General features: G+C 41.8%; 1 long non-coding RNA gene and 1 other non-coding gene across 3 annotated transcripts; one reads left to right on the top strand and one right to left on the bottom strand.

Moving 5' to 3' along the window:
• Positions 1–5,610: 5,610 nt before the first annotated feature.
• LOC122063526 lies at positions 5,611–23,094 on the bottom strand. 2 transcript variants are annotated; one of them, XR_006135374.1, is made up of 5 exons: positions 22,920–23,094; positions 22,671–22,766; positions 22,044–22,117; positions 6,871–7,009; positions 5,611–6,496 (listed from the first exon to the last, which is right to left on the bottom strand). It is a non-coding gene; the product is annotated as an uncharacterized LOC122063526 (long non-coding RNA). The 2 variants fall into 2 exon arrangements; XR_006135373.1 differs by lacking the exons at positions 5,611–6,496; positions 6,871–7,009 and adding an exon at positions 21,062–21,201.
• A 30,276-nt stretch (positions 23,095–53,370) lies between these two features.
• Positions 53,371–53,477, top strand: LOC122063529. The gene has a single exon (XR_006135375.1). It is a non-coding gene; the product is annotated as a small nucleolar RNA R71 (small nucleolar RNA).
• The last annotated feature ends 11,934 nt before the right edge of the window (positions 53,478–65,411 follow it).

Here is a 65,411-nt window from a genome sequence, read left to right as displayed (position 1 = left end):
GGAGGGACACCTTTTATCCGAAACCCACTTAGGAGAGCATTTCTTTATGACTAGAATATATCATAGGAAAATTCCTTTTCAAGACTGTAAACAGATTCTACAGATCAGCTTGTGGCGTTCCTAGCATTTTCCATCTATTTCCTACATGATGCGAGTATGTAGTGGATGCAAAAGGACCGACAAGGCTTCCTTGACAGGATCTATATATGCAAGGTATGTGATCCTTTTGATATACCAGTGGGTACGAGATCAAGGAGGTGACTTCCTTGCCCATTACTCATGACTACACATGAGGTTAAGCAACTGGCCATGGGTTGGTGGAACCGTGAGTGATTGTGTGCAAAAGTGTAATATGGGAATATCATTATCCGATCTCAGAATGTCATAAAATGCACGGACCTCCCTGAGGGTGCAGGGTGCTGGCACAATTACGAACATCCTCCCCGAGAGTGCTGGCATAATTACGAACACCCTTGTATATGAAGCAGATACCATTTACTCTCAGAGTACTCTCCATGGCATGCACTGACCTCCCCGAGGGTGCTAGCATGACAGAGAGTCCCTCGCCAAATGATTTCATTTCGAGCACAATGTATGATGCAGTTAGCGAGTATAAAAATACAAACATTGGGTTAGCCAAATATGTTTTCAAAAAGATGTGGTGGTGGAAAATGTTCATGCATTTAATGGTAGCATCTAGTGTCGGAAGCTTGACATTTTTCCCCAATGAAGTCACCACTGTGAGGGTAGCGGCCAAAGAAAATGGGTAGCCATTTCATCCTTTGTGGGGAAGGAAAAAAAAGGCTTGCATTAATTCCATCCTCTCTCCTCTCTTTCTCTTTCTCTTTCATGAGGGAAGGGTGTGTCGTGTGTGCTTACCCTGCGGGCCCCACACCATCGTATCGCTACTCAGAGATACGTGGAGGCCTATTTCATAAGAGTGTAAAGTTCATCCTTTGAGATGGAGATTTAATAATGGTCCAATATGGGGATCGAGATCATGCAAAAGGGTTTGGAGTCGCCACCTAAGGTTATAGGCCTAGGACCTGGGGGTGGGCCCGATTCCTAAGAAAAGGGCCCGAAAGCTGGTCTGGTCTAGAGATTTAGGGTAAGTGTCAGGCTACAGAATTGGGAAAGTGTTAGGCACCCAATCTGCCCGGTTCAACCGGTCTTCCTACTAGGTGCTTAAGAATGAATATTTTCCATTAGTATTCCTATTCCACATGCATGGCTAAGTTATCACACATATTTACTACATTGACTGAATTTAAATGACTATGTACACTAAAACAAGGTCTATATAAAGTCTACATTGTGTTAATTTTGTTGAGAAGTTATACCTAAGCTTGACCACTGTTTTGGGTCAAGAGGGGTGGACCCTCTGGTTGATGTTGTTACTAACTTTCTTGTAGATTCTCCATGCTCAGGGGAAGATGGTCTTGACCTCTATCTTCCTTTCTTGCGAGATGCTGACTATGATGATATTCAGACAGAGTTCTGGCTAGGAATGGTTACTTTCAGATTTTGACTGAGGTGGCACTCTGACAGAGCTTCTGCTAGGGATAGGCTATGGGAGGGCTAGGTTGAGGTGGCACTCCGACAGAGCTTCCGTTGTGGATAGGCCACAGGAGGGCTAGGCTGAGATGGCACTTGGACGGAGCTTCAGCTAGAGATAGGTTATAAGAGGGCTAGGCTGAGGTGGCACCCCGACAGAGCTTCCACTGGGGATAGTCTGTGGGAGGGCAAGGCTAAGGTGGCACTCAGATAGAGCTTTCGTTAGGGATGGGCTGAAAACCTAAATGGTTAAAGAACTTTGAAGGCCCGAAGAACACTTCGAAGATTTGAAGGAATCTTACAAAGATCTCTTCATAGACTGGAAGAACCTCAAAAGGGGGTGGGAGACTAAGGGAAAACTTTTCCTACACAAAAATCCACTCAAAAAAGCAAAGGATTGAAGAGTTTCAAAGGCTCGAAGAACACTTCGAAGATTTTTCTGTGGATCTTATGAAGATCTCTCCAAAGACTTGAAAAACCTCAAGGGGGAAAGGGGAGGAGAGAGGGCAAAGTTTTACTACTATGGGCTGTTGTGGGGTATGTTGGTGTGTTGTTGTGTCAAAAACCAAAGGGAGGGGGGTTTTGTAGAATTTTTTGACCAATAGAGAGGAGGGAGAAAATTTCCTAACCAATGGTAGTAAAAAGCAATTTTTCTAAACTAATTGGGTGAAAGTAAGAAATTTTTTACCAATGAGGTGGAGGGTAATTTTCCATAGCCAAGGGGTGAAAGGTAATTTTTTTGGACCAATCATGTGAAAAGATTCCTTTTTGGACCAATAGGAGGCCACGATGTAAGGTACACTAGTGGGGCAGTGTAGGGTACACAGGACGGTGAAGAGGGAATTCCTTCTCCAATTCGGTCACCGAAAGAGGGATTCCAATCACGGGCGGGAGTGTTGGAGGTTTTGACTGGGGTGCAGAAGGCTCAACAAGGGTGCTACAGGTCCAATAGGGGTGCTGGAACTCCAGCATGGGTGTTGGGGCTCCAGCAGGGGCACTGGGTCTCCGACAGTGGTGTTGGGGCTTCGGTACGGGTGTGGGGGCTCCATTATGGGTGCGAGAGATCCGACATGGGTGCTGCAACTTGGTTGGGCATACACAGGGCTTGGTCAGGTATGCGTAGGGCTTGGTTGGGTACACACGGGGCTTGGTCGAGTGCACGTGGGGCTTGGTCGGGTGCACGTGGGACTTGATTGTATGCACACGGGGCTTACCCATGTGCACGCGGGGCTTGGCTGTGTTCATGAAGGGCTTGGTTAGGCACACGTGGGACTCACATGGGTGGGGTTTGGACACTCAAGGCAAGGCATGGGTGCTTACATGGGTGCTTGCATGGGTGGGGTTTGGGCACTAAAGGCAAGGCATGGGTGCTCACATGGGCGGGGTTTGGGCACTCAAGGTGTGATTTTTGGGAATGATTGTGGGAGATCCGATGGTTCGATTTTGACATACCTTATATCGTTAGAATCGTAATTCTGAGTACTATGCATCTATGTGTCACTTTGACCGAATTCCTTCATATTTGAAATGACATAATTGGACCCTTCTTTTCTCTCACGTGGGTTTTCTGAGAATTTTGGATGAGTATGGAATGCTTCTGGGAAGAGTTACCTCAGTCAGTCATCATCTCTATTGATCGGAAGTGAAAGTTCGCGTCCAAGATCCGTAAGTCATCATAGTCGAGGGAGGGTGACAAAATTGGATGTCTACACTATTCCTGTATGCATACTCAACCTCTCATAGGCACTTCAAAGTGCACACACCCATTCTGTATTCCACAAACTTCAATATATGTAATGAAAACAACAAGCACACCCACAACATAGGATTTTTACGAGGTTCGACAATTTATCTAGATCCCCAGAGTAATGTTTGTAAAGGCTTCATACCTATTCAATACACTGCTTTTGACTACACCTGACTATAAGGACCTACTAAACACTCAATATAAAAATACAATAAATTGGGGCTTATATCAATGCCCTACAATCAAGCCCTGCCTAGCATATATATCCACAACTAGCTAGCATGCATACAGTTCATCCACAACTAACCTAGCATGCATACAGTTCATCCACAACTAGCCTAGCATACATACATTTCATCATACATGCATATAATATAGATTCAAGGTTAGGGAATCCCACAACCGATTGCCTAGAATGACTGAGAACTTACACTGACAAGTTGGGTGCTCATAGTTTCTCTCTCCTTGTCTTCTGCTCTTCAAAGCAATAACAAGAAAAACTCACTTGCTTTCTTCTATTCCTCTTTGGCTTTGAGTGAATGCATTATCAACACACCCCAAGCACCTCTTTACCTCCTTTAATGAACTAAGAACACTATCTTCAAGCATTCATTGTTCATTCAAAGACCAAACAAAAAGGGGAAGACCTCACTTGATTTCTTCTCTTCCTCTTTAGCTTTGAGTCAATGCATTATCAACACACCTCAACCACATCTTTTACCTCCTTTAATGGACTAAGAACACTATCTTCAAGCATTCATTGTTCATTCAAAGACCAAACAAAAGGGGAAAGCTTCTCTTGCACAAACCATGGTCTTATCTATATCAAAAGTCCTTTTTCATGCTTCCATTAGATAAAACTAAAAAAAAATGAAGAGGTAGTATGTAACAACCTGCCCTTCATATGGCACAGGGATGCTGGCACTGGATACCTTACCATACCCAGTCAGCTTGCTTACCCCAGAATCCTACTCTAGGAGAGTCCACAACACCACAACAAATGATATAAATAATCGGATTCCGAAGAACTTGCAATGGATAATATAAAATCAAGTAAGGATAATACTCACCCAATGCATCTATGTGGTACCTGATAATATATGTACAAACTTTTGGAATTTACTTACAGTAATCCACTATATTACAATAATATAAGTATCAAAATATATATATACAAAAAGAATCCTTCCACTTGTCAAACCATCAAAAACTGGTCTCCACATCCCCCTTATATATACACAAAAATGAATCATAATATTATATCTCAAGAAAATTGTCCACCATAAACACAATCATCCCACTCGCAATCAGGTCCATGACTGAAATCATCAAAATCCGGAGTATATGCCAACTAATCCATAACCATAGCATCATGCACAGTACTAGAAACCTATAGGTGACTACTCTCCTCATCTATAAATCAAAGGAAAAAGGGGGGTGAGCACTAAAAATGCTCAATGAAGGGTGGGGTAGACAAAACACACGTAACCATATGCAATGCATGCTCCACATATAAAGATGATGCTCATGAATCCATTTATTTAACTATACAAATTACCTAGTCCTTTACTAGGTCTCATCACCTATAGGTATAGTGCTATGCAATGTAGGTGGCATTCCTACCCTATCCTCAAGAATACAAGCTTGTTGCAGGCAGGAGCCATCTGGTCCCAGTCAGAACCTCGGTTCCCCGGCTAACCTCTAGATGGTAACCCCATATAATAATATCCACCAGGCATATACAATACATCGTATACTGTCTAAATCCACAACTGATATCACACATCTCATTACAAAGTGCACTGCTGATTAGGCAGCCACATATGTCGGGATTAGTTCGTACCTAACCCCCTACAGACAAGGGGTGTAGCACTTAGGGTTGTGATACCTAGCTAGCACACTAAATGATGCACAACCAATCATTCAAACCATACATGCATACATGGGCACCTGCTCGTGACCCATCTCACTTGACTTTCCACATTTCCATCACCATCAATTCCATCATACCACAAACATGAAAGTAGATGCAAATGAAGAAAATAAATGCATATGCACAAACACAACAACTAATGCATGAACAACATTAATAAACACACTAAAAGAAGATAGAGGGGCACCTACTACCTGGATAATCTGAATCAATTTTCACTTTTCCAGGTGCTGAACTTGTTCCCTCACAGTTAATTGGAATTCCTAAAAATCAAAATTGTATATATATATGTATATATATTTATTAAAACAGAATTTAAGTTAATTTATACCCTAATAGAGTCACTTTATATACCCCTATAAGCCCTACAGGTCCCCTCTCAGACACACACTTTACTATCAAAAACTGAGGGAAAAATGTCTTTGGAAGCCTAACCGACTAGTCCCTGGCCCGACTGGCCGACCGGATGTCTCCCACCGATCGTGCCTTTTTTACAGAATTTCAATTCTGCCAACCTTCCCTACTGATAACTCATATACTTGGCCATTAGACCCCTATTTCTGCGTCATATCTTCATAGCAGTGATCAAGTTTAGCAATTCTCATCACTCTATTAATCCCATCATTAACCCATTAATTAATTCTGATTAATTATACAATTCAGCAGGAATTTCCAAAATCAAACCTCATTTCCCATAATCTCATTCACAAGTATGAATTAGAGTAAAAGCTTCATAATCAAACCTAAATCTAAGGTTGCATGTGTGAAATTCATCTCTAATTTCACTTTGCATGTAAGAAATTGAACCTCAATTACTTTGCATGTACCATTAAAGTCTTTAGAGAACATAATTCAGAGAGAGATTTCTTTTCTTCTCTAAGTAATTTATTGTTTTAAGATCTTAAGTGAGAATTCTCACATTCTAACCCCAATCGGCCATGGTGTATGCATCCTTTACAAAATTATTTCACATTTCCAATTCCCTTCTTCAAATCAAAAAATCAGATTTGATAGGATGAGGATTCTACTGAATTTTTCCAGAATTCCTTCCATACAACAGAATTCAGTCCTACCCTTCTCTATTTATGAATTCTTTTCTTACTACAGGTTCATATAAGGGAGAAGTACCTACCTCCTTGCTGAATTCTGCAATAGCCTTCCAAGTAAGTGAATCTGCTCTCTAATTTTCCTCTCTTCTCTTCTCTTCTCTTCTCTTCTTCTCTTCTTTTCTTCTTCTTCTTCTTTCTTCTTTCTTCCTCTTGCTGTCCAAGTAATTTGTGTCAAGAGAAGTGAGGTATAGTGGTTCGTGGTGGCTCTTATATAGCCCCAATAACCCCATATGTATATATATAAGTGTGTGTGTGTGTGTGTGTGCATATATGTAATTACATAATTACAACTAATTATGTTCCAAAATCAAATTAATTTTATGATTTTATTAATTAACTCACTTAATCATGTCAAACCCATGGGAATAGGTCCACATGTCAAATTTCCAAGAGTGGGACCCATTTCAGCCAATTCTGGACATTATGTTCATGTCTAGAACTCTCTAGCTGGTTGAGCTAGGCTTGCTCCCCTTTGAGTCTATTGTATGCCCTATTATATCCAATCTATATTAAGAGTTAGTAATCACCTGTTGGCCCACTTTGCTTGCTAACTCTTCCAACACTGTTGGCAGGAGGTACAGGTACATGTTGGGTCATCCTTCCCTTCCTAGCATTCCACTGCTGCCAGCCAAGCTAGTGTTGGCCTCTCCAACCTGCTACTCTTGCCTGTTCACAGTTAATGTAAAGAGGTGAGATTTGGGGTGGTACAGAGAGAGAGAGAGAGAGAGAGAGAGAGAGAGAGAGAGAGAGAAAGAGAGAGAGAGAGAGAGAGTGGGGCACCCCCATCTTTTTACCCTCTCTTGGTGATTCAAGTGAGCAAGAGTAGAAGAAGAAGAAGGAGAAAGGTTCAACCCCTTCCCTTGGCTTCTCTTGATTAGGAAGGAAATGTTCGTTCAAGACCTTATATCTAAAGGTTTTTTTTTTTCCCTTCTGTGAAAGTTTCTGTAAGTGGTTTAATTCAGTCTCTACACATGATTTTTTTTATAATTATTAATATGTGATATAGGAAATTAACTTGGATGTTTACATATTACATGACTTATTTTTTTCTTAGAATTGTAAATTCATTTCTCTTGACATTTCTATCATTTTATTGGGTTTGGCATTTCACACTTAATAAATGAAAGGATATTATAAATTCTGATTTATATTTACTTCTTTTGTTTTTTTTTTTGTGATTGTTACATTATGTGTCATGCCCTGTTCACATAGAATTGGACCAGTGACGGGGTTCCCTCTGGGCAACCTAAAATCACCAAGATCATCTGATACAATAACCATAGCACAGCATACCACATATAATCATGAAAATATAATTCCGTAATTCAGCGAAAGTCCTATCATATATAATTACCTAAACCCCCATATGCTCTAGATACCTAAATTGTTATACATAATATATTTATATGTGTGCCCATAGGCATGATATTTATACAAAAAAATAACATTTTAATTATCAAGAGTACAAAAAGGGGAAATATACCAAAAGAATAAAAAAGAAGAATTGTGTTTGGTGATAACTACTATTGCCTCACAACACAACTCTCACATGGGCATCCAACTCCATGGTTGAATCCTTCCAGGGGCCACCAATCTCCCACTATAACTTTGCCAGTGGACCCCGGCTCCAGTTCCTCTAATGGGAATCCTATAAAATCATCTAAAAAATGTGTGCACGAGGGGTGAGCTCACTAGCTTAGAAATGAAAAGAAAGACTCACACAAGCAATTGCAAATCAAATGATACTATATGCATGAGATTTATTTTAAACCTATGCACCTAAGCAAGATTACTAAGTTATAGGTTATGTGCTACTCACAGTCATAGTGCGCGTATGGCCTGGGTTCGAGATGCATTCTTCATCCTACGATATGCCCATAGGGTTATCGGAGAAGGCCAGCCGTGAGCACTCGAAAAAGTAAATCGTGGTTGAACCGTAGCAGAAAATGTAAATCGTGGCCAAACCACAGTAAAAAATAAAAGTAGTATGATTGGCCCTCTGAATGTATCACCAAAGTTACTGACTGTCCAAATGATCAGCCAGGCATACTTCTAACCACCAGGGTGGTCCATGACCGGTGCTTCCCCCTAATGATAACCTAACACCTACCCCTGTTGGCAATGGTCATAACACGAGGAAATGTTAAATCCTAACCACACGCTCCTATACAAGATAGTACAACTGTATAGTACTTTCGTGTCCCATTCCACGGTGTACCAATGCATTCATTTTCAAGCCGACTACGACATCTAGTCAAGCAATTTATCATATGCCCAACTCACCATCATCATCTAACAATTTAATAGTTCCATGTTCATAATTCAAGGCAAGAAACACGTACTTGAAATTCTAGATAACATATATCAATTCATAAATGCATCCTATAGTAGACAAGCAAATGCATGAATATGGCATTCATATATGGCATGACGATATATATTAGATGGGGATGATGCAATAAACAGTCTCAAAATTAAGAACAATGTCCTCTCCCCACTTACTTATTCTTGTACAAGAATATGCGCACATGGCATGGGTAAGATCCGGTGTGAGAAGACAAATGTCTCGAAACGTAACACAGATAAGAAACTTAGGGTACGTCCCTTTTCAGAATTATAGAAAGATGTAAGACATGGTTAGGATGCATTACTATTAACATGAAGAAGGTTGCCGATGAGTTTGAGTTCAAACAGAGCTCTTTTGGACTATAAGTGGGTCATACAGGTGGGTAGGGGGACCCACCTGTGCAACCTACCGAGGCAGACAACACTGAAACATAAATCGGTGGGTCTGGTACCTGCTGGTCCTATCTTTCAGTAGGAACCCGGGAAAAATCCAAAATTGGTGGGTGCGACCGATGGGTCTGAGTACCCGCCGGTCCTGCCCACCGGTAGGCCCATAAGCCCAGTCAAGACCAGTGGGTTATACCAGTGGATCTAGGTACCCACCGGTCTTACCCGCCTGTAGGCCCAGAAGCCTAGGTAAGACTGGGGGTCACTGTCACACCCCGTTAGCACAGAACTGAGCAGATGACCGAGTAAACTCCGGTTAACTCATAAACCTACCAGGATCAACATTGCAGTAACTGCGATACAATATATATCTACTAAACTAAGATCAGACCTATGTTTTCAGTAGAAGACCTGTTCATAATAATACCTGTAATTGTTTTCCAAATACTTGATACCCAAATTGAGTCATAAAAGTTATATAGATTCGGACAAGAAGGCATGATATATATATAGAAAAATATAACAATTTAAGCATCAAGTAATCAAAAGGGAGTACATAAAAAAGAACAAAAAAGAATCATTAAGAAGTCACTATTGCCATGCAGCACAATCCTCGTACATGCAATCAACATCGTGCTCGAACTCATCAAGGACCCACCAGTCCTCAAAGGGAAACTCCACAGTGGGGCCCGACTCCTGATCTCTAGGTGGGTAACCTACAAAATCACCTAAAAAGAGTTGTGCACGTGGGATGAGCTCACTAGCCCAGTAAGTGGAAAGGAAAACCACATTAACAGTCAAAACACATATGCGCCTATATGTATGAAATTCATTTTAATCCTATTAGCCTAACAACATTACTAGGTCATAGGTTATGTGGAACTCACAACCACAGTGCACGTATGCCCTGGGTACGAGCCGCGGATCCCATCCCACTATACACCCATAGGGTTGTCAGAGAAGGCCCACCATTGGTACCAGAATTTAAAATGTAAGCCGACTCCCAGCAAATTTAAATGATAGAAAGTAAATGGGTGACTCCACCAGAAATAAAAGCAGTATGATCGGCCCTCTGAATATACCACTAGGGTTACCAACTGTCCTAGCGATCAGCCATGCGTACTTTTAACCACTGCAGGAGTTCCATAACCACAACCCGATGCTTCCCCCAATAGTAACCCAACATGTAAACCCCTGTTGGGAAGGGTCGTAGCACAAAGGGTATATAAATCCTAACCACATGCTTCTACATGACCATAGTATGATTACATGATGGCACCGCGTCCCATTCCACGAGCCACCATGCACTCGTTTCCAAGCCAACTATGGCATCTAAAATCTTGCATGCATATCATGTTCAAATGAGATTCCTCCATCACATACATGAAGACATAATAAATATTCAATCATAACACAAAGCATAGCATATTATGTAAATGTACATTCAAATGCGTGATATGGCATATGTGATGTCTAGTCTACACACAAGTGACATGATGACATGGCTAGACTAACACATGTTAAATGATGCATAACTTACTTGTATATATACACGATGCTTGTAGCCGGCATGTTAGAGATCCAATGTGTGGGTACGCATATAATGAGTGCAACCTATCATAAACATAATGGTTTATCATTTCACTATTTTAGGGTAAAAAATCATCATGTTTAAACAATAAAATCAGGTTTAGAATCATAAATGGGGGTTACCCATCTAATTTGGACTCATTCTGGGCATTCTGAAAAGATAGGTGGGCATGAACCAAACACAGGTGGGCTTCGTAGCCCACTGGTTTCATGCCCGCCGATTACACCAGAGCCCAGAATTTGAATTCTGGGAACTCAGGTGGGCCAGAACTGAAAGACAGGTGGGCATGAAACAAAGATAGGCGAGCTTCATAGCCCATTGGTTTCATGCCTACCGGTTACACCAAAGCCCAGAAATTGAGTTCTAGGAACTCAGGTGGGCCAGAACTCAAAGACAGGTGGGCATGAAACACCCCCCAGTCTTGAAACGAAGTTTTCCCCCTTCTCCCCCATCTTCTCTTTGACTTGGGAAACTTGTTTTGGTCTATCCGACGACTCAAATCACTCATCTAAGGTCCAATCATGTATCCATAACCTAAATCTAAGATCAAATCAAAAGAAAGAAGGATATTTTTACCTCTTTCTCAAGAACACCAATGAAACCCCAAATTTCACTTCTTTTGCTCAAGAACTTATAAATACTCTAGATTTTCACCAACACTCCTTCTAAATCCTTCAAAATCATTGTACACACCTTCCATTAGTCCTTAGATTTGATTATCCATGTAAGATTAGTAAGATCCAAGTGGGTTCTTTCCTAAAAATCAAAAAGAGGGTTTAAGAAGGGGTTTTCCCAAAGATTCTTGGAATATGTGCAACACTGACCTCAAATTGAAGATCCCGATGAGCTAATCATTAATCTGGGCTCAAAATATCAAGACCCAGCTCCGGTGAAGCTCCACAGTCAATTCCCTTTCTTCTTTCTTCTTCTTCCTCCTCTTTTTTCCTTTCTTCTGTCTCTCTCTTCTTTACTCTCTCACCGACTAATTACCATTAATGACGGAAAAGACAATAAATGTCTCCCCTTTTATACCTAGGCCCCCAAAAATATCTTCTAGTCATAGGTGGATACATCTCAGGTGGGCATTCTTAGGTGGGTATTCTCAGGTGGGTATTCTTAGGTGGGTATATCTTAGGTGAGTATATCTCAGGTGGGTATATCTCAGGTGAGTATATCTCAGGTGGGTATACCATTCTAGTCAACCTATTGCTAGTGTTCCACTTGGACTTCAATGGGGACAACTCATACTTATAATTAAATTGCATAGGCACCCAAAATTGCTAGCATGTATCCTTACTTCTTGTATATGGCCTCATGCACATATTACACTTGGTACCCACTCAGTCTTGTCGAGCCAACCCGAGTTCAAGGTCACTCTTGCTACCATGCTCCATATGGTAGTTGCATTAGTTCGCTTTGGTTCAGCCCCTATATGATCAAACCAAGTCGATATGGATAATTAGACCGGGTTTAGAAAGTAGGGTATCACATTACCCCCACTTTTGAAAATTTCATCCCCAAAATTGTAGTACCTGGTTGTCCGAAAAGATGAGGATACAAGGTTGGAATAGCATCCTCTTTCTCCCAAGATGCCTCTTCGATCGGGTGGTTGGCCCACCAAATCTTCACAAAAGAGATAGAGCGGTTGCAGAGCATTTTCACCTTTCGATCTAAGATCTCAGCCGGATGTTCTTCATATGTCATATCAGCTTCTAAGTATTCTGGTTCCACAGGTAGCACGTGGGATGGATCATGAACGTACCTGTTTAACATGGATACATGAAAGACATTGTGAACACTACTGAGGGAAGGTGGTAATGCCAACATGTATGCTACTACCCCAACTTGCTTCAAAATCTCAAATGGCCTAATGTATCTTGGACTTAACTTGCCTTTCTTATGAAATATGCGCAGACATTTGGTAGGAGATATTTTAAGAAACACTTTCTCTCCCTCCTGGAATTCCATTTCCTTCCTACGGCTATCTGCATAGCTCTTTTAACGTGACTGGGCTGCTTTAATTCTTTCTCTAATGACATCCACTTTATCACATGTCATCTGAATCATCTCTGGTCCAAGCATTCGATGTTCACCTACTTTGTTCCAATATAGAGGAGTTCTGCACTTTCTACCATATAATACTTCATATGGAGCCATCCCAGTTGTTGTAAGCAAACTCCATAAGAGGTATATATTCCTCCCAACTGCCACTCATTTCCATGGCACAGGCTCAGAGCATGTCTTCTAATATCTATATTGTCTGCTTGGATTGTCTGTCTGTCTGTGGATGAAAGGCTGTACTCAGGTTCAATTGTGATCCCCAGGCTTGCTGGAAGCTTTTCCAGAATCTGGAGTAAATCTCGGGTCTCTGTCTAATACAATGCTTATTTGTACAACATTCAGGTGTACACATTATCTATGTAAAGTTGTGCTAGCTTATCCATGGTGTAATTGGTCCTGATCGGAATGAAGTGAGCTGCCTGAGTAAGCCTATCAACTACTACCCAAATTGCATTCGTTCCCTTGGGTGTACGTGGTAGTCCGGTGATGAAGTCCATTATAATATTATCCCACTTCCATTCAGGTACTGGGAGTGGTTGAAGAGTGCCAAAAGGTCGGTGCCGTTCAGCTTTGACTTTCTGACATGCAAGGCAAGTTGACACATACAGAGCTATTGTGGACTTCATTACTGGCCACCAGTAGTGTTGCTTTAGGTCTTTGTATATCTTGGTACTTCCAGGATGAAGAGATTACTCAGATTGTGTGCTTCTTTTACTATTTTGTCTTGTATTACCTCATCACAGGGTACACACAATCTACCCTGAAACAATAGTGCCCCATCACTGGCATTAGTAAAGCTAGGGTCATTCATTGTTTGCTCTTGAATCTTTTCTCTGATTCATTATAACTCAAGATCCAAAGGTTGTTTCATTATGAATTTTTCCCTGATGGAAGAGTGTACCTGTAGAGCCACCAAGGACATAGTCAACTGTTGAACATCATCTGCCTGGTGCTCTAGTCCCAAGGTCTCTCCCTCATACAAGGGGATTTCATCCATTAACATTGCCTCCCGTACTAGCTCTGGATTGATAGCTAGATAAGAAAATGACACAGTTTGGGCTTTCCGACTTAATGCATCTGCCACTATATTGGCCTTCCCTGGGTGATACTGAATATGACAATCATAATCTTTCATAAGCTCAAGCCATCTCCTTTGTCTCATAGTTAAGTCTTTTTGGGTGAAAAAGTACTTAAGACTTTTATGGTCACTGTATATTTCACACTTTTCACCATACAAGTAGTGACACCAAATCTTTAAGGCAAAAATGACCGCTGCTAGCTCCAAGTCATGGGTAGGGTAGTTCTTTTCATAGTCCTTCAACTATCTGGACGTATATGCTACCACCTTGCCATATTATATAAGTACACAACCCAATCCGACTTTGGAAGCATCGGTATACATTGTCATTCCACCTGTGCCTTTAGAAATAGTTAACACTGGTGCTGACACTAGCCACTTCTTCAGCTCTTGAAAGCTTTCTTCACACTCCCTTGACAAATCAAACTTCAGACCCTTTCTAGTCAGCTTGGTCATTGGTGCTGAAATCTAAGAAAAGTTCTCGACGAAGCGTCTATAGTAACCTGCCAAACCAAGAAACTTCTAATTTCTGTTACACTCTTGGGTACCTCCCAGTCTACTACATCTTTCACCTTATCTGGATCTACTTCGATTCCATTTTCAGACACCACGTGTCCTAAGAATCCAACCTGTTTGAGCCAAAATTCACACTTGCTAAATTTCGCATACAACTGTTGCTCTCTCTGTCTCTGTAGTACCATCTTCAAGTCTTTTAAATGGTCTTCATCTGAATTTGAGTAGATCAAGATATCATCAATCAAAACAATGACCCACTTGTCAAGAACATTATGAAACACTCGATTCATCAAAGCCATCAAAATTGCTAGTGCATTAGTCAACCCGAAAGACAACTCTAAGAACTCATAATGACTGTATCGAGTTCTAAAGGTTATCTTTGGTATATCACTACTCTTTATCTTGGGTTGATAATACCCGGATCTGAGGTCAATCTTTGAAAATATCTTAGCACCTTGTAGCTGATCAAACAGATCATCTAATTTCTTCTTAACAAACAATACTAGAGCACCCCAAGGTGATACACTTGAGCATATAAATCCCTTCTTCAATAGATCCTGCAACTGTACTTGCAATTATTTTAATTCTGCTGGTGCCATTCTGTACGGAGCCTTGGACATCAGGGCAGCTTCAGGAATTAAATCTATAGCAAATTCCAACTCCCTGTCAGGTGGTAGTTGAGTCAGATCATCTGGAAAGATGTTCGAAAATTATTTAACTACCTCTACTTCCTCTAGAAGTGTGACCTCTGCATTTAAATTGATCACCGATGCTAGGTACCACTGACACCCATTTTCCAACAACTTCACCGCTTGCAGAGTGATGATGAGGACCTTCTTAGCCTACTTCATCATATCTACTTCACGCTTGCTTGATGGGCTGATAACCAACCCATGCCTAGTATAACATCAAAGTTTTGCCTGTTGAACTTGATAAGTTAGGCATCTAATTGCTTTCCACTAATCTCAATGGTGCATGACCCATATACTTCCTTCAACTATGAAATTTTTCCTGTAGGTGTACTAACTATCATCTTATGCTCTAATATCTTGGGTGTCATGTCAAGTTTCTCAGCAAATCTCTTTGATGCAAATGAATGCGAAGTCCCTGAATCAAAAAAGACATGCTGGTATAACTGATACAAGTAGGACACCTAATACAGCAATGCATATAAGTAAAGCATGTCATTGATATTTACCAGAAGGAAGTTCTCAAATTAAATCGTACCTGCTACCACTTCTGTGCTAGCTTAAGCTTCCTCAGCTGACGAAGCATACATCCTTCCTTGTGGTTGACTCCCTTGAGTCAAAGTAGGTTTGCACCAAGAAGGTTGGTTGGCTGGTAAAGCTAGTCGGGCTTGACAATCTTTAGCAAAATGCCCATATGAATGGCAATTAAAATAACAGTTCTACAAAGCTTTAACTGGAGCAGAAGCTCTCTGAGCCTGACCTATAGCAAGTGGAGGGTGAGGTGGCCTAGTAGTTATGGGCATCTCACTCGTATTCTGGTGAAAAGATGTAGTACCTCGCCCAGTAGTAGGTCGAGGAGGATAACCGGATGGCCTATAGGGTTGCCTGTATGAAGGACCAAATCTATATAATCCACAAAAATTCTTACTCGGGCAGCCCGAATCCGCATAAGGGTTCGCTCTCTTCCACCCACCAGGTGTAAGGAATGATTCACTTTTCAACTTATCTTCAATGGTTTTAGCCTTCTGTACAATCAAGGCATAGTCGGTGAGATCTAATGTCTTAAGTATCATACCAATGGATACCTTCAATCCTTTCAAAAAATTCTTGCCCTTTTCTTCATCCAATTTCATGTGAGAGGGTGTAAAGTCGAATAGGGCCTTAAACTGTTGCTAATAATCAAGGACAAACTTGCTTCCTTGAGTCAAGGCTAAGAACTCCGCTTCCTTGCAGTCTCTAAAACTCCGAGGGTAATAATTTGCTAAGAACAACTCCTTGAATTGTTCCCATGTGGGTTCTGGGTGTGTGGCAAACAATATGGCCTTTAAGGATTGCCACCAAGAGTTGGCCTCATTCTTAAACTGTAACCCCACACAGATAATCTTTTGAGCATCAATGCACACAATCACTTCAAATATCTTCTCAATCTCTTGAATCCATCGGTCTAGTTTTCCCACCTTAGTGAATGTCGGTGGTAGGTTCCTTTTGAATGACTCCACCACTCTTGTGGTATGGCCCACCGACTAAAAATATGGTGCATATGCTAGATGGTATGGGTAAGGAGGTGGTATCATATATGAAGGTGTACCCTGAGGTAGTATGGGTGGTGTACCTCCAACTTGGTTCTAAGGGTTGATGTCAGGTGGTGTACCTCCAACCTGTGCCCCAACACCAAGCCCTCCAGTTCGACCTTGTGGGATATCTACCTGGGGAGGTTGACCCGATAGTGCAGCATACCATTGCTATTGCATAGCAGTTATAAATGCTTACTGTTGCTGGAGAATCTACTGATGGAGAATCTGATTTGATTGTTGAATCAAGTTCTCAACATCACCAGAGGTAAGTACCAGTGGAGGATCAGGAAGTATAGCCATGGGTGGATTCTCATGAACCACATTCTGATAAATTGTATCTTGAGGTTGTGGGTTAGATGCTTGCCCCATAGGTTGAGGCCTCCTATTGATTGGTGGCCTACCAACAGGATGAGGACCCCGAGGTGCACCTCAAGCGACATCCTCGGATCTAGTGCGTACCATCATTAGTGTACCTGATTTGTATAAAAAATTCATATAAGTTAGTATTACAACTCATCACACAATTGTTCGAAGCTTAGCATGCATCCTCACACACTTCCAGCCCAAAACAATTGAGGAAAAGTGCACATAAAAATTCAAAATCCAAATTTGCATTCCATTTTATGTATCAACCAAATCTCCCTTATAAACTCATAATTCTTCAAAAATGACCTTCAAACCCATCAATGCAAGCCATGTAAGACCCACGGGTGGCATCGGGCACTCACTGCCAAAACTGGCTGGCTGAAGCTGATGGGCATGCTGGCTGAACCCCGCCAATTTCATGCCCACCGGAGTTACTCGAGAGCTACGTTTTAAAGGGTTTAAACCCCTATTTTTCCGCCTATTCTCTCTCCTTTCTCCTTCACTTCAACTCAGTCGATTCCATACGACTCAACTCGCCGAATCGATGTAACAATCCATCCAAGTTATATTCTCCCTCCTACAATCATCAAGGTAAGTTTTCAAACCCTCTTTTTTCTCTAAAATCTGGGTTTATCTCTTTTTGATTGAAAAATTGTCAATGTGGTTGGAACTTTGGTTTTTCCTTCTATTTCCTCCATGAAAAACCATTTACATGCTAATGTATAGCTTAGATTATGGTTTCCAAATATTTTGATCCGTAGATGGAAACTTTGGAGAAATTTTTCCCCTTTTTATGCCCTAACCATCGATTTTGGGGCTTTTACTGCTCATTTCTCTTCGCTATGTAATTCTAGTATTCCATTTGTGATTTCTTTGTTCCCATTGCAATATTGGGCTTCTATAGTGTTCACTATTCACTTCATTGCATACTTTGCCCCAATTTGGGCAGCATGGTTGTTCTCAACCCTTATATAGACTTGCCCAAAGGAGAGGGCAAATATATTAGGGAATTTTTTTTTATACCTAGCCATTCTTGAATTCATTGTTTAAATTTGAATCCTAATTCCTCAAGCATATTATAATCATAAATAATTGTCTCCATTGGAATGTATGACCTTTCATTTGGCTAGGCTCCCAAATTTGAAATTTTCTACATGCTTGGTAAACTTGTTTGAAATCCTTCTGTTTCTTTTTTCAAACCCAATAGTGATATGCTATCCCTTGTTTAATCTAGTATTGTACCTTGTGTTCTCTTGAAAGTATCCATTCATATTCTGTATTCTTGGACTTGTTCATGCATTAATGCTACATCTCATTGGGATCACTGTATACCTCAATCACCACATGCATCATCTCGTTAACTACTTTTCATCACTTGTGTTTACTTAGTGATTTCCATCATCTTAATCCTTCTTGCCTATGTATTGAATCACTTGGCTGGTTTAGGTATTCAGGTTTGACAACTTTTAATATGCTATCTTAGATCACATTTCCTAAAACTTTCTGCTATATGCTATTATAGCTCATTAGATTCATTTCTTTGATTCCATTTCTACTATCTGTCTCAACTTGGTACTCATTTTGCTTTAACTTCTCATTTTACATTATGTGCTTATTATCTCTTTTCTTTGCATTTTTAGGATGCCACCATGAAAAGGCAAGGAACCTATTGATCCCTCAAAGAAGAGGAAAGCTTCTTCCAAGGCTAAGAAGAAAGAGGTGGGGTCTAGTTCTTCAACCCCATCATCATCTAGAGAATGAGAGGATCTTGAAGACCCATCAGAATATGATGAGATTGTCTTTTATAGTTCGAGAGCGGCATCCTCGTGGGGTACTTTCTGCTCACTAGCTGTGATGTTGGAGAAACAGGTGGTTGTGGAGCATTTCTCCCGTATTCACCTCTTAGAGAGGTTTTCCGCTCTTGGTTGGGAGTATATCCTCAACATCGACCGACCTTGCTATAAGGGCTTGGTGAGGAATTTCTACTGCAACCTTGAGGCTACAGAGGAGGAGGGGGTGTTTGCCATAATCAGTATGGTGAAGGGTGTGGAGATCATCCTGGCTATGGATAGACTAGCAGAGATTATGGGTATCTCCTCAGAAGGCATTCACTACTACAGTCCTCCTAGGACCAGAGGCATAGGCCCACTGATGAGCCGAGACATACAGGAGCACATCTATGAGGTGATCAGTGGCTCACAAGCGAGACCTACATCCGAGTTAGCCTTTTCCCCTAAGGGTAGGGTATTTTCTAGATTGGTGCAGTTTAGCCTAGCTCCCAGGAGTGGTTATAGGAATCAAGTGGGTTTCATGCTAACCTACCTGCCTATTGTCTACCCTTGAGGGAAATGTGCCTAGGATGTGCCTTCCCTACTTCATGCTGAGGTCTATACACCACCATGCCATGCATCCAAAGGACACTAACCTACCCTAGGGCAGAGCTCTCACTCGAGTCTTCGAGCATTTTATGGTCAACCTTTTTGGGGAGGTGGGATCGGTCCCAAGGGACAAGTTCTCAGAGAGGAATTTGAGGCAGATGAACCTTTGTGCCTTGATGGTAGAGCCTCAAGCAGTCAAGGAGTAGGGGAGGATGTGCCTATGGATGAGGATGAGCATGATAGAGATGAAGAGAACTATTTCCCGTATCAGGAGGAGGGTTTCCAGGGGGTACCTAATCACGAGGATATCAGAGAGGAGGAGGTGTTGGAGGAGGTGCCATTGGATACAAGGGCGGCAGATCCAGCATTTTCTGATGCTAGGGGTCTTTATTAGCCAGAGCTAGTGGCCTAGATATCCCTAGTACTTCTGACACACAGGCCTCAGTTCCCCTACCTATTGGAGAGGCATCTGTCCTACAGGACATACTATTAGAGTTGAGGACCTTGAGGAAAGGTCAGGCTAAGCTTAGAGTTTAGCTCAGAGAGAGTGCGGCTAGGGAGCAGGAGCTTCTCAGGAGAGTGGATGAGAACACCAATAGAGAACTCCAAATGTGGAGGCAGTTTAGAGAGATGGAGTCCAAGTTTCAGTGACTCACCTGGGATATGTACCACTCTTCTAGGGTGATCTTTGTGGATGTCCGACGCGTACAGAGGAGAGTGGTGCGCCTCCATGATCGATTCACTCATTGAGACACGTGTCTCGGCATCGACTCTAGGTTTCACTTAGGAGAGCCTTTCGATGTCTCTAGCGATGACTCTGACTAGTGTTTTAGGCTGGTGGCCTATTACCCTATTCTAACCTTTTACTTGTCATTCTTACTTGACTTTTTAGCTTTATTTGACAGTCTTAACTATTTTGGGTTTCATAGTTGACTTTCCTGCTTTACTTATTTGATCGGACTAGTATAGCTTTAAGCAATGATAGCATCTTCCATCTATTTTGTAATCTATTTCATTTGTGTACTTAAAGTTTGAATTGTGATTTTGATAATAATTATAAATTTCTGAATGGTTTGCTTATAATAAATTATGTGGTTTGATGGTGGCCATGTCGGCCATCATATGTTATTATCATATTATTTTTGTTGTCTATCAGGTTTCGTGTTGAAAAAATTTTGGTTTTCTCATTTTATGCCATTATGCTGCCAAAATTTTGTTCAAATCTTCGCTAACAAGTGAATTCAATTATGACAATTTCGAACTAGTTAACCAGAATTTACATTATTAATGCATGCATGCCATGAAATGTAAGAGTTGCAAATTTTACATTTAATTAAGGCTTTTTAACTTTTCATAAGGCTTTTATCTTCACCCATCCTAGACCTATTAAAAGGGTCTGATACCACTATTATCACACCCTGCTCACCCAGAATCGAGCCGGTGACCGAGTTAACTCCGATTAACTCACAAACCTACCAGGATCAACAATGCAGTAACTGCAATATAGCATATATCTACTAAACTAAGATCAGACCTATGTTTTCAGTAGAAGACCTGTTTATGATAATACCTGTAATTGTTTCTCAAATACTTGATACCCAAATTGAGTCATAAAAGTTATATACATTTGGGCCCGTAGGCATAATATATACAAAAACAATATAACAATTTAAGCATCAAGTAACAATCAAAAGGGAGTACATCAAAAAGAATAAAAAAGAATTACTCAAAAGTCACTGCTGCCATACAGCACAATCCTCGCACGTGCAATCGGCACCATGCTCGAACTTAGGGACCCACCAGTCATCAGAGAAGGAAATTCCATAGTGGGGCTCGGCTTCTGATCTCCTAGTGGGTAACGTGTAAAATCACCTAAAAAGAGTTGTGCACATGGGATGAGCTCACTAGCCCAGTAAGTGGAAAGGAAGACCACACAAGGAAAACCATACAAACAGTCACAACATATATAGGCCTATATGTATTAAATTCATTTTAATCCTATAGGTCATAGGTTATGTGCTACTCACAATCACTACACGTATGCCCGAAGTACGAACCATGGACCCCATCCCTATGATACATCCATAGGGTTGTTGGAGAAGGCCCACCGTTGGTACCAAAATTTAAAATGCAAGCAGACTCCTGACAAATTTAACTGATAAAAAGTAAATGGGTGACTCCACCAGAAATAAAAGCAGTATGATCATCCCTCTAAATATACCACTGGGGTTACTGACTGTCCTAGCAATCAGTCATGCGCGCACTTCTAACCACTGCAGGAGTTCGACAACTACAACCTGATGATTCCCTCTAATAGAAACCCAACACATAAACTCCTATTGGGAAGGGTTGTAGCACAAAGGGTATATAAATCCTAGCTGCATACTTTTATATGAGCATAGTACGATTACACGATAGCACCGCGTCCCATTCCACAAGCCACCATGCACTTGTTTCCAAGCTGACTATGACATCTAAATTCTAGCTTGCATATCACATCTAAATGAGATTCCTCCATCACATACATCGAGACATAATGAATATTCAATCACAGCACAAAGCATAGAATATTATGTAAATTCACATTCAAATGCGTGATATGGCATATGTGATGTCTAGTCTACACACAAGTGACATGATGACATGGCTACACTAACTCATGTTAAATGATGCATAACATTCTGTAATTAAATCAGAGTCCACTCCCCACTTACTTGTATATATACTCGGTGCTTATACCTAGCATGTAAGAGATCCGATGTGTGGATACACGTATAATGAGTGTAACCTATCATAAACATAATCGTTTATTATTTCACAATTTTGGAGTCAAAATCATCATGTTTAAACACTAAAATTGGGTTTAGAATCATAAATGGGGGTTATCCATCCAATTTGGACTCATTATAGGCATTCTGGAAAGGCAGGTGGACATGAGCCAAAGACAGGCAGGCTTCGTAGCCCACCGGTTTCATGCCCGCCGGTTACACCAGAGCCCAGAATTTGAGTTCTGGAAACTCAGGTGGGCCAGAACTCAAAGACAGATGGGCATGAAACAAAGATAGGTGGGCTTCATAGCCCACTGGTTTCATGCCCGCCGGTTACACCAAAGCCCAGAAATTGAGTTATGGGAACTCAGGTGGGGCAGAACTCAAAGACAGGTGGGCATGAAACACCCCCCAATCTTGAAACAAAGTTTTCCCACCTTCTTACCCATCTTCTCTTTGACTTGGGGAACTTTTTTTGGTCTATCCGACGGCTCAAATCACTCATCTAAGGTCCAATCATGTATCCACAACCAAGATCTAAGACCAAATCAAAAGAAAGAAGGAGATTCTTACCTCTTTCTCAAGAACATCAATAAAACCCCAAATTTCACTTCTTTTGCTTAAGAACTTTCAAATACTCTAGATTTTCACCAGCACTCCTTCTAAATCCTTCAAAATCATTGTACACAGCTTCCATTAGTCCTTAGATTTGATTATCCATGTAAGATTAGCAAGATCCAAGTGAGGTCTTTCCTAAAAATCAAAAAGAGGGTTTAAGAAATGGGTTTTCCCAAAGATTCTTGGAACATGTGCAATACTTACCTCAAATCAAAGATCGCGATGAGCTAGTCATTAATCCGGGCTCAAAATACCAAGACCCAGCTATGGTGAAGCTCCACTGTCGATTCCCCTTCTTCTTTCTTCTTCTTCTTCCTCTTTTTCCTTTCTTCTTTCTCTCTCTTCTTTACTCTCCCACTGACCAATTACCATTAATAAGGGAAAGGATAATAAATTTCTCCCCTTTTATACCTGGGCCCCCAAAAATATTTTCTAGTCATAAGTGGGTACATCTCAGGTGGGCATTCTTAGGTGGGTATATCTTATATGGGTATTCTCAGGTGGGTATATCTCATGTGGGTATATCTCAGGTGAGTATATCTCAGGTGGGTATATCTCAGGTGGGTATACCATTCTAGTCAGCCCATTACTAGTGTTCCACTTGGACATACCCTTACTTCTTGTATATGGCCTCATGGTGTGAGCAAGTGCAAGGCTTGGGTGCACGTATTACACTTGGTACCCGCTCGGTCTTGTCTAGCCAACCCGAGTTCAAGGTCACTCTTGTACCATGTTCCATATGGTACTTACGTCAGTTCACTCCAGTTCAGCCCCTATATGATCAAATCAAGTCAATACGGGTATTAGACTAGGTTTAGAAAGTAGGGTATCACAGTCACACTGGTGGGTCTGAATACCCACTAGTGTTCAGTGGGTTCTGCTGCACTTCTTTTCTTCTTCATTTCACCTCTTGGGAATCCAAGGAGGGGTTGTTCCAACCTCATTTCTCACACATTTTAGGCTTTATCCACCTTATTACACCATAGATCTAAGTTGAATCAAGGTTTTTTGGGAACAAAATCGTACCTTAGTTCAAGAAACCCCAAAACTTGGGATCCTCTTTCCCTAATCAAATTGTCACCACAATACTTCCAAATATGGGTTTGCTTCCATAAACCTTCAAAGAAATCACATAAGGTTTCTATTAACCCTTTGATTTGACCATACACAAGAGGGTTTCATCATACTCCAAGGGTTTATGGCGTTACTTACCTCAAAACGCAGATCTTAAGGCACCGGTCACTATTCTAGCAATGAGAAGGCTAGATGTGGCCTCAAAAATCAAGGGGGAATGCTTCTTCCCTCTTCCTCCTTTCTCTTTCCTCTTTTCTCCCTCTTCTTTACTCCTCTCACCAAACTCTTGCTAAAATCATAAATGGGAGAGAGAGAGGGGAATAAATGTCATTATAGCTTGGGTTGTAAATATCTACTAAGGCTTGTTGGGTTTTGTCCCTCTACGGACCAAAACGCATTAAATCACGATATTGGACAAAATAGCAGCATTATCTGGCACACTTGACTTCATTACAACAGGGAACCCGAAATACACTTGCCAACCCAAGTTGGGATTGATGGGATCCACATTTCCCCTACAGGTGGGTCACACTAGTGGGTCTCACACCTACCAGTCACCACCCACCTGGTGGCCAAAACAAGGCCAATCTTGCTATATTTTGGTGGGAAATGGGTTCTTATGCATATCTCACTCTCTTCACCTATTGTGGATCAAATTCTCATATCCAATAAGATCTCATACCTTTCCTATTCGTACATGGCGTTATGATACATGCAAGGGCATGGCTTTGGCCTACGAATCATATCGGGTACCAGCTCAATCTTATCTGACCACCCTGTATTTTACATCACCCTTGCTATCATACACCATAGGGCACCCATGTTAATCCTTTTCGGTTCGGACCCTACAAGACCAAACTGAACCAATCGATTAATAAATCGGGTTTAGGGAGCAGGGCTCTACATCAACCCCCCACCCTCTTTAAAATTTTCATCCTCAGAATTAAGGTTACCTGGTAGTCTGAATAGATGAGGGAATTTATCCTGGAGTTCATCTTCTTTCTCCCAAGATGCCACCTCAAGTGAGTGGTTGGCCCATCTCACCTTTACAAAAACAATGGAGCAATTGTGAAGGGTCTTTATCTTTCGATAAAGTATTTCAGCCAGCTGTTCTTCATAGTCATATCAGCCTCCAAGTACTCTGGTTCCACAGCTAGCACATGTGATGGATCATGGACACACCGCTCCAACATTGAAACATGGAATATGTGATGAATATTGCTAAATGAAGGTGGAAGGGCCAGCATATACGCTACTGAGCCAACTCATTGCAAGATCTCAAATGGGCCAACATATCTTGGTCTCAACTTGCCCTTCCTGTGGAACCTGTGTAAACCCTTGGTAGGAGAGATTTTAAGAAATACCTTCTCCCCCACTTGGAATTCAATGTCTTTTCTGCGGTTGTCCACATAGCTCTTTTGACGAGATTGGGCCACCTTAATCTTCTTCTATATGACATCAACCTTATCACATGTCATCTGTATCATTTCTGGCCCGAGTATGTGGCATTTTCCCACATCATCCCAATATAAGGGATTCTTGCACCTTCTTCCATACAGTTCCTAATATGAAGCTACTCCAATGGTGGCTTGATAACTATTATTATAAGCAAACTCCATAAGAGGTATGTTTTCTTCCCCATTGCCACTCATTTCCATTGCATAGGACCTGAGCATATCTTCTAGTATTTGTATGGTCCACTCGGATTGGCATCAATCTATGGATGGAAATCAGTATTTAGGTTCACCTAAGTTCCTATGGCATGTTGGAGGCTCTTCCAGAATTTAGATGTGAACCTAGGGTCTCTAACTAATACAATACTCACTAGTACTCCATGAAAGCAAACTACATTTTCCATGTCAAGTTGTGCTAACTTGTCTATGGAGTAGGTAGTCTTGATTGGAATGAAATGAACAGTTTTGGTAAGCCTGTCTACTATTACCCAGATTGCATCCATCCCCTTGGGTGTACAAGGTAGTCCAGTAATGAAGTCCACGGTAATCATGTCCCACTTCCACTTCGGTACTTGGAGTGGCTGAAGAGTGCCATATGGTCGATGCCGCTCCACCTTGACCTTTTGACACGTGAGACACTGTGCCACATATAGGGCCACTATAATCTTCATCCCTGGCCACTAATAACTTTGCTTAAGATCTTTGTATATCTTGGTGCTTCCGGGGTGAAGCGTATATTCTGAGTTGTGTGCTTCTTTTACTATCTCTTCCTGAATCCCCAAGTCATTGGGAAAACGCAATCTACCCCTAAGCAACAGTGCTCCATCACTGGCGATTGTGAAATCAGGATCATCCACCACTCTTGGATCTTGATCCTGATTTTCTGTAACTCAGGATCCAAGGGTTATTTCATAATCACCTCATGCCTGATAGATGGCTGTACTTGCAACACCACTAGAGATAAGGTCAGCTGCTTAATACTATCTGGCTGTTGCTCAAGCTCTAAGGTCGCTCTTTCATTTAAAATGACTTCATCCATCAACATGGTCTCTTGTTTAAGTTGTGGGTTGGTGGCCAAATAAGCAAGTGATACAATCTGAGCTTTCGAACTTAATGCATCCACCACCACATTAGCCTTACTCGGATGGTACTGAATGTCACAGTCATAATCTTTCATAAGCTCCAGCCATCTCCTTTGCCTCATGTTCAGATCCCTTTGGATGAAGAAATACTTAAGGCTTTTGTGATCACTGAATATTTCGCACTTCTCTCCATACAAATAATAGCGCCAGATCTTCAGGGCAAAGACAACAGCCGCCGACTCCAAATCATGAGTGAGGTAGTTCTTCTCATATTCCTTTAGTTGCCTAGATGCATATACCACTAACTTACCATGTTGTATGAGAACGCAACCTAACCCAGTTCTAGAAGCATTAGTATAGACTGACATACCACCTGTGCCTTCTGGAATTGTCAATACTGGGGCTGACACCAATCGGTTCTTCAACTATTGGAAATTGTTTTTGCACTCCTTAGACCATTCAAACTTCATGCCCTTTTTGGTCAAATTAGTCATTACAGCGACAATTCGAGAGAAATTCTTGATGAAATGCCAGTAGTAACCCGCTAATCCCAAGAAACTTCTAATCTCAGTAGCATTCTTAGGTGTTTCCCACTCCACTACTGCTTTTACTTTTCCTATAGTGCATGCTCCTCTTTAGTCTTCGAGTATATCAAAATGTCATTAATAAAAATGATGACTCACTTGTCGAAGACATCATGAAATACTCGGTTCATCAGATCCATAAAAGCTGATGGTGCATTAGTTAACCCAAAAGATAGCACTAGGAATTCATAATGGCCATACCGAGTCCTAAAGGTTGTCTTGGGTATATTGCTACCTTTTATCTTGAGCTAATAGTAGCTAGATCTGAGATCTATCTTTGAGAACACTTTGGCACCCTGCAGTTAATCAAAGAGGTCATCTATGTGCGTCAACAGATACTGGTTCTTGATGGTTAATTTGTTTAATTCTTGGTAATCAATGCACATACGTAAACTTCCATCCTTCTTTTTGACAAACATAACTGGAGCACCCCAAGGAGAAAAACTTGAGCATATAAATCCTTTCTCCAACAAATCCTGCAACTAAGTCTGCAACTCCTTTAATTCAGATGGTGCCATTCTGTAAGGTGCTTTAGACACTGCGGCTGCCCCGGGAACTAAATCAATAGCAAATTCTAACTCTCTGTTAGGCGGTAGCCGTGTTAGATCATCTGAGAAGACTTCAGAAACCTCTCTAACTACCTTCAATTCCTCTAATGGTGTGACCTTTTCTTCCACATCTTATACTGAAGCAAGGTAGCCCTAACATTCGTCGTCCAGTAATTTCACCGCCTATAGTGCAGAGATGAGAACCTCTCTGGGTCGTTTTGTCTTATATGCTTGATACACTAGCTCTTCACCTTCATCACTCACCACTTTAATTTGTTTCTCGGTGCACATCACGTTTGCCTAGTGAGCAGATAACCAATCGATGCCGAATATGATGTCAAAATTCTGCATGTTAAATTTGATAAGCTGGGCATCTAGCTTCTTTCCACCTATTTCAACGGGACATGGTCCATACACTTCATTTAATTGTGCTACTTTTCCAGTAGGTGTGCCAATAATCAATTTACTCTCTAGAGCCCTGGCAGTCATGTTAATCTTTCTAGCAAATCTTTTTGATATAAAAGAATATGATGCTCCAGAGTCAAATAACACATAAGCTGGTATACCCGAGATAGATAGGATACCTACTATAACATCGGGGCTTGCTTCAATCTCCTTGGATGACAATGCATACATTCTTCCTTGGGGTGGGCCCCCTTGAGTCAACGCGGGTCTGTAAACAGGAGGCTAACTCTGTACAACAGCTGGCTTGTACATGCAATACTTTACAAAATGCCCAATTTAATTGCAAACATAGCATCTATTTTAGGAGGCTTGCACTCATACTAGTGCTCTCTGTATTTGATCTGGTGTAGTGGAAGGACGAGGTGACCTCGGGGTCGTGCTCTCTGTATTTGATCTGGTGTAGTGGAAGGACGAGGTGACCTCGGGGTCGTAGGCATCGTGCTAGTGTTTGGGTAGAAAGTGGTAGTACCTGATCTACTGGCCAATTGGGGCATATAACCCGATGATCTGTATGGCTGCTAGTATGATGGACCATAGTTATATGGCCCATGAAAACTCTTGCTCGGGTTGCCTGAGTCCGCTTAAGGGTTAGACCTCTTCCAGAGTCCTAGTGTGGTGGAAGACTCCTTTTTGCTTGTCTTCCATAGTCTTTGCTTTTTGTACAATCTGAGCATAATGAGTCAAATCCATAGCCCCCAATATTATACCAATAGACACATCTAACCCTTTCAAAAACTTATTTGCCTTCTCCTCCATTGTTTTCATGTGTGGAGGAGCAAAATAGATTAAGTCCTCAAATTGTTGTTGGTACTCAAGGAAGGACTTGTTTCCCTGAGTCAAGGTCGAGAACTCTGCTTCCTTTCAATCTCTAAAGCTGGTGAGGTAACAATTTGACAAGGACAATTCCTTGAATCGTTACCATGTCGGTTCTAGATGGGTTGCCATTAAGATAGGCTTAGAAGCCTTCCACCATGAATCGGACTCATTTTTTAACTGTAACCTAGCACAGATGAATTTTTGGGTTTCTGTGCAGTCTACCACCTCAAATACCTTATCCATTTCTTGGATCCATTGATCCGACTCTAAAGGATCACTCTCCACCTTAGTGAAGATAGGTGGCAAGTGCCTCTTAAAGGATTCCACTACCTTTGCAGTAGTGGTGCTGGTGGGTAGTATGGGGGATAAGCCAAATAGTACTGATACGGTGGTGGCATCATGTATGGAGGAGTGCCAAAAGGTGGGAACCGTGGAGTCACCACGGGTGGTGTACCCCCTGGTTGGTCTTGTGGTGGTACTGCAGGAGGAGTACCTCCTTGGGCATCTGGGGATGGTACTCGAGGAGGTGTATCCCCTGGTGGGGCCCCTGCACCTGGCACAATAGGTGGATCATGTGGGAAATTTACCCCATGGGGATATTGACCTATCTACATAGGGTTCAACTGTTGATGCACAACATTCATAAAAGTCTACTATTGCTGGAGTAACTACTGTTGGAATGCTTGTTGTGACTATTGAATAAGAGACGTAACATCATTTGGAGTAACAATGGGGGGAGGATTAGGGATTTCATGCATAGGAGGGTCCTTAACTATTTCTTCCCATCTAGGGCCCACCCGTGATCGAGGCCCCCGAGGATTAGGTGGTCGTTCGACAAGACGGGGACCACGAGGGGTTCCTCATGCATTACTACCAGATCTAGTGCGTACCATGATGCTTTGTACCTGAATTGCATCAAAGTTAAGTATGATTAAGTGTTACAATTATCACATATAAGCACAAAATCAAATGCACATCATGTCTCTGATCACATCATCATAACGCATTCCATCATTGTAGTGCGCACCCACAACATAAATCTCCATATAGTAACATAATCACCCCACATAAGCATACACGAAAATATATTGCACAACAGCTTACAATTCATGCAAAACTGGGGTCTAATAGCCTTGGGGAACAAATTCCCAAATTTTGGGACATTTTGGCCCAAAAACCCACACCTACAGGTGGGCTGGTTTCAGGACCCACCGTTGGCGACCCTCCGGTCACGCCTGTGGTTTTGTTATGAGGGTAGAAAAGCCCTCATTTCAAACATTTCTTAATTTTCTCATTTCCTTCTATTCTCAAGCTCGTGTGAAGTAGCAAGGAGAAGGTCAAGAAGCCCTTCACAAGCATTCCTCTTGCCTACATTGGATTAAAAGTTTTTCAACATCTACTTCAACCTCAAGTAAGTGATTTTCTCTTCATTTTCGCTCTTGAACTATGAGATTCTGAATGTTCTTGTTCTATATCATCCAAAATTTGTTTTTTATTTTGATTTCTTCCAACTAGAATGAATCTAGCATGTGGATATGTCATTTATTTCATGAATCTCATCTCCAATCATCACATATGTCATTTCAATGGATTGTTTAACCCTATTTTTCCCAATTTTGTTGTTTTATGGTTTTTCCCATTTTCTCTCTTTTCCTTGCACAATGTATGATCCAATGATTCTATCAACTCACATTTGGTCACATAATAGTGGTGATGATGTCACATTATGTATATGTTTCACTTATCAAGAGCTGAGGAATGCCCGGACAGGTTGCACTGGGATAAGACCAGGCCGAGAAAACACTGAAAGGACTGATGGCCATCCAGAGAGGTCCCCTCATAACAATGGAAGACTCAATCTGAGATAAGGAAGCAAAACCTAGTCATGATCGAGTAGGAGGGGGAGCTACAAGTCATGCCCTCCACTAAAAGAACATCAATCAAAAAAGAGAAGAAATTGAAATATGGAAAAAATGTTCAAGAGAGCAAAAATACCAATGGCCCCCTGGGACCAAAGGGAGCACAGACCATCTCCTCCTCGAGAAAGCCCTCGTAATACCTTCTCTGATCTAAGAGAGAGTCATCCCACCCCCCCATTAGCCTATATCTCTATCTCACTCTCAAGGAGATGCTTCGGGTTAAGCATAGTCGATGGGGGATAACAGGGAGGAGAATGCACAGTAGGATTGGACAACTGAGGAGTGACATGCTCCCCTAGATACCAGGCATGGCCCCAAATACCCCTGAATAATGCTTGGCTCTCTGTTAGGTGTTTGGCTTGAGCAAACTCATCGGGGTTGAAGAATTGGAGATCCCAGAATGGCCTCCACAACACCTGCAAAGTTAAGAAGAAGTGAGTACAATACAAGGCAAAGGAAAAAACTTGACACTAGATATGGCTTACCTCTGTAAGACCAACCAGAAGAGAGGGGGGAGTGGTCTCAGCTGGATAGCATCGGTTCCTCAATATCCCACTATCTCCCCATCTGTTAACCATGGGGAAGGGCAAACTCAGAGGATCCTTCAGCATAGTGGCTAGGATCTCCAGGTATTCATAACACCAAGGCTGAATTGAAATATCAAAATAAGGATGTTCAAGCAATAAAAAAGAGAGAAAAAAAAAAAGAAATGCAAAGTTACCTGGAGAATGTAGCCTGCCCCCTTGAGGCCTCGATCCCCATATTCCAATAAATCTAGGGTCCGCAGAAGATATGTGTAAGCAGTCCCGCCCCAATCCCATGAATCGATCTCCTGAAGATTCCGAAAGAGGGCCACCATATGGATGTCCACTCCACCTCGGAGGTCACTGAAAAGACACTGGGCCACAACAAATAGAAGGAAGGAGTGAGTGATCTGTGCAAGGTTACCTGGGTTCACCCTTAGCTCCTTTCTCATCTAGCGGTCACTAATCACACCCAAGCGGATATGTGTCTTATCATCCAGAATCTCAATACTTGTCAACTCTGTGAACTCCCACTTTGACAAAGTCTCGGGAATAGATAGAGGCCTCCCCCCAAAGGGTATGCTGGTTATATAGCATAGAAACACAAGGGTGTGATGGTGGTCTCACCAATAGGAAGATGAAAAGAATGGGTGCTCGGCCACCACCGCTCCACCAAAGCTCCCGCCATTATCGAGCTGAATTTCCTGGTCTCTAGTGAGGCCAAGTGGCACAGGTAAGTGAAATCTACTTGGCCCTTTGTCCTATGGGGAAACATCTCATACCATTCTTGAACTGCATTAGGATGGCCATACTTGGCCAATGTAGGGGGCGTTCCATCATTGTGTTCCTAAAATAAATGCAAAAAAATGAACAAAAAAAATAAATAAATACAAAAATGAACAAAAAATAAATAAATGCAAAAAATGAACAAAAAATTAAAATAAATGCAAAAATGAACAAAATAAGCAAAAATGAATAATAATGAAAGGAAAAGGAAAAGACTAACCCATTTGCCCCACGCCACATTACAAATGTGGTTTCGGGTCCTGGAAAGTGTCCACCCAATGTACCAATCTGTGGGACTGTCATCACCCTGGGAGGATGTGCTACATCTCTCTCCACCGGCCAGCCAGATATCCTGGAGTCCTTCTCTTTCTCCTTTCAGCCATATTTATCCAAAATTACAAAGAACCCCAAGAAGTTTCATAATTTGTAAAAAACCCCCAAAAAGTTTCACAATTTGTAAAAAGGCCCAGAAAGACTTCAAATTCTGTAAATGATCCCCTCCTCAAGAACTATGAATATCTTAAAGGAGAAGATGAAGAACTTCAAGAAAAACTCGAAGATCTTCGAAGAAATGCAAAAAACTTTGAATCTTCGAAGAAACTCAAAAACCCGAGCTCACTCGTTCATGAATCGTTCCAAACTCAAGAAACTCGGAATAGGGAATGAACAGGAGTGGGGACCATTTTATGGTTAAAAAAATTCGTTCTCCAAAAAAAAATTGAGATTCTAATTCTAGGGTGAAAATCAAGGGTTCTTACCACAAAAGAAAAATTCAAAGTAATTTCTTGTGGTAGGTAAAAAAATTAAAATCATATGGGAAGTGAAATCTATTTAGTGGATAAAAATCACATGCATGGGAAAGTGAAATCTATGTGATAGATAAAATCACATGAAAGTGGAAGATAAAATTGGTAGAAGGTGAAATCGAAGTCAAAATTTGTGAGATAGATAGAAATTATCACACAAAGTTCAAAGATTCCAAATCAAATTCCAAAAATTCAAAGTTCAAGATTCCAAATCAAAAGCCAAAAATCAAAAGTCAAGATTTCAAATAAAAAATCAAAGTTCAAAGATTCCAAATTAAAAGTTCAAGATTCTAAATCAAGAGCCAAATTTTTACGAACCAAGGGCTTGAATTCAAGGTCCCAATCTCATGACTCAAATTCAAAAGAAAGAATCTCATTGACCCAGCCCCAGGTGGCCCAATTTCATTGACCCGACCCCAGGTGGCCTAATCTTATTGACTCGGCCCCAGGTGGCCCAATTTCATTGACCCAGCCCTAGGTGGCCCAATCTTATTGACCCGGCCCCAAGTGGCCCAATCCCATTGAATCGGCCCCAGGAGGCCCAATCCCTTTGAATCGGCTCCGAGTGACCCGATCTCATAGACCAAGTTCCCTAAACTAGCACATGTAAAGACCAGCTAAGGAAAATCCAAGAATCCAGTATTTTTTTCTGTTGCAAGATTGGAAGAGGAACAAATTTCTCTCTTGTAACCATTGGTACCAGATAGTTCAGATTGGTTCGAAAGACCCAGCCTGGAGACCAAATTCCCTAAACTGGCACATGTAATGCCCAGCTAAGGAAAATCCAAGAATCCAATATCTTTGTCTGTTGCAAGATTGGAAGAGTAGCGAATTTCTCTCTTGTAATCATTGGTCCCAGATAGTCCAGATTGGTTCAAAAGACCTAGCTTGGAGACCAAATTCCCTAGACTGGCACATGTAAAGCCCAGCTAAGAAAAATCCAAGAATCCAATATTTTTGTCTGTTGCAAGATTGTAAGAGCAGCGAATTTCTCTCTAATAACCATTGGTCCTAGATAGTCCAAATTAGTTCGAAAGACCCAGCCTGGAGACCAAATTCCCTAAACTGGCACATGGAAAGCCCAGCTAAGGAAAATCCAAGAATCAAATATTTTTGTCTGTTGCAAGATTGGAGAGCAGCGAATTCTCTCGTGTAACCAATGGTCCCAAATAGTCTAGATTGGTTCGAAAGACCCAACCTGGAGACCAAATTCCCTAAGCTGGGACATGGAAAGCCCGACCTTGGAAAAGTCAAAGATCAAAGTACTAACATCTCTTGTAGGATTGGAAGAGCAACGAATTTCGTTCCTACAATCGGTAGCCTAGGTAAGTCCTAAACTTCAAAGTAGTTAAGAGATATTACCTATTGCATTTTCAACTCCATTATTGATGAGCAAGATGATGGCAGTATATGCTCCGGGTGATAAAATGTGGTCGTTCTTTTCTTTGCCCTTTCGCTGTTGGTATAGGCCTTGACCAAAGAGAGGCATTCTGTAGACACCCAATTTTGTCACCCTCCCCCAGCTATGATGACTTATAGATCTTGAACATGATCTTTTGCTTCCGATCGACAGATATGACAACTGATTGAGGTAACTATTCCCAGAAGCATTCCATACTCACCCAAAATCCCCAAAAAACCCGTGCACGATAAAAGAAGTGTCCAAATATGACATTTCATATATGAAAGAATCCAATAAAAGTGATCACTGACCATCGGATCTTCTGCAATCACTCCCAAAAATTACATTTTTGAGTGCACAATCCCTGTCCATGCGAGCACCGATGCCTTGCCTTGAGTGCCCAAACCCCACCCATATGAGTACACATGCCTTACCTTGAGTGCCCAAACCCCGCCTATACGAGCACCCACGCCATGCCTTGAGTGCCCAAACCCCGCCCATGTGAGCTCCCATGCCGTGCCTTGCACCCCTACCTAGCCAAGCCTCACGTGTATCTGACCAAGCCCGCATGTACCCGACCATGCCCCACGTGTACCCGATCAAGCCCCACATATACTCTACCAAGCCCCACGCATACCAGACTAAGGCCTGGGCATTCCCCACCAATGTTAGAGTTCTAGCACCCATGTCTGAGTTCCAGCACCTATGTCGGAGTCCCAGCACCCATACCGGATCCCTAGCACCCATATCGGACCCCCAGCACCCCTACTAGAGCTCCAACGCCCCTATTGGAGCTCTAACACCCCTGTTGGAGTTCCAGCACCCCTGCTAGATCTCCAACACCTCTGTTGAACCACCCACACCCCTGCTGAAACCTCTGACACTCCCGTCAATGATTGAAATCCCTCTTCTGGCGATCGATTTGGAGAAGGAATTCCCTCTTCACCCATCAGTATACCTACACTGCCCCGCTAGCGTACCCTACACCATGGCCTCCTATTGGTCCAAAAAGGAATCTTTTTTACATGATTGGTCTAAAAAAATATCTTTCACCCCATTGGCTATAGAAAATTACCCTCCATCCTATTGGTCCAAAATTTCTTACTTTCATCCCATTGGTTTAAAAAAATTATTTTTCACTAACATTGGTTAAGGAATTTTCTCTTTCCTCTCTATTGGTCCAAAAATTCTATAAATACCCCCCTTCCCTTTGATTTTACACACCAACACACACCACAACAACCCAAGTCTCTTAGTGAGCAACCCATAGTAAAGAAGCTCTGCCCTCTCTCCTCCTCTCCCCCTTTGAGGTTTTTCAAGTCTTCGGAGAGATCTCCATAAGATCCGAAGTGTTCTTCGGGCCTTCGGGACTCTTCAATCCATTGCTTTCTTTTAGTGAGATTTTTAGGAAAAATTTTCTCCTAGCCCTCCTCCCATAGCCTATCCCTAGTGGAAGTTCTGTTCGAGTGCCACCTCAGCCTAGCCCTCCCATAGCCTATCTCCAGTGGAAGCTCTGTCTGAGTGCCACCTTAGCCTAGCCCTCCCATAGCCTATTCCTAGCAAAAGCTCTGTTTGAGTGCCATCTCAGCCTAGCGCTCACATAGCCTATCCCTAGTGGAAGCTCTATCCGAGTGCTATCTCAACCTAGTCCTCTCATAGCCTATCCCTAGTAGAAGCTCTACCAGAGTGCCATCTTAACCTAGCCCTCCCATAGCCTATCCCCAGCGGAAGCTCTGCTGGAGTGCCACCTTAGCCAAAATCCAAAAGTAACTAATCCTAACTGGAACCCTATTCGAATAGTATCACAGTCAGCATCTCTCAAGAAAGGAAGTTAGAGGTCAAGACCATCTTCACTTAAGCTAGGAGAATCCATAAGAAAGTTTGTATCACCATCAACCAGGGGATCCACCTCTCTTAACCCGAAATAGGGGTCAAGCTTAGGTATAATTTCTCAACAGAATTAGTACAATGTAGACTTTATATTGGCCTAGTTTTAGTGTACATAGTTATCTAAATTCAGTCAATGTATATATGTGTGATAACTTAGCCATGCGTATGGAATAAGAATAATTGTGGAAAATGTTCATTCCTAAGCATCTAGTAGGAAGACCGGATGAACTGGGTAGATTGGGTGCCTAAGACCTCTCCAATTCTACAGCCTGACACTTACCCTAAATCTCTGGACTTGAGCAACTTTTGGGCCCTCTCCTCAGGAATTGGGCCCAGCCCCAGGTCCTAGGCCCATAATCCTAGATGGCAACTCCAAACCCTTTTGCATGATCTCGATCTCCGTATTGAACCATCATCAAATCCCCATTTCAAATGATGAACTTTACACTCTTACGAAATAGGCCTCCACATATCTTCGAGCGACGATACTATGAGGCAGGGCCCACAGGGTAAGCACACACAACATACCCCTCCCTCATGAAAGAGAAAGAGAGGAGAGAGGATGGAATACATGCAGATCCTTTTCTTTCCCCCCAAAAGGGGAGAAGAGAGATCTCATCTCTGGCTGCAACCCTCACAACCTTGTTTTCGTGCACGTAGTTATTTAAATTTAGTCCATGTATATATGTCTGATAACCTAACCATGCATGCAGAATAAGAATAATCGTGAAAAATGTTTATTCTTAAGCATCTAATAGGAAGACCGGTTGAACAAGGTAGATTGGGTGCCTAACACCTTCCCAATTCTACGACCTAACACTTACCCTAAATCTCTCGACCAGACCAATTTTTGGGCCCTCTTCTCAGGAATTGGGCTCACCCTCAGGTCTTAGGCCAATAATCCTAGGTGGTGACTCCAAACCTTTTTTGCATTATCCCAATCACCTGTAGTGGTCCATCATCAAAGCCCCATCTCAATGATGAACTTTACACTCCTATGAAATAAGCCTCCACATATCTCTGAAATGGAAATATGGTAATGCGGGGCCCTCGGGTAAGCATACACGACACACCCCCTAAGAAAGAGAAGGAGAGGAGAGAGGCCAAACACAAGTCTTTTTTCTCCCCCCAAAGGGGAAGAGAGAGAATCTTTGGCCACTACCCTCATAGTGGCCACCGTTAAATGCAAGAATATTTTCCACCACATCTGTTTAAAAATGTGTTTGACTCACCCCATGTTTGTATTGTATTCACTAACCGCATCATGCATTATACTAGAAGTGAAGTCATTTGGCGAGGGACTCCCTGTCATGCCCGCACCCTCAGGGAGGTCAGTGCATGTCATGGAGAGTACTCTGAGAGCAAATGGTAGCCACTTCCTGTACAAGGGTGTGGGGTATTGTTAAACGGCAAAGATGTTCATAATCGTGCCAGCACCCTCAGAGAGGTCCGCACACTTTATGACATTCTAAGATTGAATAATGATATTCCCGTATTACACTTTTGTACACAAGCACTCACGGTTCCACCACCCCGTGGCCAATTACTTAACCTCATGTGTAGTCACGAGTAATGGGCAATGAAGTCACCCCCTTGATCTAATACCTACAGGTATATCAAAAGGATCACGTACCTTACGTATATAGATCCTATTAAGGAAGCCTTGTTGGTCCTATTGCATCCACCACATGCTTACATCATATAGGAAATTGATGAAGAACGGTAGGAATGCCATAAGCTGATCTGTAGAATCTGTTTGTGGTCTTGAAAAGGAATTTTTCTATAATACTTTCTAGTCATAAAAAAATCCTCTCCTAAGTGGGTTTTGGATAAAAGGTGTCCTTCGTCCTTAGAAATGAAATATGGATGATTTGGCATATAAGACCCGGGCTGATTTCTGTCAAAGTCCCGTAAAATGCCAAATTATCTAAAAGACTCGAGGAAACTAGGAGGAAGGTCAACTATGGGGTAAGATTAAGGAAAGCATAACTTTATCAGTGGAGAATGTCTTAGTAGGAGTATTCTGCTCAAGCCATTTGTATGAATCTCCCACTTATGACATTGAGTGGACTAGGGGCATCAACCCCTATCATTAAGCGGACTAACTTTGGATGGATCATTGGTTGTTAATTTAGTGAATGAGTGAACAAGGGGTTGGGGATACAAGAATCCTAAATTAAGTCACTTTTGATTCAGGCACAATTCCACACTTCAAGTATTCTCCGCAGTTCATTTGGAAATGTCAGGGTAATCGGTTGACTCGCTTAAGTCCAGTATCACCTCCATCATCTCTCCAAAATTATCTACCACTAAGTGATGACGACTCGATTCACATGGACCCACACATTGCAGAATCCCCCGAGTAAGCTTGGGTCCACCCCGTGGAGACTTTGCAGACAGAAATGGCCAAGGTCAAGAGAGGAATAGCCCAGATACTACACGTACTCCAAAACCCTCCTAGGGATGAACCAGTACAAGCTACAGGAGAGTTGGATCAAGACGGACCTACTGGTCATTGTGGGAAATATTTTCAAGTTGACTCAAGAGAATGGAGCAAGTAAGGCCAACTAGTCAGAGAGGAGTTTATCTAACCGTCCAAATGGTCAATGGGGGACCTATTCTCAGGTCCCTCCACCCAGGGTTGTGATTGAAGATGAGGAAGAAGAGTTTACAGCACACATCCGAATAGAACCTCTGAAGATGGAAAGAGAAAGAAAAGTCAGAGAATAATTGGAAAAGTTGGAAAATATGCTCTGAACGGGAAAGAGTTCGGAAAGTCAAATAGTGAATTCTGAAGAAATGAGTTTCTTCTTTGGGATAAGAATCCCTGAAAATTTCAAATGGCAAACAGATAGATTTGACAGGTCAGGGCACCCTAAGGCTCATCTCAAAGTTTTCCTTAGCATTACCAAGTCATACACTAGCACTAAGGTGTCTCACCCAGTTGGAGTCTCCCCAAATTCAAAATTGGACAACAGTGGTGAAAACCTTCACCAAGCAGTACTCATACAACACCGAAGTGGATGTGAAGTGTCAGGAGCTTAAGACGTTGAGATAATAGCATAGAGAAGGATTCACCACCTTCTTAATAAGGTTTAGGGATAAAGCCACTAAGAAGACAGATCGGCCTTCAGAAGCAGAGCAAGTAGAAATATTAATTGAAAACTTGTCTAAACCTTATTATGATGCTCTTTACTACAAACATCTACAATCTTTTCATGCCTTGACAGCCACTGGGACATGTGTGGAAAATCGAATCCTAAGAGATTCTCATTATCAAGATCCTCCCAAGTTGTAGGAAAGAACACAATAGTTGGACAAGGTCCCGAAACCAATGTGGTAGGTGTGGTCCAATCGTCAATCTCACCCGTTACCTCTTCATCACCATTCATGATACAAGAAGATACTTCTACTCAGAAGGCTCCTCGCCTGAAGAGACAATTCACTGATTTGGGAATGCCCGTGACTGCAGTGTATGAAAAGCTTAAGAAACAAGGATTGCTTAGGACAGTGGCTCCAAGAGTAATCAACAACCCTCCTCCAGCTTGGTATAAAGATCATGAATATTGTGCTTACCACACTCAGAAAGGACACAACACTAAAAGTTGCTTAGGTCTATATAACATGTGATTCCGGATTTGGTAGACAACGGGACTATTAAAGTCAAGGTTAAGCAATCTCCTTATGTCAATACCAATCCACTACCAGACTATGGAACAATCAACATGCTGGAAACAATGAGTGATTGGAAAAATTGGAATCCTCAGTTCTTTGATCCAACCCATTTTATTAGGGATTCTAAGAAGTACCAAGAGGAGAGGCATGTTGAGTGGAGAAAGAAGTTCTTGCTTGTGCAAAAGTTGTCTCTTCCTCTAGAATTGGCAGGGCACATCAATGGTCTCGTTAAGGATGCTTGTCAAAAGGAGTGCGAATCCTTCCGAAGGGCCGTTCACATGTATCAGTTTGATGAGAACTTTTAGCATCCCCTATTCTATGATCATGTGAACAACCTAGGTGAAGAGGCAACAAAGAGTGATCCTACTCAGTTGATTGCACCCCGAGCCCAAAAGAATTACAAGATTACCTGGACTTACAGGAGAGCCATGAGTTAAAGGGTTAAGGCCATAAAGACTCCCAAAAGAGAAGAATCCTCGGAAGAAGAAACAGAAGATTAGGTATCCACTATCCCTCCTTCATCATCAACAAGGAGATCCACTGTGTACCATACCTCAACCTCCCCCATACTACCAACCTTTATCACACCATTTCCTATACCACCAACCTCTTCCATATCACCAACCTCCACCATATCATCAAGGAGAAGGAACCTCATCTTATTACCCCCTATCTTCGTCACAATACCTTATCTTTAATATCACATCACCTTCATATCACCTCGCCTCATATCCCTCATCACCATCATACCAATCCCATTCAAATGGTTCAGCGGATAATCCAAGAGAAGAATGGATAGGTGGATACAATTGGAAGGATATGCTTGCACTATCAAATTCTCCAAAGATGACTTCGCCAACAGGTTCAGTCAATGTCTTAGAGGAAGATCAAGATAATGATCCTACTTCTATGATTCAACACACCGTGCCTCAGGAGGACAATCCAGAGACAATTAAAGAAGTCATAGACGACCTCCTCAGAGCAAAAATGGCATTGGCAGTGGGGGAACAAATCAAAGAGCACACCTCCCTAATCCACATGGGGAGTGATACAAAAGATAATGAATCTGGTCTAATCCAACTTCAAGCCAATGAGGTCAAGTCTGGCCCTATGGAAATCTTTTGGTCCATATGCTCGGAGTACTATGAGCATTTGAATGCAGGAGAATTTGATGGTCAAGAGGAATCTGATGAAGAACCAAGTGAGGGGGAAATCAGTGAAGAAGAAGATGATGACGATGACAATGAGGATGAGAGCGAAGATGAGATTGATGGGGATGACTCTAATTCTTAAGATTACCTAGACTGGGATGATTACCAAGGGGCTTAGGATAATAACGAAAATGATGAGTCCAGATATTATTCTCCAAGAGATCCAAGAGGATATTCAGTATTTGCCATCGGTGAAGATAACCCAATGAATGATCCCACAGATGCAATCCGATCAGCACTCATGATCCACGTGGAATGAGATGAAATAGCAATGGATTCAGAAGATAGTGAAGGGTATGAGATCACTTTTGAGGTTAAAGCAAACCCCATAGTAGAACACATGGGTTATATCTATAATCATTTGGTTGACATTAAACTTGAGGCTGATGAAATTGATCAAACGTTAGGAGAAGTGGCTACTAGTGAACATTATTGCTACACTGAGCAGTTGAAAATCCTTAAAAAAGTAGGGGGCATGCCACGCTTGCAGAAATGGTTGATACAGTAGTTGCATGGCTTTTCAATGCATTCAAGAAGGTACGAGCTCAGGCTCTGGATATTTGTGGAAGGCCTCGACCTCCGACCCCAAGCCAAGAAGGGGAATCTGAAGAAGAAGATGATTCCATGGTAGGGATAACTACCATAACAAATAGTGATGATGAAGATTGTTATTCCATAGAAATCATTATAAAGAAACCTGTCGGGTTGATGGAGAATCGGAGTGGAAGGGATTACAAGGGCAAGGCCCTAGCTATAGAATAGTCAAGGACTAATTAGGTAGGAACCAGCGGCTTGAAGAAAAATTAGAGAATCCAGTCCTAGCCCAACTCAAGAAGGCCTAGGCTAACATCACAATTTGGGGATTATTGATGGCCTCCCCCACATACTGTAAAGCAGTCTTAAAGTCTCTCACCAATGTGCAAGTGATAATCAAGATAGATTCAGTGTAAAGTCTCGCACATAGTAGGGGCAACTTATATGGTATAGTCATTGATGTTCTCAGACTCTAGACTCCCCAAAGGTGCCCAGCACAATAGGCTCTACACATCATAGTAGAATGTCTTGACAAGGTGGTTCCCTAGGTTCTCATTGACAATGGGTCCACTTTGAATGTTCTACCCTTAAGATCGACAAAGAGTATTGGAATCAATCTGGAAGAGTTGAGGCCGTCAAACCAAACCATAAGGGCATATGACAACACCAAGAGGAAAATCTTTGGAAACCTCACCATCACCGTGATGATCAGCCCAGTGAAGTATGATATTGATTTCCAGGTCATTGATATACTAGCATCTTTCAACATGCTCTTGGGAAGGCCTTGGTTACATCATGCGAAGGCTGTATCTTCTAGTCTCCATCAAAAAATGAAATTCATTCATGAGGGGAAGGTGATTACAATAGCCGAAGACCCTAAAGTGGTTAACACCTTAGAGAACATTGAAAATGGAGAAGAGCAAGACCAGGAAGTTCAACTTAGCGGTTTTGAAATAGAGGAAACTTGTACAACACTCGCCAAGGAAATGCCAGATGAAAAGATTTTGACTAACTATGAAGCTATATGGAGCCCTCTGGTGAACCAAATGATGAAGAACATGCAATACTTTTCAGGAATGGGATTAGGAAAGTATCATTAGGGTGTTTCAAAATTACCTACTCTGATGGCCAGTAAAGGAAGGAGTGGTCTTGGGTACATTCTTCAAACCCTTGGACCAAAGAGCAAGAATGGCAGCAAAGGGTAGAAGGTACCAAGGATGGCCAGGAAAATATACACCTCTTACTACCCCAATCTCAATGGGTACTTCATAAGGGAAGGAGAAGATTTTCCCTTTTACGGAAATGATGAACCGTGGTTTGATGAAACCGTCACAAAGATGCAATTAGGATTTGAGGTATTCTTTTAAGATGAGTTCGACTGGGTAACTCATGAGGTAGAACAATAGAAAATGCTAACCAAAGAGAGCGATCAAGATAGTTGCATCACCGGGATAGTAGAAATTGCACTGATTGAGAATGGGTCTTCATCTGGTAACTCTACAACATTGATCTGGTTAAAGGAGGCACCAAGTCCTCGAGTCCTCCTGAAAAGAGAATGGGAAAAGAAGACAAGGCTCACCTAGAGTTTACAGCTTCCCATTGATTTGAAAAGTTACATTTGATCCCTCCTACAAGAACTAAGAGCCCAAGAGCTACATGAGCTTCAAGCCTAGGCCTTTCAGAGGAAGAAGCGTATATGCGAAGCAAAGAAGAGCACAAAGAATGTTGGTCTGCATGTACTGTGCCCGAATCAACTGCAACGGGAAGGTCCATGAGGGTGGTCAAAGATGTGACCAAGGCACCAGGATGGCCTCCCTCAATAGGCTTGAAAAGATGGACTTTATAGAAAGGGGATTGAGCAATCTCCACCAATCCTCACCTCTCAGAAAGTTCAGCTTCAGGGACCATGAAATTGATCAGCTGGTATTTGTGAAGAAGCAAGCACCTATCCAGAAGAACCATTGCACCTTTGAAGAAATAGCAGTAACTTTCTTGGAAGAAGAAGAAGGCCCTTTTCCCCATCTACTCATCCATTGAGAATGTTTATGCTTATGAGTTGGCCTTCCCCCTCGAGGAAAGCCCAGAGTCCATGTATGTCAAGTCTGTTACTCCTTTCATGAATGAAATTTCTGATTTTGAGTACTACTTGCCTCCTTTTTCTGATGATGATCTTAATAAATATCAAGAGTTAATAAGACAATGCAAACCAAAGAAGGCCCAACCCATTCGTGAGGATACCTGGGTTATTAATTTAGGAACTAACCAATGCTTTCAAAAGGTAAAAATTGGTACCACCTAGATGACGAAGAAGTAGAATAGATAATTAGTCTTCTGAAGAAATTCACTGAAGTCTTTGCTTGGTCGTATGAGGATATGCCTGGTATAGACCCTGATATCGTGCAACATCGATTACCGACCTACCCTGGGGCAAAGTCAATAAAGTAGAAGCTCTGAAGAATGCAGCTAGAATGGAGTGAAAAGATCAGAGAAGAAGTTGGAAGCAATGGAATGCAAGGTTTCTACAAGTAGTGAAGTACCCCTAATGGTTGGCTAACATAGTACCAGTTCCAAAGAAAGATGGCAAGGTACGAATGTGCGTAGACTTTTGGGATCTTAACAAGGTAAGCCCTAAAGATGACTTCCCATTACCTCACATTGATGTATTGGTTAACAACACGGCAGGGTACGCCTTGTTATCATTTATAGATGGATTTTCGAAATACAACCAAGTGAGCATGCACCCAGAGGATCGTGAGAAGACAGCCTTCACCACTCCACGGGGAACCTATTGTTACAAAGTGATGCCTTTTGGACAAAAGAACTTTGGGGTAACTTATCAAAGAGCTACTATAGCCGTATTGCATGACATGATGAACAAAGATGTGGAAGTCTATGTGGATGACATGATAGTGAAATCAAAGATCGATAAGGCCATATTCCCCACACTAAGGCGAGTCTTTGAAAGGATCAAGAAGTATCAACTAAAGTTGAATCCTCAGAAGTGTTTATTCGGGGCAACAACAAGAAATTGTTGGGTTCTTGGTAAGTGAAAGGGGCATCAAAGTTAACCCTGTCAAAATCAATGCAATCCAGGAGATGCCCACACCTTGGACTGAGAAGCAAATACGAGGATTTCTGGCAGTATATCAGTAGGTTCATAGCACAGTTGACTACAATCTGCGAACCAATCTTCAAGCTGCTAAAGAATGATTAGCCCACGGAATGGAATGACCAATGCCAACAAGCTTTTGATAAGATAAAAAGATACCTCATGAACCCACCAGTGGAAGGCGAACTACTTCTGTTATACTTATCAGTGGGAGAATATTCCATGGACTCGTTACTAGCGTAAAAAGAGATGGAAAAAGGGGCAAAGCATGCCATATACTACCTCAGCAAGAAGTTCTTGTAGTATGAGATGCGGTACACATCTTTGGAAAAAACTTGTACTGAATTGATTTGGGCAACAAAAAGGTTGCAACACACATGGTAGCTTATCCAGTGCATTTGATCTCAAGAATGGATCTAATCAAGTATCTCTTTGAGAAACCAGCTCTAACAGGAAGGATGGCTCGGTGGTTACTTTTACTATCAGAGTTTGACATCACCTATGTTACTCAGAAATCTATCAAGGGGCAAGATATAGCTGATCATTTGGCTACCCACCCCACAGAAGATGGAAGAGCCCTGGATGATACCTTTCCCAATGAAGGAATCATAACAATAGAAGAAGAAGATGTAATGAATGGCAGTTGTTCCTTGATGGAGTATCTAATAAAAAGGGGTGTGGTGTGAGAATATTACTTGTCACTCCTGATGGCCTTTACTTGCCTTCGTCATTCCACCTCGACTTCCGCTATATCAATAATATTGTTGAATATGAAGCTTATGCGCTGGGACTAGAAACAGCCTTGACTATTGGAGTGAAAACCATCAAGGTATTTGGAGATTCATCCATTGTCATTTGTCAGACGCAAGGAAAGTGGAAGACCAGAGATGAATAACTAAAGTAGTATAAAGAAAATGAACACTTTGAGAAGATCTCGTTCGAATACTTTCAGAGTGATAACAACAGGTTTGTTGATGCCCTTGTAACCTTGGCTTCCATTGTAGAATGCAACCCTATGGCTAGAGTTTGACCATTCTTAGTGGAACAAAGAAGTAGACCCATTTATCAAAATTCAGTGAACTCTCTCACCATAGATGGTCGGTCGTGGCTTGCTCATATATGGATTTTATCAGGGAAAAGAAGTACCCGGTTGAAGACACAGAAGGAGAAAAAAATTTCTGAGTAAATATGCCACCCAATTTATTCTTCAAGGGGACTTGTTATATAAGAGGTCCTATGATGGAATATAATTGTTGTGTGTGGATGAGAAGCAAGCTGCGATAATCATGGAGAAAATTCATCAAGGTCTTTGTGGACCCCATATGAATGCCAAGATGCTAGCTAAGAAGATTCTCAAGCTAGGATACTATTGGAACACAATGGAAGCAGAATGCATGAGTTTTGTCAAGAAATGCCACAAAGGTCAAATATTTTTTAATATCATACATATCCTGCTAACGGAATTGCAATCACTTAGTTCTCCTTGGCCATTCTCTAATTGGGGCATTGACATCATTGGGAAGGTCAACCCCAAAGCATCCAATGGCCACGAATTCATCCTGGTAGCCATTGATTACTTTGCCAAGTGGATAGAAGCTCAGTCATATACAGTCCTTACATCTGCCAAGGTGGAAAAATTCATCTAAGAAAATATCATTTCCCGATATGGAGTACCCCAAGAGTTGATATTGGATCAAGGATCCCATTTTTGGGACAAAACTGACAAAATCTGCACATAGATCGATATCAAAAGGCATCGCTCTACCGCTTATAGGCCACAGACTAATGGGGTAGTAGAAATAGCTAACAAAAACAACAAGGCGATCTAGCTGAAACACATAAGGAATGGGTAGATAAGTTACCCCTTGCTTTGTGGGCATATCGGACTTCTGTACGATCCTCAACAGGGCAACCCCTTTTGCTTTGGTATATGGGGTTAAGGCGGTTCTACCCATGGAAATCCTAATACCATCCCTAAGGGTGCTTCTTGATAGTCTATAACCTGAAGGAGAATGGGTGAAGGCCAAACATGATGAGCTCAACTTTCTTGATGAAAGGCGTATGAAAGCTATGGATAACCTAAAGAAATATCAACTGAGAATGGCAAGGGCCTTCAACAAGAATGTGAAGCCCCGTCACATAGAAGAGGGTGAACTTGTCCTTCGAGAATAAAGAACCCCAATTCATAACCCAAGAGGGAAATTCAGGCCCAATTGGAGTGGCCCGTTCACTGTCAAAGAGATTCTACCAGGCAAGGCTATGAAACTCATAGACCACAACGGCGAAGAAATACCCAGACTGGCCAACATGGAATAACTCAAGAAATATTATGTCTGATAGGGTGAATAGCCCAAACTACGCTAGACCTGATTCCTCTCAAGGCATACGTAGGAAACTTGATATGTGCAAGTGCAGTCTCAACCATCTCAAGGTAATAAAGTGGTTTCTAGATTAATAGTCAAGGTATCTAAAAAAGATCATCATAGTTTGTGTCCCCTAAGAGTCGCCATTTGGCATAAAAGACTGCTAGGTATCTATCATTCACCTATGATACTCCAAATTCTTATCCAGAATTCTATCCCCCAAAAGTCATCACCTGGCACCAGTATATCAAGACCAATTTATTCCCCATCCTTGATTAGTCAACAAGATTTTGATGCAATAGTGGCAAAGGTTTGGTTATGTCAATAGCTAATGAGTGATACTTTGAAAAATCGTCACATCTCTTCTTTGCTTATAATGGTTTTAGGAAAAGTCATGGACTCTTTGGATGAGACATTGAGAAAGTGGACCTTGGACATGAGCATAGTGGCACCAGGTCTACCAGAAGCTATGAGTATGTCAATGCTCAGCTGGATTGGGTGCATTGTGTTACATCACAATCTACTCCGATAGGTGCCTCAATATTGGGATGCCAATCTTCATATATTTCGGTTTGGGTTGGTTGAGACCTGTCCAACTCTCGAAGAATTCTGATTTTATATGTTATCTCCACCTAAGGGAAAGTTGATTCAACCATCTTTGAAGAAAGACCACTCAGAGGAGATTCATGACTTTTTCGGATGGGAAAAGGAGAAAATGAAGCAATTCTTCAGGTATGGAAAAATTGACATTCTGAAGGTGGCCAGGATCTTCATTTAATATCTACCACTGGGGGAATCCATCAGGAAAGATCACAGGATGTTTATCTATTATGCATGATAGCCCGCTATGTTCTCTGAACTTCAGGACGTGGTGCACCACTAGTTCTAACAGAAGTGGTATAGCAATTGAAGAAAGGAGGAAATATCATTCCTACAGTCCTTGCAGAGACATTCAAAGGACTTAATGACATGAGCAATGGCTATAAATTTGGACTTAATCATTATCATAGAAGTCCCACCATTTTCCAACTCTGGCTACTTGATAAACTGAAGCTGATCAGCCGGTTAAATGGAGGTCAACTCGGGCTCTTTGTTACGAAGAAAGGAGGGAAGCCCTGAACTTCAAAGCTCATTGTTAATTGGAAAGACTACCTACAAGGAAGAACTACAAAGGATATTGCATGGAGATGCCCAAGGAAGCCACAGAGGATTTTCTGATGAAGACCCTTGGATGCAATTATGTCAGGTTGATGGGATTGACTCATATGTCTTTTTACTTGCACACTTACATCAGCCAACAATATGGGCTTGAGGCGGTGGACCCAGAGGGGTTAGTAAACTTTTACCGACTCCAATAACTATCTCCCCACCTTGTTACCTACCTATCTTATCTATGGTAGGAAAGTTATTTCCATTCTTTGTATTTCACTTGGTAGTAAAGTAAAGTGATATTTGGACTTTTGTGTTATTCCGACTATTCTAATGGAGACTTTTGTATTTAACTATGCCTAAAAGAAAAAAATTTCAAAACCATAAGCAAAGGGAGATTTTCTTTGTGCCCAAAGATAGCTTTCCATTCATAAAGTACTAAGTTTGGCCAAAAAAGAATAATAATAATAACAAACAACATGGGGGGAAGATATGCATATGTTTGTGTTTACGAAAATTACATAAATAAATCCCTAGAAGTCAAGATCCTTGTCCAAACCATGCTCCTTATCTGAACCATTCTCATGGAAAGTAGGAAGGCTAGTAGATGCTAATCTCGAACTCTCCAGCCTCCATGTAAGATCCTCAATCTGTGCCTACAGACGGGCATCCTCCTATCAATAGGAGCTGACTAGTCTCCTCAAGGCGCTATTCTCCCTCCCCTGGGGGAACATAGGGAATGATCAAGAAAAGAAGCAATAAAGAAGAGGGATGGGGACTAAGAACAAGAGGATACCTTGTCGACCACAACCTTAGATAAACATTGATGCATTCTCCTAAGCTTAGCATAGATCTCCGGGGGCACCTGAGGAAGAACATGTCAGTCAAAAGAAGTCAAGAGCTAATCAAATGAGAGGTGTTTGGATACTCACACAGTCAAATGGGATGGGAAGTCCAAAGGAGACATCTTTGTCTAACCTATGCTCCAGGAGCTGAGGAATGCTTGAATGGGTTGCATTGGGATAGGACCAGCCCGGGAAACCACTGAAAGGACTGGTAGTCATCTGGAGGAATTCACTCATAATAATAGAAGACCCAGCCTAGGACGAGGAAGCAGCACTTGCTCATGACTGAGTGGGAGGGGGGTCTACGTGTCGTGCCCTCCACTGAAAGAACATCAATAAAAAAAATAAAGAAGAATTTGAAATATGAAAAAGATGCTCAAGAGAGGAAACATACCAATGTCCCTCTAGGGCCAAAATGAGCGCCGACCATGTCCTCCTCAAGAAAGGCCTCGTAATCCCTATCTTGTTCTAGGAGGGAGTCATCCCATACCTCTTCAGCCAACCTTTCAATCTGATCCGCAGGGATATGCTCCAGATTATACATAGTAGATGGAGGAAAGCAAGGAGGAGAACGGCAGCAGGATCAAACCACTGAGGAATGACACGCTCTCTAAGATACCAAGTGTGGCCCCAGATACCCCTGGACAGTACGTGATTCTCTATTAGGTACTTGGCTCGATCAAACTCACTAGAGTTAGGGAATCTAGGGTATCAGAATGGTCTCCAGTTAACCTGCAAAGTTAAGAAGAGGCGAGTACAGCACAAGGCAAAAGGGAAATTTGATACCAAACATGACTTACCTCTGTGAGACCATTCAGGAGGGAATGGGTGGTGGTCCCAGAAGAATTGCATCAGTTCCTCAACACCCAGCTGTCTCCCCATCTTGTAGCTATAGGGAAGGGCGAGATCTGAGGATACTTCAGCATAGGGTCTAGGGTCTCTAGGTGTTCATAACACCAAGGCTGAATTAAAATATCAAAATAAGGAGATGCAATCAATAAAAAAAAGAACAAAAGAACAAAAGGAAAATGTGAAGTCACCTAGAGAATGTAGCCTGCTCCCTTGAGGCCTTGATCCCCACATGCTACCAGGTCCAGGGTCCGCAGAAGGTATGCATAGGCAGCCCCGCCCCAATCCCAAAAATCCACCTTCCAAAGATTCCAGAAAAGGGTAACCATGTGGATATCCACCCCACCCGGAGCTCATTGAAGAGACACTCTGCCATAGTAAATCAGAGGAAAGAGCGGGTTATCTATTCAAGGTTACCTGGGTTCACCCTCAAGTCCACCCTCATCCAACGGGCACTGATCACACCTAAATGGATATGCGACTGATCCTTCTGAATCTTAATACCCGTCAAGTCCATAAATTCCCTTGCTAACAAGGTCACAGGAAGGGATAGGGGCCTCCCCCAAAGGGTAGGCTCGTTATAGCATAAAAGCACAAGGCTGTGATAGTGATCTCACTAGTAGGGAGATGAAAAGAATGAGTGCTCAGCCACCACTGCTCTATCAAAGCTCCCGCCAATGCTGAGCTGAACTTCTTGGTCTCTAGCGAGGCCAATCAGCTCAGGTAAGTGGAATCTATTTGCCCCTGAACCCTGTGTGGAAGCATTTGGTACCATTCTCGGACCGCATTTGGGTGACCATACCTGGCCAATGCAGGGGGTGCTCCCCCATTGTGCCTCTAAAATAAAACAAAAAATAAAATAAATAAAATAAATGGAAATACAAAAAAATGCATAACTGAAAATGAATAAATAAGGGAAAATTGGAGGACTTACCCATATGCCTCACATAGAGTTACATATTGGTCTCGGGTCTTGTGGAGCGTCTGCCCGATATACCAATCTACAAGACTATCGTCCTCCTAGGAGGATGTACCATAGCTCTCTCCACCACCCAGCCGGATTTCTCCCTAAGTTTTTCTCTTTCTTCTTTGAGCCATATTTTTCAAAAATTACAAGGAACCCCAAGAAGTTTCACAATTTACAAAAAGGCCTGGAAAGACTTCAAATTCTCCAAATGGCCCCCTCCTCAAGAACTATGAAGATCTTCAAGGAGAAGATGAGGATCTTTAAGGAGAAGATGAAGAACTTCAAGGAGTGGATGAAGAACTCAAAGGAGAATTTGAAGATCTTTGGAAAAAAATTCAAGAAACTCGAAAAAATGCAAAAAGCTTCGAATTTTCAAAAAAATTCCAAAACCCGAGCTCGCTCGCTCATGATCCATTCCCAACTCAAGAAAATTGGAATGGAGAATGAACAGGAGGGGGGAGACCATTTATGGGTAAAGAATTTGTTTCCTCAAAAAAAAAAAAAAAAAAAAAAAGGGATTCCAATTCCAAGGTACAAATTAAAGATTCTTACCTCAAAATACCAAATTCAAAATAATTTGTGTCGTAGATGAAAATTATATCCCATGAAATTGGAAGGTAAAATTCAAAAAGGAAGGTGAAACACAAGTTAAAGTTAATGGGTAGGTAAAGAATTACCTCATATAAAAATGGAAGGTCAAAATTTATGTAGTAGATGTGAGTATATCACATGAAAGCCAAAATTCAGGATTCCAAATCAAAAGCCAAAATTCAGGATTCCAAATCAAAAGTTAAAATTCATGATTCAAATCAAAAGTCAAAATTCAAGATTTCAAATCAAAAGCCAAAATTCAAGATTCCAAATCAACAACCGAATTTCAAGATTCCAGGGCCTAAATTTAAGGTTCCAATCCCATGATCCAAATTCAAGAACCCCAATTAATGAAAGAAGAATCTCATTGAATCGGTCCCAGGTGGCCCAATCTCTTTGAATCAACTCCGAGTGACCCGATCTCATAGACCAAATTCCCTAAGCTGGCACATGGAAGCTCAGTCAAGGAAAATTCAAGAATCAAATAGTTTTTCTTTTGCAAGATTGAAAGAGCAACGAATTTCTTTCTTGTAATTGACAATCCCATGGTAAGGCAAAAGATTCACACTTACACCAAGGTCAAGTAAGGCGCGCTCAATGTAGGTGTTTCCTATGACACAAGCTATGGTAGGGCTCCCTGGATCCTTATACTTGGCTGCTATAAGCTGAGTAATTATGGAACTACTATTACCTACCAAGAATGCCTTTTTGGGCACACTAGTGATACGTTTATGAGTACACACATCTTTCAAGATCTTTGCATAGGTGGGGATCTGGGATATGGCATCTAAAAGAGGGATGTTCACTTTTACCTTTTTGAAGACCTCTAAAATTTTATCCATGGAAGCAGTATTCCTTTTGTTTACCAAACGATTAGAAAATGGGGCAGGAGGAACATAAGGACTATTAGGGATTTTTCCTTTTTTAGAAGAATCATTTTTTGTTTCTCCATCCAAATCATCTTTAGTTTCAGAAGAATCTTTAAGTTCATTAGACAAACCTGAAACAAGAGGCACACTTATGTCCTCAACTGAAGGAGAGTTAATAGGAGTAATGGATGAGGAAGATTTAGAAACACTCTGTTGGTACTCTCTACCACTCCTAAGGGCATAAACAACATTACATTGGTTGGAGGGCCCTTGTTGGGTCTGACCTTGTACTATATTCAGTGGTGCATTATTTGGTGCTTGTGAAGTAGCAGGCTGATGATGCCTAGGGTTAGGCTCTGGATGACTAGGTAAAGTTCCCTTCTCCCTTTCATGCATAATTGAGACAACTTGGGTGAGTTCTCTTATAAGATTTTGATGGCTTGTCATGAGGAGGGCCATATTTTTTTCAAGTCACTTATTCTACTTGCCTCTCCAGTATTGGTAAACCCAAGGGGTTGCTGATAAGATGATAGAAGAGGGGCCCTAGGAAAACTAGCCTGAGGTCCTACATTTGGCCTAGGAAAAGTATTTTGAGAAAAAGATTGTTGTCCAAAGGGAGGCATTTGGGGTCCAGGTTGACCTTGATTATGGAAATTGAAAGGCCCTGCTTGGTTGCTGTGGTTCCAGGAAAAATTGGGGTGATTTCTCCATCCTGGATTGTAAGTATTACTCTATGAATTATTCTGATATAAGGCATTCACACTTTCATTGGAAGTACCCCTAGAGATGTTGGGGCATTCTTCTATGACATGTCCAGGGGATTGGCACCAAGCACAAATCTTAACCATATTGACTGATGATGGCTCTCTAGGAACAATAGCCTCAATCCTTTTAATTAGGCTATCCAAATGAACTTCCTTGGCTACTATCCCATCCACAAAATATCCTTTTCCTCCTATAGTCCTTTCACTCTCTTGGGTTGATTCCCACTCATGGATTTTTTCATCTAAGTCAAGTAAGAATTCCCATGCCTTTCTTTCATTTGTATAGGATGTGAATCCATCAGGCCACATAGACTCTATCATTTATTTAGTTGGGTAATCAATACCCTTATAAATTATTTGACATAAATGCCATAAGTCTAGGCCATGGTGAGGGCATTCTTAGAGTAGATCCTTGAATCTCTCTATAAGTTTAGAGAAGGACTCACTAGGCTTTTGCCTAAACTGAAGGATATCACTTCTAAGCTTATTGGTCTTGTGAATTGGGAAAAACTTCTTGAGGAAGGCAACTGTGAATTTCTCCCATGTGGTTATGGAATTTGTGGATAACTCATACAACCACTTCTTAGCTTGATCTTTTAATGCAAAAGTGATGAACCTAAACTTAATAGCATCATCAAAAAGCTGTTGGATCTAAATTATAATACATACATCTTCAAATTCCTTAGAAATAGGTATGCATCCTCAGAAGGACAGCCCATGAAAGCGGGGTAACATAGTGATGTATTGATATTTGAGCTCAAAATTATTGCCCTGAGCTTGTGATAGAACTATGCAGGAAGGTTGGGCTATTCTAGCAGGGTAGAACCTATCTTTCAAAGATTTAGGTACAAGGTTTGATTGTTGGTCTCCCATATTGTAGGGTTTTAAAGAGAGCAAATGTATAGGGTCACTACTTGTTGGATCTCTTCTTTCTTCCCATTCTTAGTATTATGTACCCACCTAACACTCATACAAAAGAAAACTACCCGCAACTAGACTAATACAAGCACAAAAGAATGGAAAGATTTTTTTTTTTATTTTTATGATTTGTTTTTTTTGGCTTTTTTTTGGGAGCTTACCGACAGGGATCCGGGGTTACTCAGGTCAATTCTCGAGGTACTTCTATAGGGTGAAACCTATCTTTATCATACTATGAGGCTTGGCGACCTCCACCGTTACAACTATTATTGCAAGTTGTTCTTCTCCAGAATTCAATAAAAGAAAAATAAAAACAAAACAAAGTAAACAAAGAACTCCGATTTACCAAAAGAGAGCGAAAAATAATATGGAATTGTCTCCCTGGCAATGGCACCAAAAACTTGTTAGGATTTAAAATGTAACTGCAAGTGTACGGATTAGTGTAGCTATGGGTCGAACATAGGGAGAGCAGCCACTTTATTTTTGGCTTCTTTTAATAATGCGAAAGTGAACCGATTAATGGTTGTGATCTAATTCTACCTACCGTCCTAAACATATGTATCTAAAATAACGTCTTAACTATTCATCATCTAAGAATTTAAATACATAAGCCACACAATTAAAATTAAATAAATAAATAACTGAAAATAAACAATCCATGTAATTAAAAAGCAATGAAGGAAAAAAATGCTAAAATAAAAAAAAAAAGTAAAAGAATGGGGATAAAGCTAGAGAGAGGCTCACAAGTAGGTTTCTCTACTTAGCTCGAGGGATGCATCATAATATGTGCTTCCCTACTTGACCAGAGAGTCACTATTACAAGGATTACTCTACTTGGCTTTAGGGAAAGGGAGGCAATTAAAATAAAAACAATAAAATGATGGTTCTATGGCCAGGAGGGGCAAAGCCAACACATACACTAGCTATGAAATTTGGGGAAAAGGGAAAGCAATAATATAATAACTGAAATTAAAATCTTAAATTAAAAAAGAAAAGGTAATCAGAAGAGGGAATGAGAGGGGGGAGAGAAGACTATTGAAGAAGCCTACCTACCTGAATCAATGCTTGAACTTGAGAGCTTGGGTGATTTGAGATACTGCCAACCCTAAAAACCAGATTTGGAATGAACCAAATCTGAAATTTCAAGGCCTAGAGAAAACAAATGTTGAAAAAAGAAACTAAACTTGAAAAAGAGATGCTCCACGGCTCGTGATCTTGTTGCCTAGATCTAAGCCTAGAACTATAACTTAAAAATCACAACTCAATTGCATAAATCATAAACCTAAAAGGTTGAATAAAAATAAAAGAGTAATTGCATTAATTGAAATGAAAAACTATTACAAAAGTGATTAAAGAAAAAATAAAGAACTAAAACTAAAGAGAGAGAGAGAGCAACTGAAAAAAAAACCTAGAAGAAGAATGAAGTTTCCCCCCTCCTCTTACATGGGTTGTATTTATAGGGAATGGGGAGGTAGGGTAACAAATTTCTCTTTCCTAAAAGGGAGAAATCCCCAATTGGTAGGTGCGATCTTTTGAGACCAAAAGTGCTAAGGTGGAGGAGAGAGAAGAGATAAATAAACTTGGAGAAATTTCTTATAATTTTTTTGCTTATTTTCTTTTTTTTCTTTTTTTTTATTTATCTCTTCTTTTTCTCCCTCTCTTCAAATCTTGTATAACCCTTGTTGGCTGATTTTTCTTTCCCTTGGATGATTTTCCTTCTTGCTTTGTGTGATTTGGACAATCTTCAACAAAATTCTTCAAAAAAAAGACAACCATGAGATTCAAACTTAAGACCTCCTGGTGAGCAAGGGAATTTCGTACACCATAGCTCACCAACTATACTAGGTAGTTGTTGTTAGAGAGATATGATGCCCGATAATGCTTAAGGCCTTTAAAATACAAAATCTATAAAAAGAGAGTAAAACCCAATGTAGCTCCATTTTAAATATGTAAAAATGCATGCTTTACTACTTAAATTTCACACATAAATGTGCTCATCACATTGCTGCAGAGGCAGGTGCAGGACTTGATTCTTGTGTTCCCGATACTGACTCACTTTTCCTCTCATCACTCACAAATACTACAAGGTGAGCTCTAGTAGTGGGCTGACCCCTTTTCTGGTGTCCTGTTCCTTGCTGAGGTTGAGCCTGTTTTGGTGGCATATTGGGAATTTCCTAAAAGTTATAGCGTGTTAATTCCCAATGCTCAACACATATGTTTTCAACAAGGATGAGTAATGCAGAAACTAAACTCACACAATTTCCTAACAAAATAGAAGAAATCAGTCATATCCTTTTCACTTCTCTATCACACAGCTCAAATTCACAACAATTAGGCTTTTATCTTGAAGTTTTTATTTTTTACTTCCTAATGCACTGGATGATCCTAAGTCTTGTGCATTGTCATACTTCAGTCCTGGAGTTCACTCTAATACCACCAACTATCATACCTCACCTTTTTGTCCATATGGCATAGGTATGCTGGCACTGGATACCTTACCACACCTAGTCAACCTGTTTACCCCAAAATCCTACTCTAGGACAGTCCACAACACCACATCCAAATGTTATAAATAATCTGATGAGAGTTTTATAGCGGATAATATAAAATCAAATAAGCTTTATACTCACCCAATACATCTATGTGGTACCTGATATTATATGTACAATAATTCATAATTTACTGACAGTAATCTATTATATGTTTGTGATTCAAGTATCAAATGATGGTTCAAGAACAGTTTCAAGAACTAACATCTTCTGCAGGGAGGGCTCAAATCTTGGCAAAATGATGGTTTTACATTTTCTAATAGGATCGAAAGGGTTCAAATTTCTTTCCTGCAATCAGTTGCCCATGTAAGATCCTAAACTTTAAACTAGTTAAGAGATATTACCTATTGCATTTTCAACTCCGTCATTGATGAGCAAGATGATGGCAGTACATGCTCCGGGTGACAAAATGTGGTCATTCTTTTCTTTGCCCTTCGGCTATTGGCATAGGCCTCAGCCAAAGAAGGACATTCTGTAGACACCCAATTTTGTCACTTTCCTCTAGCTATGATGACTTACGGATCTTAGACGTGACCTCTTGCTTTTAATCAACAGAGATGACAATTGATTGAGATGACCCAACCCAGAAACATTCTATACTCCCCAAAATTCCTAGAAATCCCATGCAAGAGAAAACAAGGGTCCAATTATGTCTTCCTATATACGAAGAAATTCGGTCCAAAGCGACCGTACAGATGGATAGTATTCAAAATTATGATTCTAATGATATATGGCACGTCAAAATCGGACCATCGGATCTCTCATAATTATTCCCAGAAGTTATGCCATAAGCGCCCAAACCCCGCCCATGCAAGCCCCCACACTTTGCCATGAGCACCTAAACCCCACCCATGCAAGTATCCACACCTTGCCATGAGTGCCCAAACGCCGCCCACACATGCACCAACCTTGCCCAACATTGCACGTCCTTGCGCACACCATTCGGTTTTGTGAGCCCCGTGAACCTTGGCACCCTCACCAGAGTCCCGGTGCCCCCTATCAAAACCCCGTGTGCACCTGCCCAGACCGCCGAGGCCCTGGTGCCCCCGTTGAAGCCCTGACACTCTCGTCGACAATCGAAATCCTCATTCCAATGATCGAATTTGTGAAGAGATTCCATCTTCACCCACTTGTGTACTCAGCATTGCCCCTCTAGCATACCCTACACCGTGACCTCCCATTGGCTCAAGAAAGTATCTTTACACCTCATTGGCCAAAGAAATTCACCCTTCCCCCCATTGGTCCAAAAAATCATTTTGTTACCCCATTGGTTTAGAAAATTCACTTTTTAACCCCATTGGCCAAGGAAATTCCCCTTTCTTCCCCATTGGTCCAAAAAATCTATAAATACCCCCCTCCCTTTGGTTTTTCACACTCAAGGCTCCTAATGAGCTCCCTTTGTACAAAAGCTTTTCCCTCTCTCTTCCCCTCCCCCTTGAGGTTCTTCAAGTCTTCAGAGAGATCTTCATAAGATTCGAAGTGTTCTTTGGGCCTTCGAAATTCTTTAATCATCTACTTTTTTTGAGTGAGCATTTTGTGTAGGAGAAACTTCACCGTAGTCTCTCCCCCCCCCCCTTTTTTTTTTTTTAGGTTCTTCAAGTCTTCAAAGTGATCTTCATAAATTTGAATTGTTCTTTTAATCTTCAAAGTATTCTTCGGGCCTTCAAGGTTCCTCAATCCTTTAAATTATCCCAAACCTAGCGTAAGCTCTATCGGAGTGCCACCTCAACCTAACTCTCCCATAGCCTATTCCTTTTGGAAGCTTTGATGCAGTGTAGACACCCAATTTTTTCACCCTCCTCCAGCTATGATGAACTATGGATCTTGGACGCAACTTCTTACTCCCGATCGATAGAGATGATAATTGATTGAGGTAATCCAGTTTGAAAACATTCCATACTCACCCAAAGTCCCAAAAACTCTATGCGAGAGAAAAAAGAGTCCAATTATGATGTTTTATATACGAAGTATGTTGGTCCTAGGTGACCATACAGATGTATAGTACTCAAAATTAAGATTCCAACGATGCATGGTACATCAAAATCAACCCGTCGGATCTCCCACAATCGCTCCTAGAAAATTATATACTAGTCGCGTGCATCCTGCTTGCCCCGTGCACCAATGGCTTGCCTCGGATGCACCCCACCTGCCCCACATGCCCATGGTTTGACTCACATGCACCCCGCCTGCCCCGCGTGCCCATGGCCTACCTCATGCTCACCCCGCTTGCCCTGCATGCCCATGGCCTACCTCACACGCACCTTACCTGCCCTACACTCCTATGGTCTGCCTTACCCTCACCCCTGCCAGCCTACCAGCCACCCACACCCATGCCAGCCACCAGTGCCTATGCCAACCTCCAGTACCTATACCAGCCTCCAGTGCCAATGCTAACCTCCATTGCCCATGCCAACCTCCAGCGCCCATTCCAGCCTCCAGTGCCCCTGCCAGCCTCTAGCACCCATGCCAACCTTCAGCACCCATGCCAACCTCCAGTGCCCCTGCCAACCTCCAGCACCCATACCAACCTCCCGTGCACCTTGCCCGACCTCGTGTGCCGACATTAATGGCCGAAATTTGAGTTCCCATGACTAGATTGGTGAAAATATTTTCTCTTCACCAATTTGTGCACTCTACACTGTCCCGCTAGCGTACCCTACACCATGAGCTCCTATTGGCCGAAGAAGGCATCTTTTTACGTCATTGGCCCAAAAAAAATTACTTTTCACCCATTGGCCAAAGAAATTTACCCTTTACCCCATTGGTCCAAAATTTCATATTTTCACACCATTGGTTTAGAAAAATCACTTTTTAACCCCATTGGCTAGGAAAATTCCTCTTTCCTCCCCATTGGTTCAAAAATTCTATAAATACCCCCCTTTGGTTTTCCACACCAAAAACACCCAAGTCTCCTAGGAGCATCCATAGTAGAGAAGCTCTACCCTCTCTCCTTCCCTTTCCCCTCTTGAGGTTCTTAAAGTCTTCGAAGAGATCTTCATAAGATTCGTAGTGTTCTTTGAATCTTCAAAGTGTTCTTTGGGCCTTTGAAGTCCTTCAACCATTTAGGTTTCAGCTCATTCCCAGTGGAAGCTCAATTGGAGTGCCACCTCAGTCTCGCCCTCCCATAGCCTATTCCCAGCGGAAGCTTTGCCAGAGTACCACCTCAGCATAGCCCTCCCATATCCTATCCCTAGTGGAAACTCTGTTAGAGTGCCATCTCAGCCAAAATCCGAAAGTAGCTCATCCCTAGTAGAAGCTCTGCCGAATCGATACCATAGTCAAAATCTGAAAGTAATTGTTCCTAATTAGAACTCTGTTTGAATATTACCGCAATCAACATCTCTCAAGAAAGGAAGTTGGAGGTCAAGGCCATCTTCCCCTGAGCTAGGAGAATCTGAAAGATAGTTCATGCCGGCACTAATCAGGATCCCACCCGTCTTGACCCAAAACAGCAAGCTCAGGTATAATTTTTACCCAAATTAACATAATGTAGACTTTATATTGACCTTGTTGTAGTGTACATAATCATTTAAATTCAGTTAATGTACATATATGTGATAATTTAATTATGCATGCAGAGTAGGAATAATCATGGAAAATGTTCATTCTTAAGCATCTAGTAAGAAGACCGATTGAACTGGGAAGATTGGGTGCCTAACACCTTCCCAATTTTGTAACCTGACACGTACCCTAAATCTCTGGACCAGACCAACTTTCGGGCCCACCCTCGGGTTCTAGGCCCATAACCCTAGGTAGCGACTCCAAACCCTTTTGTATGATCCCAATCCCTCGTATTAGACCATGATCAATCCCTCGTCTCAATGAGGACCTTTACACTCTTGCAAAATAGGCCTCTATGTATCTCTGAGCGGCAGTATGACATTATGGGGCCCGCAGGCAAGCACACACGACACACCCCTCCCCAAAAAAGAGAAAGAGAGGAGAGAGGGTTGAATGCTAAAGTCTTCCCCCCCCCAAAAGGGGAAGAAGGTATTTCTCCTGTCGCTATCCTCACAGTGGTGACTCCACTGGGGACTATCAAGCTTCTGACACTAGATGCTACCATTAAATGCAAGAACATTTTTCACCACATTTGTTTGAAAACATGTTTGGCTAATTCTATGTTTGTAATTGTACTCGCTAACCGCATCATACATTGTGCGCAAAGTGAAATCATTTAGCAAGGGACTCCTTGTTATGCCTGCACCCTCGGGGAGGTTAGTGCATGTCATGGAGAGAACTCTGAGAGCAAATGGTAGCCGCTTCCTATACAAGCGTGTGGGGTATTATTAAATGGCGAGGATGTTCATAATTGTGCCAGCACCCTTGGGGAGGTCCGTGCACTTTATAACATTCTAAGATCGAATAATGAATTCCCACATTACACTTTTGCACACAATCACTCATGGTTCCACCACCCCGTGGCCAACTGCTCAACCTCGTGTGTAGTCATGAGTAATGGGCAAGGAAGTCGCCCTCTTGATCTTGTACCTCTGGGTATCAAAAGGATCACATACCTTGCGTATATAGATCCTGTTAAGGAAGCCTTGTCGGTCCTATTGCATCCACTACATGCTCGCATCATATAGGAAATAGATGAAGAATGCTTGGAACGCCCCAAGCTGATCTGTAGAATTTTTTTGCAGTCTTAAAAAGAAATTTTCCTATAATACATTCTAGTCATAAACAAATGCTTTCCTGAGTGGATTTTGGATAAAAGGTGTCCTTCCTCCTTAGAAATGAAATATGGATAATTTTCTATGTGCAACTTCGGGGTGATACCTATCAAAGTCCCACAAAATGCTAAATTATCTAAAAGACCCAAGAAAACTAGGAGGAAGGTCACCTAGTGGGGTAAGATTAAGGAAAGCATGACTTTATCAACAGAGAATGTCTTAATAGGAATATTCTGGTCAAGCTGTTTGTGTGAATCTCCCACTTATGATACTAAGTGGACTAGGGGCATCAACTCCTACCCACTCCCTATCTTTAAGTGGACTAACTTTGGATGGATCATTGGTTGATAATTGAGTGGATGGATGAATAAAGGGTTGGGAATAAGAATCCTAAAATAGGCCCTTTTTGGTTCAAGCACAATTCCACATCTCAAGTATTCCCCACAATCCATTTGGACACGTCAGGGTAACCGGTTGACTCGCTTAAGTCCAGTGTCACCTCCATCATCTCTCCAAGATTGTTTACCGCCAAGTGATTATGACTCAGTTCACATTGATCCACATGACACTGAATCACCCAAGCAAGCCTGGGTTCACCCCCTAGGGACCTTGCAGACAGAGATGGCCGAGGTCAAGAGTGGTTTAGCTCAAATATTGCACATGCTCTGAAACCCTCCCAGGGTTGAACCAGCACAAGTTACCAGAGAGTTGGATCAAAATGGACATACGGGTCATTGAAGGAATTCTTCCTGGGTTGACTTAGGAGAACCAGAGCAAGTTAGGCCAACCGGTCAGAGAGGAACTTAACCTACCCGTCCAAATGGTCAATGGGGGCCTATTTAACAAGTTTGGTGAATGTCGGAGAAAATTAAGATGTTGATCCCACTTCTATAATTCAGACAACCATGCATCAGGAGAATAATCCAGAGACAATTGAAGAAGTCACACATGACCTCTTTAGAGAAGTAATGGCATTGGCAATAGGGGAACAAATCAAAGAACACACCTCTCTAATCCTTATTAGGAGTGAGACAAAAGATGATGAGTCTTGTCTAATCCGTCTTCGAGCCAATGAGGTCAAGTCTGGCCCTATTGAAATCTTTCAGTCCATACGCTCTAAATATTATGAACGTTTGGATACGGGAGAATTTGATGGTTAGGAGAATCTGATGAAGAACCAAGTAAGGGAGAAATCAATGAAGAAGAGGATGATGACGATGAAGATGAGGACGAGAGCGAAGATGAGAATGATGGGGATGACTGTGATTCTCAAGGTGATGACGAGTATCAGGATTGGGATGACTATCAGGGACCTTGGGACAATAATGAAGATGATGAATCGGGGTATTACTCGCCTAGAGATCCCAGGGGATATTCCATGTACATAATCGGTGAAGATGACCCGATGATTAACCCTACTGATGCAATCTAGTCAGCGCTCATGATTCACATGGAAGGAGATGAGTTGCATCAGATTCAAAAGATAGTGAAGGGTATAAGATCACTTTTGAAGGTGAAGCAAACCTTATAGTAGAACACATGGGTGATGTCTATAATCGTTTGGTTGACATAAAACTTGAGGCTGATGAAATTGATTAAATGTTAGGTGAAGTCACCCTCCGTGAACACTACTACACTGAGCAGTTAGGAATCCTTGAAAAAGTAGGGGGCATGCCACACTTGCAAAAATGGTGAATACAGCAGTTACATAGCTTTCCATTGCAGTCAAGAAGGTCTGAGCTAGGGCCCTTGACATTTGTAGAGGACCTCAACTTCCCACCCCTAGCAGGGAAGAAGATTCTAAAGAAGAAGATGATCCTATAGTAGGGATAATTACCATAACAAACATCGACAATGAGGATTGCTATCCCACAGAGATCATCATGAAGAAACCTGTCAATGTGATGGAGACTCGAAATGAAAAAGACTACAAGGGCAAGGCCCTAGCAGTAGAACAGTCAAGGACTAATGAGGCTGGAACCAGTGGCTTAAAGAAGGAACTAGAGAATCCAGTCTTGGCTCAGCTCAAGAAGGCCCAGGCTAATATCTCAATTTGGGAATTGTTGATGGCCTCCCCCACACACCATGAAGCAGTCTTGAAGTCTCTCACTAATGTGTAAGAGTCGATTGAGATAGATCCAGTGCATCTCTTGCACATAGTATGGGCAACATATGCAGTACAATCATTGATGTTCTCAGACTCTGAACTCCCCAAAGGATTCTAGCACAATAGGGCTCTACACATCATGGTAGAATGTCTTGACAAGGTGGTTCCCCAGGTTCTCATTGACAACGGGTCCGCTTTAAATGTTCTACCCTTAAGATCGACAAAGAGTATTGGAATAAACCTAGAAGAGATGAGGCCATCAAATCAAACCATATGGGTATATGACAATACTAAGAGGAAAATCCTTGGCATCGTAGCCATCGCCGTAATGATCGGCCCGGTGAAGTTTGATATTGATTTTCAGATCATCGATATACCAGCATCTTTCAACATGCTCTTGGAAAGGCCTTGGTTACATAATGCAAAGGCTGTATCTTCTATTCTCCATCAGAAAATGAAATCCATTTATGAAGGGAAGGTGATTATAGTAGCCAGGGATCTCGAAGTGGTTAACACCTTAACCAACATTGAAAATGGAGAAGAACAAGACCAAGAAGTTCAACTTAGTGGTTTTAAAATAGAGGAAACTTGCGCAACACTCGCCAAGGAAATTCCAGAAGAAAAGATTTCAGCTAACTATGAAGATATATGGAGCCTTCCGGTGAATTGAATAATGAAGAACATGCAATACTTTCCAGGGATGGAATTAGGAAAGTATCATCGGGGTGATTCAAAATTACCTACTCCATTTGTTAGTAAAGGAAGGAGTGGTCTTGGGTACATTCCTCAAACCCTCGGACCAAGGAGCAAGAATGGTAGTAAAGGGCAGAAGGATCTAAAGATGACCAGGAAAATATCCACCTCTTATTACCCCCATCTGTGAGGGTAGTGGTCGGAGATGGACTGACGTCTCTCTTCCCTTTAGGGGGAAAAGGACTTGCATCCTGTCCTTTCTCCTCTCTCTTTCTCTTTCATACGAGGCGAGGGGTTCGTGTCGTGTGTTCTTACCCTGTGGGCCCCATACCACCGTATCGCTGCTCGAAGATACGTGGCGGCCTATTTTATAAGAGTGTAAAATTTGTTATTCAAGATGGGGATTTGATGATGGTCCAATATGGGGAAAGGGATCATGCAAAAGGGTTTGGAGTCGCCACCTAGGATTACAAGCCTAAGACCCATGGGTGTGCCTAATTCCAGAGAAAAGGGCTCGAAAGCTGGTCTAGTCCAAAGATTTAGGGTAAGTGTCAGGTTACAGAGTTGGGATGGTGTTAGGCACCCAATCTACCCGGTTCAACCGGTCTTCCTACTAGATGCTTAAGAACGAACATTTTCCATAATTATTACTATTCCACATGCATGGCTAAGTTATCACACATATATACATTAATTGAAATCAAACTACTGCATACACTAAAACAAGGTCTATATAAAGTCTACATTATAACAAGTTGGTTGAGAAATTATACCTGAACTTAACCCCTGTTTCGAGTCAAGAGGGTTGGGTCCCTGATTAGTACCGGCTCGGACTGTCTTTTGGATTCTCCTGGCTCAAGGGAAGATGGTCTTGACCTCCAACTTCCTTTCTTAAGAGATACTGATTGTGATGGTATTCAGACTAGGTTTTGGCTAGAAATAGTTACTTTCGAATTTGAATTCAGACAAAGCTTCGGCTAGGGAAGGCTATTTCTAGATTTGGATTCGGATAGAGCTTCGGCTAGGGGAGGTTATTTTTGGGCTTAGGCTGAGGTGGCACTTTGGCAGAGCTTCCACTGGGGATAGGCTAGGGGAGGGCTAGACTATGGTGGCACTCTAGTAGAGCTTTCGCTGTGGATAGACTAGGGGAGGGCTAGGCTGAGGTGGCACTCCGGCAGAGCTTCCACTAGGAATAGGATAGGGGAGGGCTAGACTGAGGTGGCACTCTGGCAAAGCTTCCACTAGGGATAGGATAGGGGAGGGCTAGGTTGAGGTGGCACTTCGGCAGAGCTTCGACCGGGAATGGCTATTTCTGAAAAGATTTCAGGGACACTTAGATAGGGCTTCCGCTAGGAATTGCTATTTTTGAAAAGAAACAGATTGACCTAAAAATGGATTGAAGAGCTCCAAAGCCCCGAAGAACACTTTAAAGATCCAAACAGAGTTTCGAATCTTGACAAAGATCTCTCCATAGACC

This window comes from Macadamia integrifolia, unplaced genomic scaffold (genome assembly GCF_013358625.1).
Source record: "Macadamia integrifolia cultivar HAES 741 unplaced genomic scaffold, SCU_Mint_v3 scaffold135, whole genome shotgun sequence".
Lineage (NCBI taxonomy): Eukaryota > Viridiplantae > Streptophyta > Magnoliopsida > Proteales > Proteaceae > Macadamia > Macadamia integrifolia.
Note: the sequence above shows the minus strand (reverse complement) of the source record. Positions and strands in the feature narration are given on the sequence as shown.